General features: G+C 47.7%; 1 long non-coding RNA gene across 1 annotated transcript; it reads right to left on the reverse strand.

The window, feature by feature from the left end:
- Nucleotides 1-51,995: 51,995 nt before the first annotated feature.
- On the reverse strand, nt 51,996-56,200 carry LOC123147985 (uncharacterized). Its single transcript, XR_006473568.1, has 3 exons — nt 55,520-56,200; nt 53,570-53,724; nt 51,996-52,400 (listed from the first exon to the last, which is right to left on the reverse strand). It is a non-coding gene; the product is annotated as an uncharacterized lncRNA (long non-coding RNA).
- Nucleotides 56,201-72,089: the final 15,889 nt, after the last annotated feature.

Genomic DNA, 72,089 nt, shown 5'->3' on the forward strand with positions numbered 1-72,089 from the left:
CGATAAACCCAGATACAGGGGTGCCGCACACCCCCTATGTTTCACCGATGAGGTGCTGGACCATGAATTTCCAGAGGGATTCAAACCCGTAAACATAGAGCAATACGACGGAACAACAGACCCTGGGGTCTGGCTTGAGGACTATATCCTCCATATCCATATGGCTCAAGGAGATGATCTCCACGCCATCAAGTACCTACCCCTCAAGCTCAAAGGGCCAGCTCGGCACTGGCTTAAAAGCCTCCCCGAAAACTCCATTGGAAGCTGGGAAGAGCTCGAAGAAGCTTTGCGGGCAAATTTTCAAGGGACTTATGTCCGACCTCCGGATGCGGATGATTTGAGTCATATAACTCAACAGCGTGGAGAGTCAGCCCGAAAGCTTTGGAACAGATGTCTTACTAAAAAGAACCAAATAGTCGACTGTCCGGATGCCGAAGCCTTGGCAACTTTTAAGCATAGCGTCCGCGATGAATGGCTTGCCAGACACCTCGGCCAAGAAAAGCCGAGAACAATGGCAGCATTAACAAGCCTCATGACCCGCTTTTGTGCGGGTGAGGATAGCTGGCTAGCCAGATGCAGCACCAGCGACCCAAGTACATCCGAAGTTAGAGATGAAAACGGGAAATCACGACGCAGCAAAAATAATAAGCGCCGGAATAAAGAAGACAGCCCAAAGAGCACGGCAGTAAACGCCGGATTCAGAAGCTCTCGGCCAGGTCAGCAAAAGCCGCCCCCTAAAGGCGCCAGAGATGAACTGTCCAGCCTGAACAAAATTCTGGACCAAATATGTCAGATCCATAGCACCCCTGGTAAACCCGCTAATCATACCCACAGAGAATGTTGGGTCTTCAAGCAGTCCGGCAAGCTGAACGCCGTACACAAGGGGGAGGATACACCAAGCGAAGACGAGGATGAGCCTCTCAAGCAAGACACTGGGGAACAAAAGAAATTTCCACCAGAAGTCAAAACAGTAAACGTGTTACACGTAATCAAGGGGAGAAATAAAGCGGCACTCCCAGAGAAATATGCCCAAGGGCCTATCACCGCGGAGTCCTGCCACTGGTCGGCTCAACCGATCACTTTCGACCATCGGGATTACTCAGCAAATATCCGGCATACAGGATGGGCTGCCTTGGTATTAGACCCAATAATTGACGGATACCATTTCACACGAGTCCTGATGGACGGTGGCAGCAGGCTAAACCTGATATATCAGGACACAATCCGCAAAATGGGGATAGACCCAATGAAAATTCGCCACAGCAATACTACCTTTAAAGGAGTAACGCCAGGCCCAGGGGCTCACTGCACGGGCTCCCTACTACTAGAAGTTATATTCGGCTTCCCCGATAACTTCCGTCGCGAAAATTTAACCTTCCACATTGCTCCGTTCCAAAGTGGCTATCAAGCACTACTTGGACGCGAAGCTTTCGCTCGCTTTAACGCAATACCGCACTATGCTTCCCTCATGCTTAAGATGCCCGGTCCATGTGGCATCATTGCAGTAAATGGAAATATGGAGCGATCCCTGCGCGCCGAAGAGAATGCGGCTGCCTGGGCAGCCGCACACTAAAACGGCCTCACCAACTAAAGTATTCGATAGGTCATCAAGACCACGGACATGGTTAGACGAGTCCAGCGCAGCTGTATGTAATTCGTACAGGTTTGATGGCCACACCCCTATCACAAATACAAGGGGCTCAACGCGCGCAGAGAAGTGGCAATTTTTACTCATCTTGAATTATACGTTGTTCAACCTACCTTTTTGCACGACAACTTTTCACCTAAGTTCCTCTCTTTTACAGATGACCACCGTGCTACACCCGTCCAGGATACGGCACAACGGAGACACAGGCGCACACATGCTGCAGGGGCCCGTTCCAAGGATTCTTTTTAGATTAAGACCCTGCGTCAACCTTTTTTACTGTCTCTTGTTGATACACATCCCTCGGATTCTCAGTACAATTGAGAAGGATGCTGGCGTCTTGGCATGTGGCCACGTCAGAATAATGCACGTACCTGAACACCAGGGGCTTCTTACAAAGGGCACTGATTAGGCCCGGTTCATACCATAAAGACCGAATACCTTAGGGAGTGTTCGGCGTCGCGAGTTTGGCCCTATATGCATCAGCTCCGAATCATGTCTTTCAACAAATGTTGGGCTTGCCCGGCTCCTATGTTTTGGTACCTTACGTTCCGCTCTATCGGCTAAGGTAGCACTAGGAGAACTACTGCGATTGTGCCCCGGGTCATCCGGACGAGCACCTCAGTAGAGAAAGCCGAAAACTGACTTTCATGATATAGCGTGAGACTGGTCAACCACTCGATGACCTACCGGAATGTCAGAATTTCTCCGCCTTAACGAAGGGCCGTTTCCCAGCCAAGCATGTACGCACCCCGAATTCGGGAGAGTGCGGAGCCACCAGGGGCTATATAGTAGCCCCACCGTCAAACTCCTATGGCTAAGTGAAAGTGTTAAAGCATTATAGTCCGGTTGCCTCGTTCGCTGCGCTATCACCTCCTTAATAGGACCAAGACATTGGGTTAAGTGTGAACACGCGTCTTCTGCAAACACCCCCGCATTCTATGTGTGGGGGTTGAAGCCGACGACTGCAATCTTTCAGGTTATACACATGTATACATAAACGGCCGCACAGGAGGCATCATATTACTTTCAGGCAAAAGTATAAACACAGCCTTAATAAATTTCATAAAAACATTGTGTTTACAATGGGAATACATGTCACTCAAACATAATATTCTTCGAGCACTGGGCCTCTATCAAACGAGCACCCTCGAGAACCTCTTCGAAATAGTGCTCGGCAGCCACTCGGCCTAGGGCCAAACCCTGCGCCGCAACAGTGGTAGCATCCATCTCCGCCCAGTATGCTTTAACACGGGCAAGGGCCATCCGCGAGCCTTCTATGCACGCCGACCTCTTCATCGCATTGATGCGCGGCACCGCACCAAGGAACTGCTGCACTAAGCTGAAATAGCTGTTCGGCTTCGGCTTTTCCGGCCACAGCTGATCCACGACAGACCTCATGGCGAGTCCGGACAACCTATTGAGTTCGGCCCATTCGGCTAGCTGATCAGTCAACGGAAGCGGACGCTCTGGAACGTTAAATTGCGACCAGAACAGCTTGTCCACTTCACGATCTGTTTGATCTTGGAAGTATTTGGCCGCATCGACAGCGCTCGCCGCCAAGTCCATATATGCGTCTGCCGAACTCCACAGCCGATCCAGAGGGGCATACCGCGGATCTCCGAACTTCCTCCGCAGCATAAAGGGCTTCCCAGCCGCAATATCCCCGGCTTCACGCAGCTCCTCCTTCTTCGCTCTCATAGCAGAGCGGGTGTCTTTGTTCGCCATCGTGGCCTTTTCAAGGTCCGTTGCCTTCGCTCGGTTTTCTTTTTCAAGGAACTGGCAACGGTCGGCAGTGTCTTTTAACTTTACGGCCATCTTGGCCATCTTCTCTTTGCTCTCGCAATGCGCGGCCTTCTCGGCTTTCAACTCTTCGGCCGCCTTCAAAGCAGCCGCATTACTAATCCTTGCTTGTTCTTTGGCTCGGGCAAGTTCCGCCCGCAGGGTTTCCACGGTGGCAGCTCCATCTGCAGTCACAACATATTAAAGATACTGGCATCATGCTGCTCTTACTATGTGGCATTCACCAGAAAATACCACTTACCCTGTGCCTCGTCAAGCCTCTTGTTAACAAGCTCGATGTCGGCATCCGCCGCATCCAGTTGCCGCTTCAGTTCGGCAAACTCATGAGTCCGGCTAGCCACCGGAGCTCCCACTACCTGCACATTAAAGCGGTATGGTTATTGCCTGGGACTACGATCCTCTGTTTGCCGCCGTTCTCGGCGACAACCAGAGTCTCAGGGGCTACTATCTACACAGGGCACACCTAAAAATGTGCGGTACCATCACAAATGTACATCATTTTACGTACCTCAAAGCCCATCAATAGACTCATAAAGGCATCATGCAACCCGCTTTCGGTGGATGAAATCCTTTCCATCACCGTACCCATCAATGTCCGGTGTTCTTCTGAGATGGCCGCTCGCTCCAACAGCTCTCTCAGTACGTCCGACCGCATACCAGACGGTGCCGGACTCTTCTGTTTGCTCTCTTCGAGAGCCGGACGCTGGGGACTTCGGGTGACTATAGGATTATCTTCTGGCCTCACCGGATCCGGAGAGGCCCTCCGTGACGACACTTCAAGGTCGCCCGCCTCTTGAGCGGAGGAGTCTGGGGCAGGCGTTTCGCTCTCCATCATCTCCGGAAGAAGATCCCCCGAAGACGAGCTCTGCTGAGAAGGGCTAAGATCCAAACTGCAAGATAAATACTTCGGTTATTTTCCTCAGAGGTAAGGTAATATATCTTCACTATTAAAGTACTTTTTAATTGCTTACAGCTCGTTAGAGGGCTGATCCCCGCGCGGACTTTGTGCGGCAAGAGCACCCTCCAAGGCAGGACCCTCTGGTGGAGATTTCTTCTCCCGCTTAGAAACCTTGGTTTCCAGATCTTTAGAGGAAGTCCTCTTCCTTCCCCGGGGTGAGAGAATGTCAGATTCCTCCCCTCGGTTATCCTCCCTCACGGAGGCGCTCGTTCCCTCGGTCGGAATAGGTAGCGGTGGAGGCCCGCTCTCGCCCTCATTATTCCCCCCTTTGTCTTCCTTTGAGGGCTCCGGGCAAGGTGCTAGTTCGAGCATCTTTTCCAGTACCGTATTTTCCAAACCCTCAGGAAGGGGGGCCGAACACCGAATCATCTTCGCCTTTGTTATCCAGTCCTGGTCAAAGAGCGATTCCTCAGAATAACGTTGTGATAAATGAAAGACGGTGTGTTCGTCTAGAGGATAACTTACTTGGTCGGCGGTGCGGTTGCTGCTCAGGCCCACGTCCTCGGTAGTATCCGGACACTCTATTTGGGGTCCGAAGAATGATCTATACATCTCCTCGTGCGTCAGGCCGAGGAAATTCTGAATAGCGCGCGGTCCTTCTGGATTGAACTCCCACATGCGAAGCGGCCGGCGTTTGCATGGCTGGATTCGTCGAACCAGCATGACTTGCATTACCATAATCAAACTGAAATCTCCTTCGAAGAGATTTTGAATGCGGCTTTGCAGTACAGGCACGTCCTTGGCTGGGCCCCAGCTCAGCCCTCTGCTAATCCATGACATCAGTTATGGTGGAGGGCCTAAGCGGAAAGCAGGGGCAGCCGCCCACTTGGCACTTCTGGGAGCTGTGATGTAAAACCACTCCCGTTGCCATAATCTGGACACCTCTGTAATAGAACCTTTTGGCCATGGAGCTCCAGAAATCTTGCTTATTAATGCACCTCCGCACACTACATGCTTCCCCTTGATCATCTTCGGCTTCACGTCAAAGGTCTTGAGCCACAGGGCAAAGTGAGGGGTAATGCGGAGGAAGGCCTCACATACGACAATAAATGCCGAGATGTGGAGAAAGGAGTCTGGGGCTAGATCGTGGAAATCTAGCCCGTAATAAAACATCAGCCCCCTAACGAAGGGATCAAGAGTGAGGCCTAGACCTCGGAGGAAGTGGGAGATGAACACGACGTCTTCGTTGGGTTCAGGAGTAGGGACGACCTGCCCTCGGGCAGGCATCCGATGCGAAACCTCGGCGGTCAGGTATCTAGCCTCCCTCAACTTCTTGATATCTTCTTCTGTAACGGAGGAGGGCATCCACCAGCCTTGAAGGCTAGACCCGGACATGATTGAAGGTCCGGAGCACCTGACCTGGGCTTTGTGTGTTAGAACTCGAGGCGGGGGAAGGATTCGATTGAGCACGGGAGGAAAAGAGTAAAAGCCTTGTCCCTTTATAAAGAGGGTGAATATCAAGCGTCCTCTCCATAGCCGTTTGGGACTTGCCTATGATCTAGGAGTCCTAGATACGGTTGGGTTACCCATGACCGTATTGATGAGAATCCCATAATTAGGGGAACACGGTCTCTACTTTGACAAGACATGTCAAAAAACTGCCTCGCGTTATGTGCGGGGCTAGTTAAAGGAGACGGTTCGAATAATCACTGGGCCATGACATAATGTCGTGTTGCCAAGACGTGTTAGCAGATTAGATTTGTGGAAGTATTATTCTCTCTATGGTGGTACATGGAACTTATTTTGCAGGGTCGGACACTATCCTTGTATTCAAATTTTTCCATGAGGTATTCGGAGGAGGAACCCGCCTTGCAATGCCAAAGACAATACTGCGCGCCGGACTCATCGTTATTGAAAGCCTGGTTTAGGGGCTACTGAGGGAGTCCTGGATTAGGGGGTCTCCGGACAGCCGAACTATAACCTTTGGCCGGATTGTTGGACTATGACGATACAAGATTGAAGACTTCGTCTCGTGTCCGGATGGGACTCTACTTGGCGTGGAAGGCAAGCTAGGCAATACGGATATGTATATCTCCTCCTTTGTAACCGACCTTGTGTCACCCTAACCCTCTCCGGTGTCTATATAAACCAGAGGGTTTTATTCCGTAGGACACAGCAACAATAACATACAATCATACCATAGGCTAGCTTCTAGGGTTTAGCCTCTCTGATCTCGTGGTAGATCTACTCTTGTGCTACCCATATAATCAATATTAATCAAGCAGGACATAGGGTTTTACCTCCATCAAGAGGGCCCGAACCTGGGTAAAACTTTGTCTCCCTTGCCTCCTGTTACCATCCACCTAGACGCACAGTTCGGGACCCCCTACCCGAGATCCGCCGGTTTTGACACCGACAGCGCCCCTTGGGCTGCATCATCCCCAGGCCACTCGGGTTCGTCCTAGTGGCGTGTATCGTCCTCGCATCTATCTAAGCTAGTTTGTTACACTTCATGAGTTACATATGATTAACACTTGCCTGCCCGGCACTACGATGCCATGAACGTCACACGCCCTGGCAGTCATGAAGTGACAGGCTAGGGTGTGCGACCCGGTGCCTCATCACTGAAGGAGTCGCGCATTGGTCATCCTTCTTCGGGACCCTTCGCATGAGAAGACCGGGCACGGCGTCTGTACTCGGGTCCATCTCTACAATGTCGATAAACCCAACGAATGAGCTCTGCCTGGCGGGCCGGCCCCGCTCACGTCACCTCCTGGGGTCGTTGGTGTCTGTCCTTCTCATGTGATTGCCTCAGAAGAATCGCCCGGCGCAGGTTGCCTAACCATCTCACAGGACCGTCACGGTCACCAGGAATCAAGACCAGGCGCAACCCGCCTTGAGGTAGGGCCTCGTGAGTCCCTCGATGGCTAACAAGTGCCCAGACACACCTCGTCCAGCCCTGCCATGCAAGCCACGTGTCGGGGCGGGGTTGTACACGCCCCGGGGGCTCCACTCAAAGGGAGCCCTCACCCACGCACCAGTCGAAGCACCATGCTCTGTGCTGGCAGTCGACACGGTCGAGGAGTGGCTATGCCCGTGCAAGTGCGGAAGCGCTATGCTCGGTGCTGGTGATAAACAACTGAGGGCGGCCTATGGCCGTACCAACCTCAGGGAGCCACCCGGCTCAGTGTCCGGCCTCACCGCAATGCTTTCCCCTCGGGAGAGCCACGCGAGGGGGCTGGGCATGAGGGTTGCGCTCGGGCCACGCCCAAGCGTACGCCGCCCTGCCACGTCTCTCGGACCTGGTCGTCGCGCGCCCTCCCGAGCGGAGCCAAGGTAAGAAGGTCGTTTGGACGTCAAGGGGGACTCCTGAGCATTGCAACTTAGGAGCCTAACTAGCCATGTAGCCCCTCACCCCTTGGTCTCATCATGGTGATCCGGATGACCCAATGGCAGCTGAGGTATGCGCAGGGTCGGGCCCTGCTGATGTAGAACACTAGGCCTACTCCTGCATCTCCTTTCTGTAAGCTATTTGCGCGTCAAGGGGGACTTCTGAGGATCGCGACTCAGGAGCCTAACTGGCCACGTAGCCACTCACCCCTTGGTCTCGTCCTAGTGATCCAGACAACCCAACGGCGGCTGAGGTATGCGCGGGGTCGGGCCCTGCCGATGTAGAACATGAAGCAAACAGGAAGGAAATCATGGAACTCAAATGAATATTACAAAACATATTGTTCTTTAAATACCAAACACAAGTTTAATGCCTCCACGAGGCATGGCACGTGTTGCAGAAGCAAAGCAGTGAAAGGAATCGCCAGCAAGTCATCTCATCATCCCTAGACGCCGCCGTCGCTTGCTAGAGGCGCCCCTTCGACGGTGATGTTGCCCTCACCTGGGCCACCCGCTGGAGTTGCCGGTTCAGCAGCACCACCAGTTGAGGGCACAGGGTCGAAGGCGCGGAACTTCTTCAGCAAAGCCTCCACCTGGCCCTTCACAGCTTCGGCAGCAGTTGCACAACGCTCGTCATCCACAGGCTCCAGCAGCTCATCAAGGTTGGCGTCAGGATCACGAAGATGGAGATGGCTGAAGATGTGCATTGGCGCGGCCGAGGAAAGCGTGCGGGCTTCCGCCTCCACCAAGGGGCCGATCCCGTCCATGACATCCTCAAGCGTCGCGACCAGATGAGGAAGCAGCTGGGTGCGGCCCTCATCGGCTGCCGCTAGCGGCTCCTCCAAGCCCTTCTCGTAGAGTGCCCACAGCGCCACGCGGGACCTATCCTCAAGGGACTTGAAGGCCACGCGGTCCTCAGCCAAGACCTTCGCCTTGACTTCTAGCTCGACCTTCTTCGCCTTCATCTTCTGCTCCAGCTTCCCCAGCCGGCTACGCTCCGTGGCCTGCGCCTTTGCCAGCTGCTCCAGCTCGGTGTCGCGACCCTTGACGGTGTCCTCTTGGGCCTTCATCTTCTCCTCCTCCGCCTTGCAGTCGCGAGCTTCGATCGCACGCTCGTTGCGCATGGTCTCCAGCTCGGCCTCCAGCGACCGACAGCGATCCTCGGCAGCCCTAGCGTCCTTCAATGCCACCTCACGAGCAGCCGCGGCTTGGGCGACGACGTGCTTGACCTTCTCGGAGGCCGCCGCAGCTTGGCTCAACGCCGCCCGGACAGACACATCGGAGTGAAGCTAGCCAGAGATCAGCTCTAGGCGCCCGGCCGCCAGGTGACGGTCGGTGCCTTGAAGATCCACTCGCAGCAAGGTCAGCGCAAAGAGAGCGTGCTCCAGGACGTTAGGGGAGGCAGAAGAATCCGGGGTCAGCAGTGTGCCGGAAGGAGGAGACAACATCGTCACCATAGCCCAAGAGGCTAGGAGGTCCTGAACTTGGGGGACCCCAGCAGCCGAGCTAGATGTTGGCACCTTTGGAGCCAGCAGGGCTGCGGGGGCTGCTTCCTCCTGAGGACGCTCCCCCAAGCCCCACGAGGACGATCGTCCCGAAGAACCACGGGCAATCACTGCCCTTCCCCATGGAGGGGGATGCAGCTGCAGTGGGCGATTTGGTCCCGAGCAGTACCACCATTTCCTCTTTCCTCTTCTTCGCCGCGGGCGTCGGCCTAATTGCGCAACGGAGAAGTACCAAGAATTAGCAGTTGTCGGATCTTGGGTTCCGGCAAAACCTTTAAGGTTTGAACACTGGGGTGCGCGCGAAGATCTCCCCCTACCGATCCACGTCCTAGCTTCGCTAAGATCTCAAGGGCTAACTCGACGAACTCGCAACACAAAGTTCACAAGATTTATGCTGGTTCATGCCACAATTGTGGTGCAATACCCTACTCCAGTATGCTGGTGGTGGATTGCCTCTTGGGCTGAGGATGAACAGTACAAAGGGAAGAATAGCCTCCTGAGGAGAGGTGTTCTTGTGCTTGGTGAACTTGTGGTTGTTCGGGTCTCTTCTCTCTGATTAGTTGCGGTGGGTGTGAGGATGAACTGAATCTGTCCCCCTAGGTATGGTGGCTAATCCTATTTATAGAAGCCCTGGTCCTCTCCCCAAATATTGAGTGGGAAGGGAGCCAACAACGGCCAATTTGAAAGGGGACAGCTAGTACAGCTTATCCTAACAAAAGTAGTCTTCGCCTGCCAAAGGCTCTGGTGGTGACACCGTCTTGGGCTCCACGGTGACCTTCGCCTTGCCGTCCTGCTGGTCTTGGTCTCATTGCACCGATATGGAAACCTTTGCTTGATGCCTCGGTACTCCGTGCCTGTGCTTGCTTCCTTAGCACCAAAGAGGAAATAAGGACACTGTGCGCGCTGGTGCCCGCCTGCCGCCCGCCTGGTCTCGATCATCATGGCTCACGTCATTAGAACCTCGCGAGGTTTGCCTTGCCTTGGTCTCTCCGCCCCTCGTGGGCCAGCCTGGTGAGGCCGCTCCTGAGGAGGTCTTGTGCCGTCCGCCTCGCAAGGCTTGGCCCCTCGCGAGGGTCTTGAGTGCTTGTTAGTGAAGATGGGCCGTACGGGCCCGCTCACAGAGCCACGCCATGGGTCGTAGGTAGGAAAGTCTGGGGACCCCCGTTCCCAGAACACCGACAGTAGCCCCCGGGCCCAAGGCGCGCTCGGGCTTGGCTTCAAGGCGAAGCCAAATGTCAAGTGCGGAGCGCCACGGGCCCCAATATCCTGCGGCCTTGGTCGACGCGTGGCAGTTGATTGTATGTGGGCGTCTCCGCTTCCCCATGCTGCCTCGGCAACTGCCCGGCTTGACAAGTCCCTGCTGCATGCAAGGAAAAACCATCATTATTACCTTAGATCATGGAGGCCGGCGGTTGGCCTCCCGTTGGCTATAAATGGGAGGTGGGGGAGCCCCATCACCCGTCTCTTCTCTGCCTCTCCCGCTTCTTCTCCTTCCTCGCTCCACTCCTTGCTGGTGCAGTCATGGCGCTGATTCGGAGATTCTCGGCCACAGAGAAGGGCAAGGCTCCCCTCAACAAGCCCGACCTTCTCCCGCTGAAGAAGAGGAGGTCTCATCGCCGCGAGATGGTCGTGAGGCCAGTGGTGCAAGTGAAGGCGACGCCACCCAGGAGGGGGCACCTCTTGCAGGTGCCGGCGGTGTCGAGGGATGACTGGCTTGTGGCTCCTTTCCTGTTGAAACTCCTGAAGCATGTAGCGTGCCTCGTGGAGGCGTTTAAACTTGTGCTTGATATTCGGAGAACAATATGTCTTGTAATACTTTCTTTGAGATTTTGCGATTTTGTTCCTATTTGCTTTATGTTCTACATCGGCAGAGCCCGACCCCGCGCATACTTCAACCAGCATTCGACCGACCGGAGACCAGGACGGACCAAAGGAGTGAGGGGCTACGTGACCAGTTAGGATCCTGAGTTGCGATGCTCATGAGTCCCCCTTGACACGCAAACAGCTTGTAGGAAAGAGACGTGGGGATAGATCTAGTGTTCTACGTCGGTAGGGCCCGACCCCATGCATACCTCAATCGCCGTTGGGCCGACCGGAGACCAGGACGGGCAAGGAGTGAGGGGCTACGTGGTCAGTTAGGCTCCTGAGTCGCGATGCTCAAGAGTCCCCCTTGACGTTCAAACAACCTTCATACCTTTGTCCTCGCCGAGGCTCGGCTTGGGAGGGGCACGCAACGACTAGGTCCGAGGGACCTGGCGGGGTGGCGTACGCTTGGGCGTGACCCGAGAGCAGCCCCTGTGCCCAGCCCCCTCGCGCGGCTCTCCCGAGGGGAGGCGTTGCGATGAGGCCAGACACCGAGCCCGGAGGCTCCCTGAGGTTGATACGGCCGTGAGGCCGCCCTCGGTTATTTATCACCATGACGGACCATGGCGCTTCCGCACTTGCACGGGCATAGCCGCTCCTCGGTAGTGTCGACTGCCAGCGCGGAGCATGGTGCTTCCACTGGTACATGGGAGGGGACTCCCTACTGCGGAGAGCCCCCGGGGCGTGTACAGCCCTGCCCTGACACGTGGCTTGCACGGCAGGGCTAGACGAGGAGTGTCTGGGCACTCGTGAGCCAGCGCGGGACTCACGAGGCCCTACCTCAAGGCGGGTTGCGCCTGGTCTTGATTCTTGTTCGCTGTGGTGGTCCTGCGAGGTGGTTAGACAACCTGCGCCGAATGAATCTCCTGAGGTTATCGCGTGAGAAACCCAAGCACCAATGACCCCAGGAGGTGACGTGAACGGGGCCGGCCCGCCAGACAGAGCTCAGCCGTTGGATTTATCGACGCTGCAGGGACGGGCCCGAGCATAGACGACGTGCCTAACCTTCTCAAGTGAAGGCTCCTGAAGAAAGACGACCGCCGCGCGTCTCCCGCGATGGGCGACAATCAACCAGGTGATAGTCATAGATAGATTAAGCACGAAATGAAAACTGGCTTAGGTAAATGTAGGGAAGATACGTGCCACTGGGTCAGGCCCGAGTGGCTTGGGGATGATGCAGCCCGATGGGCGCCCCCAGCGAGGTAAGCTAAAGACATAAAAAGGGATACATGCCACAGGGACGGACCCACGCGGCCTGGGAATGATGCAGCCCTGAGGGTGCTCCCAGCTAAATGAACTTGGAACATGTCACCTGGTTCCGTCGATGAAGGGGTGTTGAGGCAGCTGAAGGTACACGGCGAAGGGGTTGCTCCTCACGAGCCATCGGGGCCCTAAGCCCCGGGAGGCTCTGGGGGTCCAGGCGGTTCCTTGAGAACCGTCGCCATCTCCGCCAGGACTGTGTGGTGCCTGGCCTCCTTACCCGCCATGACGCTCTGGAGGTTGCGTTGGAAGGAAACAACCACGCTCGGCAGGCCGAACGACATGCGAACGTAGCTGTGAGGTGGGCCCTCGCAGCGCCCAACACGCGAAGGCTAGAAGCGCTCCTGAGATGCAGCTCGGTTGAGCCCTGGGATGTCGATGCAGACGCATAGCTCACCACCCTCGCCGAGGTGGGGAGCAGCGCCAGGTGGGCGGCGGTCGCCGCATATTGCTCTTGCTTCCTGAAGCTCTTGAGATACCTTGGTGATGAACTCCTAGGCACCGGGAGCTCCTTGCACAGCGTCCTCCTGAGGGAGACATGCCGTGAAGTACGCCTCCAAGTGGTGCCCGAGTGCATCCCTCATGACGTTTGCAAGGTCTGAGGCCCTCCAGAAGAGAGCCCCCGAGCCCTACCCGAGGAGGGCGCCGGGCGCGCCTTCCTATGCGATGGAGGGAGGCACCCCAGGTGCAGGCTCTCATCCTGACGAGATGCCACTTGCGGCGCTGCCCTCCTGAGGTCCGACATGGAGTAGCCGGTTCTTCTTTTTCGGGACGACCCCACGAGGGTACCGAGCTGCGTTGTTGTCGGGGTCTTCTATTGACGCTGCTTGGAAGGCGCGCTCAAGGGAGCACACCGCATCCCTTTCTTCGAAGGGGACTGTGATGACCCCGCCGCTTCTTGTCATCTTCAGAACGTTGTAGCTGTGGTGTGTCATGGCCATGAACTTGGCCAAGGCCGGATACCCAAGGATGGCATTGTACGGCAGACGAATGTGGGCTACGTCGAAGTCGATGAGCTCGGTGCGGTAGTTGTCGCGCTGTCCGAAGGTGACGGGGAGGCGGACCTGCCCGGTCGGGGTGGTGGAGCTGTCGGTCACTCCTGAGAAAGGCTTGGTGGGCTGAAGCTGATCATACGGCACTTGGAGGTTGTCGAACATGTCGACGGACAGGACGTTGAGCCCTGCGCTGCCATCGATGAGGGTCTTGGTGACTTGCGCGTTGCTGATGACAGGTGAACAAAGCATTGGGAGAGCACCAGCAGTGGCCGCGCACTTGAGCTGATCTGCTGAACTGAAATAGATGGCACACTTTGACCATCTGAGCGGGCGTGTGGCCTCGAGCTTGGGGAGGACTGCGTTCACTTCACGAGCAAACTGTTTGAAGATACGCTGAGGCTGGGGCTTGAGCTCCGCCCAAGATGCAGGCGATGGCACGCGGCTCCTGGAAGCCCCCAACCCCCTCATCCTGATGGTGGTCGTCATTCCTTCTTGGTGGTGGCGGTAGTGGAGGGAGACCGGAGTTATCCTAAGGACGATCCTCATGAGGCTGATCCCTCCAGGCGCCCTCGCAAGACTGATCCTGCCAGCGGTCCTCACAAGGCCGGTCGCGCCACTCCTGGCGCGGGCCACGGTCATCCCAGCGTCCGCCACCATGTCCTCATCCTCGGTAGTAGCCCCGGTCGTTGCGCTCGGGGCGTCGACCGAAGCGTCCTTCTCGAATGGCTCTGAGCTCTTGATAGTCGCTGGTGTTGTGGCTATGCAGGTTATTGAAGGCGCAGAACAGTCGGTTGCTCTTGGATGACTCGGGCTAGTCCCTTCCGCGCTTGGTGTCCGGCTCCGCCGCGAGCACAGCTGCTCCCTTGCACCTCACGTCCTTGGCCTTGGCTTTCTTCTCCTCCGGGTCCGCATCCGGGAGCTCGAGGAGGGTGAGGCGCCCCTCCTCAGCCCTTGCGCACTTGGTCGCCAGGTTGAACAGCTCCAGAGATGTGCACAGCTCCTCCTTCATCTTGATGTCGCGGACGCCATCGGAGAACGCGGAGATGATGGCATCATCCGTCACCTTGGGGATCTTGAGGAGAACGTTGTTGAAGCGCTAGATGTACTTCTGGAGGGTCTCGCCTGGTTGTTGCTTGACGCATCGTAGGTCACCCGCAGCCGGTGGGCGGTCATGAGTGCACTAGAAGTTGGTGACGAAACGGTCGCGCATCTCGTTCAAGGAGGAGTTCGAGCCTGGAGGCAGGTTCAGGAGCCAGGAGCGGGCGCCATCCTTGAGAGCCATGGGGAACTAGTTCACCATGACTTCCTCGTCGCCGTTGGCCGCCTCGATGCTCAGCTCGTAGAGCTGCAAGAACTCCGCAGGGTCGGGGTGCCGTCATAGCGACGAGGCAGATCCGGCTTGAACTTGCCCGGCCAAGCGACGCTACGCAGCTCAAGGGCAAAGGCACGGCAGCCTGCCATGGTCACCGGGACTCGGCGCTGGTGGAGAACTTGTCCTTGATGCGGTCTGCGCACTGCCGCCGCAGGCGACACGCAGTCTTGCCGTGGTGGCGCAGGGTGCGCGGGGAGTTTTCTCGTGGCCGAGGGACTTCTTGGCAGCTTCTTTCTTCTTGTGCGAGCGCCGGACGTGGCAGGTCACGTCATGGGGCCGCACATCGAGGTGGTGGAGGCGCTCCATGGGCCACGCCGCTCGCGGCTGGCGGAGGGCGAGGTAGCGAGAGGGATGGCATAGGGGAGCCCCCTGCGGTGTTGACGAGCTCGGCGATGCGGTTGAGCCAGTCCTCGTAGAGGTCGTCGACGGGGCTGTAGGCGCAGGAGCTCGCGCTCCATGCACAGAGTGGCCTGCGCGTCTACGGGAGCGCGACGAGCATGGGATGACGAACCGGCCGGGGTCAGCGATGGAGTGGCGGTGCGGCCGTCCCGCCGCACCGAGGGGTGCCGCGAGGATGCTTGCTGCTCGTTCCCCGCCGGGCCGGTGGCGGCGTTGGCGGCAGGCGACAGAGAACGACGGGGTGGCCCGCCGACGGGAGCCGTCTTAGCAACGCGAGCGGCGAGGGCAGCCCGACGCTCAGCGCGAGCGCGGCGAGCGTCCGCCATGAAGACAATGAAGCAATGGGACGTGGAGCGACGGAAGGGAAGCTTCGGCGCACCCCTACCTGGCGCGCCAAATGTCGGATCTCGGGTTCCGGCAAAACCCTTAAGGTTCTAGCACTGGGGTGCGCGCGAAGATCTCCCCCTACCGATCCACGTCCTAGCTTCGCTAAGATCTCAAGGGCTAACTCGACGAACTCGCAACACAAAGGACACAAGATTTATACTGGTTCAGGCCACCGTTGTGGTGTAATACCCTACTCCAGTGTGGTGGTGGTGGATTGCCTCTTGGGCTGAGGATGAACAGTACAAAGGGAAGAACAGCCTCCTGAGGAGAGGTGTTCTTGTGCTTGGTGAACTTGTGGTTGTTCGGGTCTCTTCTCTCTGATTAGTTGCGGTGGGTGTGAGGATGAACTGGATCCGTCCCCCTAGCTATGGTGGCTAATCCTATTTATAGAGGCCCTGGTCCTCTCCCCAAATATTGAGCGGGAAGGGAGCCAACAACGGCCAATTTGAAATGGGATAGCTAGTACAACTTATCCTGACAAAAGTAGTCTTTGCATGCCAAAGGCTCTGGTGGTGACGTCGTCTTGGGCTCCACAGTGACCTCCGCCTTGTCGTCCTGCTGGTCTTGGTCTCGTTGCACCGATATGGAAACCTTTGCTTAACGCCTCGGTACTCCGCACCTGCGCCTGCTTCCTTAGCACCAAAGAGGAAACAAGGACACTATGTGCGCTGGCGCCCGCCTGGTCTCGATCGTCATGGATCACGTCATTGGAACCTCACGAGGTTTGCCTTACCTTGGTCTCTCCGCCCCTCGCGAGCCAGCCTGGTGAGGCCGCTCCTGAGGAGGTCTTGTGTCGTTCGCCTCACGAGGCTTGGCCCCTCCCGAGGGTCTTGAGCGCTTGTTGGTGAAGATGGACCGTACGGGCGCGCTCGCAGAGCCATGCCGTGGGCCGCAGGCAGGCAAGTCTGGGGACCCCCATTCCCAGAATGCTGACAGCAGCAGAAGCAAGAACGAGGCAGGACGAGAATACTTACTGATCCACCGCGGCATAGTCTCTCTGCTTCCTAAGCTTGAATACTGAGAGCCTTGCAGCTTGAGGCATGGGTGCGCGGGCTCGAGGCACAGAAGAGGGGGCAGCAGATAGGCCGGAAGCAGCTCCAGGCAGCGTGAGAACGGGGGCGTCATCTTGGGAGATCTGCGCCGACTTTCCCCTCGTCAGAACCTCGGCCAGTGACCTCCTCTAGGGACTTACCTTGGACCTCATGGAGACCCCTGCTGCGTGTAGCTCCCCCCTTCCCAGGGGGACATCGGCCTCGTCATCGTCATCGGGCAGGATGCGGAGGATGTCAGCCTTGCGCAAAGGGAGGTCTCCCCCACCCCTTCGCGGGTCACCTCCGAGTCATGCTCCTCCTCCTCTTCTTCCTCCTCTTCCTCCCCTCGAGACTCGTCGGGAGACACGTCCACCGGGGTCGTCACCACCGAGACATTTGAGGGCGCAGGCGGCGCAAGCCCACGCCCGTCGAAGACGGGCATGGTGGCACTAGCCTCCGCCCCATCTGAGCGGCAGAACAAGGGAACGAAGGAGTCCGACGGGCACCCTTGGTCGTCCCCAACCAAGGAGCGGAGGGACGAGCACAGCTCCTCATCAAAAAGGGCCTCTGGCCGCAGGCGGAGGTCGTCCCCTTCGTCTCCTAGCTTCCACAAGGGGCACGGGTGCGCCTGAAGGGGAGCCATGCGCTGCTTCATGAATTCTTTGACGATCATGGACCCCGTCAGCTTCGCCGCCCTTGAGTCGCCAGGCCTCAGGTCGGCGGTCATCCTCTCCAACACCTGCGCCGCCCGGGAGTCGGTGAGCTTCACGCAAATCCACCCCTCTTGGGACACAGGCCTCTCCGTCAGCAGCACCAGCCGGGGGTGGGAGCACTTGGCATCCATCAAGACCCACTTGCTCCTGAAGCCCTCGTCCTTCTTCCCGGCCTTCGAGATGGTGTTAGTCTTGTTGGCCGCAATGAAGCCAATGCACCCAGAGCAGTGGCCCTCCTTGATCCGGAGGAAGAAGAATTGGCGCAGCAACGCCACGGAGGACATCACTCCAACATACGCCTCGCAGTAGAAGGCGAAGATCGACAGGAGGAGGATGGAGTTGGGATGAAGATGGAGAGCGTGGATCTTGTAATGGCTAAGGACGGAGTAGAAGAAGTCGGAGAAGGGGGGAACCAGCCCGGCGACGATGTTGCTCATAAAGAAGGGGTAGAAGGTGCTGCCTGAGGCCTCCGGCTCGGCGGAGACAGCCCGGAGCACAATCTTCCTCTTCTCATCACCCTCCGCCGTCATCAGGAGCACGTCGGCAAGGTTCTTCTCCGAAACGCTCAGCGCATCGAGCGCCGGCTCGTACCAAGACGACAAGGGAGCGGCCCGAGCTTTCTTGGGCGCCATTGGTGGTAGACTTGAAGGAGGATCCGGGTGGATCTGGAGTCTCTGGAAGCAAGTAGGGAGAAAGGAGATCTGGAGCACGGCAATGGAAAGCAATGAAGGCAAATGCAGCCCGCGCCGGCCTTTTGTCAGTCGGGCAGTTGCTGAGGCAGCGTGGGGAAGCAGAGACGCCCACGTCCCATCAATCGCGATGCATCAACCGAGGCCACGGGCTGTTGGGGCCCGCGGCGCTCCGCACTTGCCCCTTGGCTTCGCCTCGAAGCCGAGTCCGAGCGCGCCTTGGGCCCGGGGGCTACTGTCGGCGTCCTGGGAACGGGGGTCCCGAGACTTGCCTGTCTGCAACCCACGGCGTGGCTCCACCAGTGGCCCTATACGGCCCACCTTCAGCAGCGAACACTCAAGACCCTCGCGAGGGGCCAAGCCTCGCGAGGCGGATGACGCAAGACTTCCTCGGGGGCAGCCTCACCAGGCTGGCTCGCGAGGGGTGGAGAGATCAAGACGAGGGGCACCTCGCGAGGTCCCTGTGATGCAAGCCATGACGACCAAGGACAGGCGGGCGCCAGCGCGCGCAGTGTACTTGTTTCCTCTTTGGTGCTAAAGAGGCAAGCGCAGGCGAGGAATCCCGAGGCATCAGGAAAAGGTTTCCATATCGATGCAACAAGACCAAGACCAGTAGGACAGAGGTCACCATGGAGCCCAGGACGGCGTCACCACCAGAGCCTTTGGCAGGCGAAGACCACCTTTTGTCAGGATAACTTGTACTAGTTGTCTCCCTTCAACTTTGGTCGTTATTGGATCCCTTCTCTCCTACATTTGGGAAGAGGACCAGGGCCTCTATAAATAGGACTAGCCACCACAGTAGGAATGGGAAAGGAAAACTGATCTTGTACCATTCAGGTCATCCTCAACCACACAAGCTCATCGAGCTCAAGGACACCTCTCCTCAGGAGGTTGTTCTTCCCTTGTACTTGTTCATCCTCAGCCAAAGAGGCAATCCACCACACCACACTGGAGTAGGGTATTACACCACAACGGTGGCCCAAACAAGTATAAAACTTGTGTCCTTTGTTCTGCGAGTTCGACGTGCTGAGCTTTGAGATTGTGGTGAGAGCGTGAGCTAGGGGGAGGAGAGATCTTCGTGCTCACCCCAAAGTTCGAACCTCAAGGGTTTTGCCGGAACCCAAAATCTGACAGCAACTGCGTCTGCTTCGGGCACTGGATCAACAGTTAACAATTAGCTTTTGCAATCTACAATAATTTTGACATGGGAAATGCTTCGATAATCCCAACCAAACGCACCAGGTTGCTCACTCGCTCCCTCGTTACGGACCACAACAGCCATGAGAGATCGCGCTGCCTCACGTGAAGTTGCTGCAAGATTGGTGACAATGTCTATTTCAAATAAAACAAACGGATTAGATGCCCGGTTGTTAACAACCAGGTCCTAAACAGAGATAGCGACGTACTAGAATAACTAGTGCATGGAAACACATGGCCCACCCCCATGCAAACTCGTGACACATACCGCATGCATGCCACACTAAACCGGGCATGGCCCACTTTTTCTTCAGCACACACATTCTAAACAAAACACACCAGCACTATGCATGCACCCTCCTATGCACTCTACAGTGAATTTATTTACCCATAACAGAAAATAAACTTTTCTCAGGTGCGTGATGTCCACTACACAACCTTCTTCTTGTAGACGTTGTTGGGCCTCCAAGTGCAGAGGTTTGTAGGATAGTAGCAAATTTCCCTCAAGTGGATGACCTAAGGTTTATCAATCCGTGGGAGGCGTAGGATGAAGATGGTCTCTCTCAAACAACACTGCAACCAAATAACAAAGAGTCTCTTGTGTCCCCAACACACCCAATACAATGGTAAATTGTATAGGTGCACTAGTTCGCTGAAGAGATGGTGATACAAGTGCAATAATGATGGTAGATATAGGTTTTTGTAATCTGAAAATATAAAAACAGCAAGGTAGCAAATGATAAAAGTGAGCACAAACGTTATTGCAATGCTAGGAAACAAGGCCTAGGGTTCATACTTTCACTAGTGCAAGTTCTCTCAACAATAATAACATAATTGGATCATATAACTATCCCTCAACATGCAACAAAGAGTCACTCCAAAGTCACTAATAGCGGAGAACAAACGAAGAGATTATTGTAGGGTACGAAACCACCTCAAAGTTATCCTTTCTGATCAATCTATTCAAGAATCCATAGTAAAATAACATGAAGCTATTATTTCCGTTCGATCTGTCATAGAGTTCGTACTAGAATAACACCTTAAGACACAAATCAACCAAAACCCTATGTCACCTAGATACTCCAATGTCACCTCAAGTATCCGTGGGTATGATCATACGATATGCATCACACAATCTCAGATTCATCTATTCAACCAACACAAAGAACTTCAAAGAGTGCCTCAAAGTTTCTACCGGAGAGTCAAGACATAAACGTGTGCCAACCCCTATGCATAAGTTCATGAGGTCAAGGAACTCGCAAGTTGATCACCAAAACATACATCAAGTGGATCACGTGATATCCCATTGTCACCACAGATAAGCACATGCAAGACATACATCAAGTGTTCTCAAATCCTTAAAGACTCAATCCGATAAGATAACTTCAAAGGGATAACTCAATTTATCACAAGAGAGTAGAAGGGGAGAAACATCATAAGATCCAACTATAATAGCAAACCTCGCGATACATCAAGATCGTACCACCTCAATAACATGAGAGAGAGAGAGATCAAACACATAGCTACTGGTACATACCCTCAGCCCCGAGGGTGAACTACTCCCTCTCGTCATGGAGAGCGCCGGGATGATGAAGATAGCCACCGGAGAGGGATTCCCCCCTCCGGCAGGGTGCCGGAACGGGTGTAGATTGCGTTTCGGTGGCTACGGAGGCTTCTGGCGGTGGAACTCCCGATCTAGGTTTCTTTCTAGAAGTTTTGGGTTATATAAGAGGTGTTGGAGTCAAGAACAACGCACGGGGGTCTCCGGGCTGTCCATGAGACAGGGAGGTGCACCCAAGGGGGTGGGCACGCCTCCCACCCTCGTGGGCAGCCCGGGACTCTTCTGGCCCAACTCTTTTACTCCGTGTCCTTCTTCTGGTCCAAAAATAAGTTCCGTGAAGTTTTAGGTCAATTGGACTCTGTTTGGTTTTCCTTTTTTGCGATACTCAAAAACAAGGAAAAAAACTGGCACTGGGCTCTAGGTTAATAGGTTAGTCCCAAAAATCATATAAAATTGCATATAAATGCATATAAAACATCCAAGGTTGATGATATAATAGCATGGAGCAATCAAAAATTATAGTTACGTTGCAGACACAACAAGCATCCCCAAGCTTAATTCATGCTCATCCTCGAGTAGGTAAATGATAAAAACAGAATTTTTGATGTGGAATGTTACCTAACATATTTATCCATGTAATTCTATTTATTGTGGTAAGAATATTCAGATTCGAAAGATTCAAGACAAAAGTTTAATATTGACATAAAAATAATAATACTTCAAGCATACTAACAAAGTAATCATGTCTTCCGAAAATAACATGGCCAAAGAAAGCTATCCCTACAAAATCATACATTATGGCTATGCTCTATCTTCATCACACAAAATATTTAAATCATGCACAACCCCGATGACAAGCCAAGCAATTGTTTCATACTTTTGATGTTATCAAACTTTTTCAATCTTCACGCAATACATGAGCGTGAGCCATGGACATAGCACTATAGGTGGAATAGAATGGTGGTTGTGGAGAAGAAAAAAAAGGAAAAGATAGTCTCACATCAACTAGGCGTATCAGTGAGCTATGAAGATGCCCATCAATAGATATCAATGTGAGTGAGTAGGGATTGACATGCCACGGATGCACTAGAGCTATAAGTGTATGAAATCTCAAAAAGAAACTAAGTGGATGTGCATCCAACTCGCTTGCTCACGAAGACCTAGGGCATTTTGAGGAAGCCCGTCATTGGAATATACAAACCAACTTCTATAATGAAAGATTCCCACTAGTATATGAAAGTGACAACATAGGAGACTCTCTATCACGAAGATCATGGTGTTACTTTGAAGCACAAGTGTGGTAAAAGGATAGTAGCATTGCCCCTTCTCTCTTTCTCTCTCATTTTTTGTTTTTTTTTGTTTTTTGGGCATTCTATTTTTTCTGGCCTCTTTTTTCTCCTTTTTTTCGTCCGGAGTCTCATCCTGACTTGTGGGGGAATCATAGTCCCCATCATCCTTTCCTCACATGGGACAATGCTCTAATAATGATGATCATCACACTTTTATTTGCTTACAACTCAAGAATTACAACTCGATACTTTAGAACAAAATATGACTCTATATGAATGCCTCCGGCGGTGTACCAGGATGTGCAATGACTCATGAGTGAGATGTATCATCACAACCTTAGAATTGTTTGTAATTAGTTGCATCTGCATCCATGCATCATGTTTAATTTCAAAGGAAGTTTGAATTGGGGATGACCAAGCCCTAGCACTAACCCAATTCAAATAGGTTCAACTAAAAATATTTTTTTCAATGAACCCAAATGGCCTTAAAAATGGTCATCATTTTTGGAAAATGCTGGAAACAGTAACCAGAGATGATGCACATTTTTCCATGACATTTTGGATCTTTGAACTAATACATATTGTATTTGAGTTGGAAAAAATATATGTTATAAATATATTTAATGCTTCAATAATTCTGTTATTTTGGGAGGGGCTCTAGAATATTCCTTTCAGTCCCTGCAAAAACTGTCAGAAGAAAAAAATGATTTAGTGCATGAACTAAATCAAAACAGATTGAAACAATAGAAAACGGTAATTAAAATAGAAAACAGTAATTAAAATAGAAAACAGAGAAGGAGGGAGTACATGTAACTTACCTGGCCCACAAGAGAAGCCAGCCCACCAGGCCCATGTGCCAATCATCCTCCTCTTTGCGCCAGAAGGACGCCGGGCGTGTGCCCGACGCGCGCCGGCCACCTCCACCTTGCCTGCCTGTCTCCTCGCCGCCCCGAAGCACCTAGAGGACGCCACGCACCCCCCGGACCACTCTCACTCTCTCCTGCGCTCATCCTCTCCTCTGCCGCCCTCTCTCTCTCACGACCGAACGCTGCCGTCGCCGCCGCTCATCGTCGCCGTAGCCACAACCACCCCCTCGCCTCTCCGACATGTCCATGAGCTCCGCCACGACCTTGTTATCCTCCCCGCCGAGTCGAGCAACGTCGGACGCCCCAAAGCGACGTCCACGCCATCTTCTTCAACCTCGGCTCGCCGAGATCGACCCCGCCGCTCTGTCCGCTCCAGAGCTTCCCCGGGCCGGCTGCGCTGCTCATCTGGACCGATGTGAGCACCTGCCCTTCCCCCCTTGCTCACCCCCTCCCTTCCCGTTTGCTAGCTGCCATCCCCGCGAACCCGAGCTCCGGCCGCCGCCATGGCCGGTGAGCTCCGTGCTTCCGAGCCCCTCCACTCCAACCAGTTGCTCTTGTGTGGTTCTGCTGCTCTTTACGTGCTGCCTAGCGCCTCCGTTCGCTCTCCCTCGAGCTGGAGCACGCGCCCGCGCATAGCCGTGCTCCGGCCGCCGCAGTTGTCATCGCCGTCGCCGCTGCAGACCGACCCGACACCGCACACAGCCACCAATCGACGCGCCTCCTCTCGCAGCAGCCGTAGAGACCAACCCCGCCTCCTCCCATCGCCGGAATCGCCGGAACGAGTGCCGCCGCCGCATCTGTGTGTCACCGGTGGTTAGCCGCCGACGTGGCCACTTAATTAGTGCCTAAACACCCAGCTAATCACTCCCTAGAGCCACTGCCAAGTGGGCCCGCATGCCTAAATTAATTAGTTTAACTTCTCTGTTAAACTCGCACTAATCTCAGAGGGGCCCGCCTATCACCTTTGACTTGGCCACGTCAGCATTGACCGGGTCCCATGTGTCAGCCTCTGTAGTTGACTCTGTGTCACTGACCGGTGGGCCCTACTGGTCAGGTTTAACCTGGACCAGCACATTGACCTGCTGACCTCACTGATACGTCATGCTGACGCAGTAGATATTTTTTGGGATTTACATAAATCAGAAATGATTTATTTATTTCAGAAAATATCCAAAACTTCAAAAATCCATAGAAATTAATCTATAACTCCAAATGAAATAATTTATATATGAAAAATTATCAGAAAAATTCAAGGAATCCATCTGTACCATTTTCATGCATGTTTGAACAATGTTTGTCCTATGTTTTGGACAAAACAAATAAAGGGCATTTAAATAATCATAAATGGAGTTGGAATTTGAATCATGTATTCAAACCAACTTCATTTAAATCATAGCTAGATGCACTAGCTCAAATCACAGCATATTTCCATGTCATGATCATGCATCATATTGTGGCATTGCATTGATTCTGTTCTTTCTCAGTTGCCGGTGATTATCCCCTCTTAGTAGACGATGTTCTGACGATGAGATCGATGACACCGATGAAGAACTATACTATCTTCAGAAGTGCCAGGCAAGCAAAACCCCCTTGCTCATTCCGATATAATCCCACTCTCTCGCTCCTACTCTCTTTTACTGCATTTGGACAACAACGATTCAACTGTTACATGCTGCGATAGTTGAACCCCTTTCCTTTGCATGACTTGGCATTGCCACAATAAATAGATGAAACCCACTAGCATGAGTAGGAGTTGTTTGAGCCCTGGTGTGCCTACTCATTCATGCTTGTTTGTCATGCCTGCTATTGCTTAGAGTTGAGTCAGGTCCGATTCATCGGGAATGAATTGGAATGGTGATGAACATGTCTTACTGTGTGTGAGCTAAGTGTGTGAACATGATTTGGTAAAGGTAGCGGTGAGAGGCCATGTAGGAGTACATGGTGGGTTGTCTCATTGCAGCCGTCCTCAGGAACTGAGTTCTGTGTTTGTGATCCATGAACAGTTACTACCACACATTGGGTTCCGGTAACTCGACCCCTCTTGACTTATTAATCAACTCGATCTCTATCTAGGAGTTGCAACTAGTTTCTGGTGTTTGTAGGTAGTGTTAGTAGTCTACCAAGTGGCACCCGGTACAGGTGGGCTTGGGACAGACTAGGCACGATGGCACGATGTACCAAGTGGCACCTGGATGGTGGGCTTGGGAACCCTGCACACATCGTTTGGGGCCGTGAGCGACAACCCGGCGGGATCTCCTTGCGGATGGAACCCGAATAGGCGATAAACCTGGACTAGAGACTTGTTGGTTAGTCAGGTTGTGGCCGACTCCCTCGCCAGGCTTCGGCTTGAAGGTTGCCGAGATACACGATGTGTACATGGTGGTAAGTGGAGAGAGCATGTGTGAAGAATTACACCCCTGTAGGGTTAACATTATCTATTCGAATAGCCGGATTCCTCGGATATGGAAACATGGACCCCTTGCATAGTTCATAGACAAGTGAAAGTGGATACTCTAAAATGCGCAAGATAAGCGTGAGTGCTATGGATGGCATTCTCGTAGGGAGACGGGAGCGGATCCATAGTGGTGTATTGATATGGTAAATATGTGGACTCGTGTGCACCACCTCAAAAGAGTTACTTGCAGTTGTAGTTCAGGATAGCCACCGAGTCAAAGCTGGCTTGCTGCAGTTAAACTCCACCACCCCTTTGTTGATACCGATGCATATGTAGATAGTTCTGATGTAAGTCTTGTTGGGTACATTTGTACTCACATTTGCTTAATTTATGTTTTTGCAGAGAGATTTCAGTCTCACTAGTACTTACGAATGGACTTCGACATTTAGCTTGATACCTCAGCTACGATCTTGTACCCTCGGCAGGATCTGGTAGATAGTCAGGCTTCTTAGCCTTTTTCATTTGTAGATGTCTGTACTCAGACAAGTTAAGCTTCCGCATGTGCTTGTTGTTTGTATGCTCTGTATGTTGGGTCATGAGACCCATGTTTGTATTGCTTGGCTCCTCGGAGCCTAATGAATAAATACTCTGAGTCATAGAGTCTTGTTGTGATGCCATGTTGTATTGCACATATTGAGCATATTGTGTGCATGATTGAAATGCTTGGTATGTGTGGGATCCGACAACCTAGTTGTTTATCCTTGGTAGCCTCTCTTATGGGAAAATGTAGTCTTGTGCTTCCATGAGCCATAGTAGTCCGCTACAGCCCGGTTCATCGGAGTCCTGCTAGCCCAACACTACTGCTCCGGAACACTTGACTGGCCGACATGTGATTCACTTCGTTCCTGTGTCTGTCCCTTCGGGGAAATGTCACGCGGTGACATCTGGAGTCCTGCCTGGCCTGCTACAGCTCGGGTTCCCGGAGTCCTGTTAGCCCAGTGCTACAGCCCGGATTCCCACGCTGCTGACCGACATGCTCGATGTTGATTCATGTATGCATGTCCCCATAAGTTAGTGCCACTTTGGGTTCATGACTAGTCATGTCGGCCCGGGTTCTCTGTCATATGGATGCTAGCGACACTATCATATACGTGAGCCAAAAGGCGCAAACGGTCCCGGGCCATGGTAAGGTGACACCCGTGGGAATACCGTGCGTGAGGCCGCAAAGTGATATGAGGTGTTACCGGCTAGATCGATGTGACTTGGAATCGGGGTCCTGACAGCTTTGGTATCAGAGCCTGACTGCCTGTAGGATTACCAAGCCAACCGGTCGAAGTCGTGCCTAGAAATTCTTTAGTTATGTAAGGGAATTGATTGTGCATGGGAATGTAAGGCTCTTTTTACTCCTTATCCTCATGACCTTCTGATCTGAGTCATCTTATCTTTTCTACGGGGTTAAGAACTAGGCTTATCTTCTATCTCTCAGGATGACATGTTACTAAACCGTAGTTGCCTAGGATTGTTGAGTTCAAGCCTCAGTTCAGTTCCTACTACTTCCATACGTTCATAGCTGGCCTCAGAACCTTGAGTTTTTGATGTTGAGTGGCTATGCCACCATTTTTGGAGGATGTCTCAAATCATTTTGAGCATTTACAGCCGTTATGTTGTCCAAGTCATCCCAGGTTTCTAAATAGTCTGATGCACTTGCAAATCTTTCCTCCATGTTCCCGTTGTATTTTTTGGGCCATATTAAGCACACTAATCGGTGTGTTGAGGTACGCTGTTGCCTTGACGTGTATGTTGGAGTTAGTATTATGACCCTAGGTGTCCTCGAGAACCACTCAGTAATTTAGCAATGTTTTTGTATCCCCAGTGTGATGATTCTGGCCATCATTCTTGAAAGCATCCCGTGATGCCATTTAGTAGTAGGTATTCTACTCCTGTGTTCTTGACCCAAGTATCACTCTGTTCACTTCGAGTTGATATTGTTGCTAGTTCCTTTAGGATATTAGTAACCTTTGCGATAGTCCTCGAGGTCCGTGGTATTTCCTTCTTCCAAATACCATGAACCATTAAGGCAAAAGTTCTTCGAACCAAAAGATCACCATTAGAGTACTCCTAAGGAGTTCTCCATTCATAATTGTGATTCTGTCAGCTCTACCTTTCTGCATGGGTTATCCGAAAGAAATATGTTGAACTCGTTCGACATACTAATCTATGCATCCACAACTCAGAAAGTTATATGTTCCTTTGAGTTGTCCCCCTTCAGTTATATTCTGACCTTCATCTATCAATTGATAGTCAAGAGTATGTGAGCATTTGTTCATCGGTGCCTATTATTCTTGTGGTCCGTCGAGCCGTTCTATTTCAGAATGACTAGGATAAACAAACTCCAGTACCTCATCCATATCTAGGATTGGGTCAAAGTAGTTGTATTCCGCAGATCAAAATGCCAATCCAGCTTTTGATTCTGTTCTACCCTAAAGTATTGCCCTCTTGATGCCAGGAATGTCATGATAATTGCACCAACTCTTATAAATTCTTGTTACAGTGATACTTCTTGCCATCATTGTTCATTCATCGGTTCCCGTGTTATTGTAACCGGAATGCCGACAAGTGAATTGTGATGTGTGAAATCAATACTCCTAGCAACCCTTTGCTTGGTAGTTAATGGACATTAATATCATTCTTAGTGTGTTGATTACTGAATCATCACCCTAAGGTTGATCGTGCTACCTAGTCCTTATTTCCTGGTGCACTCTTCGATCAACGGGTTAGGATTTTGCCAAACCCTTGCTCTTTTGATCATATCGTCTTGCCTTGAAAAGCAAGATTGATCTCGAGCTTAGTATCACGTGGTGGTTCGTGATTTTTTGAATATCTTCTCGGAAGTATTACCAGGTTGTCACGTGACCGCTATGTGGAGTTCGTGATCAAGTTGGTTTCTTGCAAACCAGCCATTCTCCAAGAATCTGTGTCGGTTACCCCCTGAGCTAGTTGGTTAAGCTAAACAATAACTTGGAGAGTTGGAAGATAAAAGCTTGCCAGCTTAGTTCATCTCAAGGGATATATTTGCGTGTGTTGAAGATAGATGATATCTTCATCGATTGGTCCCTGTGATCAGTTGTTGGACCTATTGTCGTATCAAAACTTTGATTTGAGTATGGGCTATCATCAAATCAAATCAGAACCAACAATGTTCATAATGCTATCTTACTCGTGGTTGATCCCTCGAGCATACACCATTATATCTTTTGGGTCTGACCAATGCCATCACTTGTTCACATAATTATGGAATTCCATCTCCATGGAAACCTGGATGAATTGTTGTTGAGCCCATCAGCAACACTGCTACCTTCTCCATGATTCATGTTGAACATCCAGCTAGTATTGGAAACTTTATAAGCATTATCTTCATGTTTCATTCATGAAGCATATGTTTGGATGAAAAAAGTTACTACCTCTGATTCACGTGCATTTGGTGAAAGTTGCCGCCGTGAATTCGAGAAATTTAGTTTTGCTTCCTCTGGAATCATCCCAAGTCAGTCATGCACATGTGTGAAGTATTCTATGGTTTGGAGACTTGCAACCTTCATTCTATATGTATCCCTAGCACACGAAGCCACTGATTGATTTGTTCAAGGATAAGAAGTTCAAATGCTATTCCCGAAGGGCCCAGATGGACATGCACAAGACTTCTTTATTTCAATGATGGTTCCAATCAGAACTCGGTAGTGTTTCGTTGTAAGACTACCATGTGGTCATGCCTGTCTGCGACAACGTGTTCACATGCGAGTAGCAGAACCCGCTCATGTCTTGGAGCTTGCTATCATAGTTCATCTCCCGAGAATGTCGCAACATCATCTCGTCGATTTGTGTTGCAACTCTTCTTTTCAGACATGTTGAGTCTGAAGTATCCTGTTTCTAACTAGATCTGAATCTCAGGCAGATACGATGGTTGGAACATTCCCACCATTTGCATTTTGTTCCCAGCTTGCACCCCATTGTGCCAATCCAACCATGGGTTGCCCTCTCGGTAATTACTACTCAGGATTATCTTCAAAGTGGGCTTACCATGGGTCCATCCATCTCTAATGATAAGCAAAAATCACTCATTGCGTTGTCTTCAACAAGGTAGTCCACATCATCCATTCTAGTCTGAGTATGCCATTTCTCGGAACACCTTCGACCGATCGTTTGTAATTTTCCTTAGGCTGGTTTAGAGAGTTTCAATGATCTATGTATCAAAAGTAATTTTTTTTGCCATTTAAGGGAATAATTCTATGAGTCACCTCCTCTAAGATGTCTCGTTGTGGTATCATGGCAACTCAACTCCTCGCTATGTTGACAGTCGTTCACCACCTTCTTAAGTGTGGAATTGTTGCCTACCTAGTGAATCTCCGTCATCTATTTCACTCCATCCCTCTGGATGTATGTTTCATGTCTTAGCTCGAGAGATGTTCAACATCTCATTCCGTGAATTGATCGTGAGTTGCTCGATCTTTAAGAAGATCGATTTCTATGGAGTTGTCTCTGTCCTCGCGTTTGATGAAGAACTCGAAAGCAGAGTTGTCAAGACCAAGATGATGCAAGGAATCGATGCTCCTATGAGGTGCAAGTTGGATCATGAAGATCGTGTTAGCTTGTGTCCCCCTGTCTTCTTACTTCATGACTTGAATCTCGGGACGAGATTCTTGTTTAGTGGGGGTGAGTTGCCACGGCCTTAGAATTGTTTGTAATTAGTTGCATCTGCATCCATACATCATGTTTAATTTCAAAGGAAGTTTGAATTGGAGATGACCAAGCCCTAGCACTAAACCAATTCAAATAGGTTCAACTAAAAATATTTTTTTCAATGAACCCAAATGGCCTTAAAAATGTTCATCATTTTTGGAAAATGCTGGAAACAGTAACCAGAGATGATGCACATTTTTCCATGACATTTTGGATCTTTGAACTAATACATATTGTATTTGAGTTGGAGCAAATATATGTTATAAATATATTTAATGCTTCAATAATTCTGTTATTTTGTGAGGGGCTCTAGAATATTCCTTTCAGTCCCTGCAAAAATTATCAGAAGAAAAAAATGATTTAGTGCTTGAACTATATCAAAACAGATTGCAACAATAGAAAACAGTAATTAAAGTAGAAAACAGAGAAGGAGGGAGTACCTGTAACTTACCTGGCCCACGAGAGAAGCCAACCCAACAGGCCCATGTGCCAATCATCCTTCTCCTTGCGCCAGAAGGACGCCGGGCGCGTGCCCGACGCGCGCCGGCCACCTCCACCTTGCCTGCCTGTCTCCTCGCCGCCCCGAAGCGCCTAGAGGACGCCACCCCCCCTGGACCGCTCTCACTCTCTCATGCGCTCATCATCTCCTCTGCCGCCCTCTCTCTCCCGCGACCGGACACTGCCGTCGCCGCCGCTCGTCATCGCCGTAGCCACAACCACCCACTCGCCTCTCCGACGTGTCCCTGGGCTCCGCCACGACCTTGTTATCCTCCCGGCCGAGTCGAGCAATGTTGGACACCCCGAAGCGACGTCCACGCCATCTTCTTCAACCTCGGCTCGCCGAGATCGACCCCGCCACTCCATCCGCTCCAGAGCTTCCCCGGGCCGGCTGAGCTACTCATCTGGACCGATGTGAGCACCTGCCCTTCCCCCCTTGCTCACCCCCTCCCTTCCCATTCGCTAGCTGTCGTCCCCGCGAACCCGAGCTCCGGCCGCCGCCATGGCTGGTGAGCTCCGTGCTTCCGAGCCCCTCCACTCCAACCAGTTGCTCCTGCATGGTTCTGCTGCTCTTTACGTGCTGCCTAGTGCCTCCGTTCGCTCTCCCTCGAGCTGCAGCACGCACCCGCGCATAGCCGTGCTCCGGCCGCCGCGGTTGTCATCGCAGTCGCCGCTGCAGACCGACCCGACACTGCACACGGCCACCAATCAACGCGCCTCCTCACGCAGTAGCCGTAGAGACCAACCCCGCCTCCTCCCGTCGCCGGAATCGCCGGAACGAGTGCCGCCGCTGCATCTGTGTGTCACCGGTGGTTAGCCGCCGACGTGGCCACTTAATTAGTGCCTAAACACCCAGCTAATCACTCCCTAGAGCCACTGCCAAGTGGGCCCCCGTGCCTAAATTAATTAGTTTAACTTCTCTATTAAACTAGCACTAATCTCAAAGGGCCCCGCCTGTCACCTTTGACTTGGCCACGTCAGCATTGACCGGGTCCCACGTGTCAGCCTCTGTAGTTGACTCTGTGTCACTGACCGGTGGGCCCTACTGGTCAGGTTTGACCTCGACCAGCACGTTGACCTGCTGACCTCACTGGTACGTCATGCTGACGCAGAAGATATTTTCTGGGATTTATATAAATCAGAAATGATTTATTTATTTCAGAAAATATCCAAAACTTCAAAAATCCATAGAAATTAATCTATAACTCCAAATGAAATAATTTATATATGAAAAATTATCAGAAAAATTCAAGGAATCCATCTGTACAATTTTCATACATGTTTGAACAATGTTTGTCCTCTGTTTTGGACAAAACAAATAAAGGGCATTTAAATAATCATATATGGAGTTGGAATTTGAATCATGTATTCAAACCAACTTCATTTAAATCATAGCTAGATGCACTAGCTCAAATCACATCATATTGCCATGTCATGATCATGCATCATATTGTGGCATTGCATTGATTGTGTTCTTTCCCAGTTGCCGGTGATTGTCCCCTCTCAGTAGATGATGTTCCGACGATGAGATCGATGACACCGATGAAGAACTATACTATCTTCAGAAGTGCCAGGCAAGCAAAAACCCCTTGTTCATTCCGATACAATCCCACTCTCTCGCTCTTGCTCTCTTTTACTGCATTAGGACAACAACGATTCAACTGTTACATGCTGCGGTAGTTGAACCCCTTTCCTTTGCATGACCTATCATTGCCACAATAAATAGATGAAACCCACTAGCATGAGTAGGAGTTGTTTGAGCCCTGGTGTGCCTACTCATTCATGCTTGTTTGTCATGCCTGCTATTGCTTAGAGTTGAGTCAGGTCTGATTCATCGGGAATGAATTGGAATGGTGGTGAACATGTCTTACTGTGTGTGAGCTAAGTGTGTGAACACGATTTGGTAAAGGTAGCGGTGAGAGGCCATGTAGGACTACATGGTGGGTTGTCTCATTGCAGCCGTCCTCAGGAACTGAGTTCTGTGTTTGTGATCCATGAACAGTTACTACCACACATTGGGTTCCGGTAACTCGACCCCTCTCGACTTATTAATCAACTCGATATCTGTCCAGGAGTTGCAACTAGTTTCTGGTGTTTGTAGGTAGTGTTAGTAGTCTACCAAGTGGCACCCAGTACAGGTGGGCTTGGGATAGACTAGGCACAGTGGCACGGTGTACCAAGTGTCACCCAGATGGTGGGCTTGGGAACCCTGCACACATCGTTTGGGGCCGTGAGCGACACCCCGGCCGGATCTCCTTGCAGATGGAAACCGAATAGGCGATTAACCTGGACTAGAGACTTGTTGGTTAGTCAGGTCATGGCCGACTCCCTTGCCAGGCTTCCGCTTGAAGGTTGCCGAGATACACGATGTGTACATGGTGGTAAGTGGCAAGAGCGTGTGTGAAGAAGTACACCCCTGCAGGGTTAACATTATCTATTCGAATAACCGGATTCCTCGGATATGGAAACTTGGAACCCTTGCATAGTTCATAGAAAAGTGAAAGTGGATACTCTAAAATGCGCAAGATAAGCGTGAGTGCTATGGATGGCATTCTCGTAGGGAGACGGGAGCGGATCCATAGTGGTGTATTGATAAGGTGAATATGTGGACTCGTGTGCGCCACCTCAAAAGAGTTACTTGCAGTCGTAGTTCAGGATAGCCACCGAGTCAAAGTTGGCTTGCTGCAGTTAAACTCCACCACCCCTTTGTTGATACCGATGCATATGTAGATAGTTCTGATGTAAGTCTTGCTGGGTACATTTGTACTCATGTTTGCTTAATTTATGTTTTTGCAGAGAGACTTCAGTCTCACTAGTACTTCCAAATGGACTTCGACGTTTAGCTTGATACCTCAGCTACGATCTTGTACCCTCGGCAGGATCTGGTAGATAGTCAGGCTTCTTAGCCTTTTTCATTTGTAGATGTCTGTACTCAGACAAGTTAAGCTTCCGCATGTGCTTGTTGTTTATATGCTCTGTATGTTGGGTCATGAGACCCATGTTTGTATTACTTGGCTCCTCGGAGCCTAATGAATAAATACTCTGAGTCGTAGAGTCTTGTTGTGATGCCATGTTGTATTGCACATATTGAGCATATTGTGTGCATGATTGAAATGCTTGGTATGTGTGGGATCCGACAACCTAATTGTTTATCCTTGGTAGCCTCTCTTATGGGGAAATGTAGTCTTGTGCTTCCATGAGCCATAGTAGTCCGCTACAGCCCGGTTCACCGGAGTCCTGCTAGCCCAGCACTACTGCTCCGGAACAATTGACTGTCCGGCATGTGATTCACTTCGTTCGTGTGTCTGTCCCTTCAGGGAAATGTCACGCGGTGACATCCGGAGTCCTGCCTAGCCTGCCACAGCCCGGGTTCCTGGAGTCCTGTTAGCCCAGTGCTACAGCCCGGATTCGCACGCTGCTGACCGACATGCTCGATGTTGATTCATGTATGCCTGTCCCCGTAAGTTAGTGCCACTTTGGGTTCACAACTAGTCATGCCGGCCCGGGTTCCCTGTCATATGGATGCTAGCGACACTATCATATACGTGAGCCAAAAGGCACAAACGGTCCCGGGCTATGGTAAGGCGACACCCGTGGGAATACCGTGCGTGAGGCCGCAAAGTGATATGAGGTGTTACCGGCTAGATCGATGTGACTTGGAATCGGGGTCCTGACATGTATGAAATAATTATGAACAGTGGCTTTTGCCACAAATACGATGTCAACTACATGATCATGCAAAGCAATATGACAATGATGAAGCGTGTCATAATAAACGGAACGGTGAAAAGTTGCATGGCAATATATCTCGAAATGGCTATGGAAATGCCATAATAGGTAGGTGTGGTGGCTGTTTTGAGGAAGATATATGGTGGGTTTATGGTACCGAAAAAAGTTGCGCGGTACTAGAGAGGCTAGCAATGGTGGGAGGGTGAGAGTGCGTATAATCCATGGACTCAACATTAGTCATAAAGAACTCACATACTTATTGCAAAAATTTATTAGTTATCGAAATGAAGTACTACACGCATGCTCCTAGGGGGATAGATTGGTAGGAAAAGACCGTCACTCGTCCCCGGCCGCCACTCATAAGGAAGACAATCAATAAATAAATCATGCTCCGACCTCATCACATAACGGTTCACCATACGTGCATGCTACGGGAATCACAAACTTTAACACAAGTAGCTCTCAAATTCACAACTAATCAACTAGCATGACTCTAATATCACCATCTTCATATCTCAAAACAATCATCAAGTATCAAACTTCTCATAGTATTCAATGCACTCTATATGAAAGTTTTTATTATACCCATCTTGGATGGCCATCATATTAGGACTAGTTTCATAACCAAAGCAAATTACCATCCTGTTTAGGACTCTCAAAATAATATAAGTGTAGCGTGAGAGTTCATCTATTTCTTCAAAATAAAACCACATCCGTGCTCTAAGAAGATATAAGTGAAGCACTAGAGCAAACGACAAACTACTCCGAAAAATATAAGTGAAGCTCAATGAGTAGTCGAATAATTATGCAACTATGTGAAGACTCTCTAACATTTAAGAATTTCATATCTTGGTATGTTATTCAAACAGCAAGTAAAATAAAATAAAATGACGCTCCAAGCAAAACACATATCATGTGGTGAATAAAAATATAGCTCCAAGTAAAGTTACCGATGAACGAAGACAAAAGAGGGGATGCCATCCGGGGCATCCCCAAGCTTAGGCTCTTGGTTGTCCTTGAATATTACCTTGGGGTGCCTTGTTCATCCCCAAGCTTAGGCTCTTGCCACTCCTTATTCCATAGTCCATCGAATCTTTACCCAAAACTTGAAAACTTCACAACACAAAACTTAACAGAAAACTCGTAAGCTCCGTTAGTATAAGAAAATAAATCACCACTTAGGTACTGTTGTGAACTAATTATTTATTTATATTTGTGTAATATATACTGTATTCCAACTTCTCTATGGTTCATACCCTCCTATACTACTCATAGATTCATCAAAATAAGCAAACAACACATATAAAACAGAATCAGTCAAAAACAGAACAGTCTGTACTAATATGTATCAAACGTATACTTATGTAACCCCAAAAATTCTGAAATAAATTGGTGGACGTGAGGAATTTGTCTATTAATCATCTGCAAAAAGAATCAACCTAATCATACTCTCCAGTAAAAAATGGCAGCAAAACTCGTGAGCGCTAAATTTTCTGTTTTTTACAGCAAGATCGCAAAGACTTCACCCAAGTCTTCCCAAAGGTTCTACTTGGAAAAAACACTAATTAAAACATAAAACCACATATAAACAGAGGCTAGATGAATTATTTATTACTAAACAGGAGCAAAAGGCAAAGACCAAAAATGAAGTTGGGTTGCCTTCCAACAAGCGCTATCGTTTAACGCCCCTAGCTAGGCATGATGATTTCAATGATGCTCACATAAAGATAATAATTGAAACATAAAGAGAGCATCATGAAGAATATGACTAGCACATTTAAGTCTAACCCACTTCCTATGCATAGGGATTTTGTGAACAAACAACTTATGGGAACAATAATCAACTAGCATAGGAAGGCAAAACAAGCATAACTTTAAAACTTTATGCACATAGAGAGGAAACTTGATATTATTGCAATTCCTACAAGCATATATTCCTCCCTCATAATAATTTTCAGTAGCATTATGAATGAATTCAACAATATAACTATCACATAAAGCATTATTTCCATAATCTACAAGTATGCAAAGTTGACACTCTTCCAAAATAGTGAGATTAACATTAACTAAAGTCATGACCTCTCCAAACCCACTTTCATAATTATCACAATAAGATTCAACATCCTCCAAAATAGTGGGATCATCACTTCCTAAAGTTGACACTCTTCCAAACCCACTTTCATCAATATAATCATCATAAATAGGAGGCATGCTATCATGATAATAAATTTTCTCATCAAAACTTGGGGGACAAAAAATATCATCTTCATCAAACATAGCATCCACAAGCTTGTGGCTTTGCATATCATTAGCATCATGGATATTCAAAGAATTCATACTAACAACATTGCAATCATGCTCATCATCCAAAGATTTAGTGCCAAACATTCTAATGCATTCTTCTTCTAACACTTTGGCACAAATATCGGAATCCTTATTTTCATGAAAGACATTAAAAAGATGAAGCATATGAGGTATCCTCAATTCCATTTTTTGTAGTTTTCTTTTATAGATTAAACTAGTGATAAAACAAGAAACTAAAAGATTTGATTGCAAGATCCAAAGATATACCTTCAAGCGCTAACCTCCCCGGCAACGACGCCAGAAAAGAGCTTGATGTCTACTACAAAACCTTCTTCTTGTAGACGTTGTTGGGCCTCCAAGTGCAGTGGTTTGTAGGACAGTAGCAAATTTCCCTCAAGTGGATGACCTAAGGTTTATCAATCTGTGGGAGGCATAGGATGAAGATGTTCTCTCTCAAACAACCCTGCAACCAAATAACAAAGAGTCTCTTGTGTCCCCAACACACCCAATATAATGGTAAATTGCATAGGTGCACAAGTTCGGCGAAGAGATGGTGATAAAAGTGCAATAATGATGGTAGATATAGGTTTTTGTAATCTGAAAATATAAAAATAGCAAGGTAGCAAATGATAAAAGTGTGCCCAAATGGTATTGCAATGCTAGGAAACAAGGCCTAGGATTCATACTTTCACTAGTGCAAGTTCTCTCAACAATAATAACATAATTGGATCATATAACTATCCCTCAACATGCAACAAACAGTCACTCCAAAGTCACTAATAGTGGAGAACAAACGAAGAGATTATTGTAGGGTACGAAACCACCTCAAAGTTATCCTTTCGGATCGTTCTATTCAAGAGTCCGTAGTAAAATAACATGAAGCTATTCTTTCCGTTCGATCTATCATAGAGTTCGAACTAGAATAACACCTTAATACACAAATTAACCAAAACCCTAATGTCACCAAGATACTCCAATGTCACCTCAATTATCCGTGGGTATGATTATACGATATGCATCACACAATCTCAGATTCATCTATTCAACCAACACAAAGAACTTCAAAGAGTGCCCCAAAGTTTCTACCGGAGAGTCAAGATGAAAACGTGTGCCAACCCCTATGCATAAGTTCACGAGGTCACGGAACTCGCAAGTTGATCACCAAAACATACATCAAGTGGATCATGTGATATCCCATTGTCATCATAGATAAGCACATGCAAGACATACATCAAGTGTTCTCAAATCCTTAAAGACTCAATCCGATAAGATAACTTCAAAGGGAAAACTCAATTCATCGCAAGAGAGTAGAGGGGGAAAAACATCATAAGATCCAACTATAATAGAAAAGCTCGCGATACATCAAGATCGTACCACCTCCAGAACACGAGAGAGAGAGAGAGATCAAACACATAGCTACTGGTACATACCCTCAGCCCCGAGGGTGAACTACTCCCTCTCGTCATGGAGAGCGCCGGGATGATGAAGATAGCCACCGGAGAGGGATTCCCCCCTCCGGCAGGGTGCCAGAACGGGTCTAGATTAGTTTTCGGTGGCTACGGAGGCTTCTGGCAGCGGAAATCTTGATCTAGGTTTCTTTCCAGAAGTTTTGGGTTATATAAGAGGTGTTGGAGTCGGGAACAAGGCAGGGGGGTCTCCGGGATGTCCATGAGGCAGGGAGGCGCGCCCCCACCCTCGTGGGCAGCCCGGGACTCTTCTAGCCCAACTCTTTTACTCCGTGTCCTTCTTCTGGTCCAAAATAAGTTCCGTGGAGTTTCAGGTCAATTGGACTCTGTTTGGTTTTCCTTTTCTGCGATACTCAAAAACAAGGAAAAAACAAAAACTGACATTGGGCTCTAGGTTAATAGGTTAGTCCCAAAAATCATATAAACTAGCATATAAATGCATATAAAACATTGAATGTTGATAATATAATAGCATGGAACAATCAAAAATTATATATACATTGGAGACGTATCAGCACACACCTGTCATCCTTCTTGGAACATGCGAGCTCTGGCTGATATTAGGGAATGTCGCAGCTACCGGAGCTTGCCTCTTAACCCTTTCCATGAAATCCTCAAGTGTTTCCTCTAAATCTCTCTGTCGTTTTGCAACTGACTTTGTGCGTATTTCTTCCAGTACATTCTCCTTCACCTCATCAACCATCTTGACAAACGCCTCCTCGTGTTTCCTGAATTGGTGCTCCACTGCTTCCCTTAGCGCCGCTAGAATCTACACGTGCGCACGCGCAGACAAGTCAGTCTACGTTCATTGGGGGGTCGACAAAAAGCTACTAGCAGGACAATTTTTGTCAAAAACAAACAAGAAAGTTGATACACACATGTGGATCCACCACCCTTTCATGGGTCATGCCAAATCCAGCAGGCAGAGCATGCACACCAGGGCTTGGCGTGTTCAAGGTTTGGGCTGGAGCTGCACTCCCGGAAGCGACACTGAATGCAGGAGATCTTGGGATATCTAAAGCCTGCAGACGAACAATCAAAGGGAATTTATTAAGCCAGCAGTTCCAGCGTAATAAATGATAGAATTTGCATTTAAATAACATAATGTTCCCTAGTGCTGTCACCTCAAAGCCAGCATCCACCCCATTCCTTGCTGCATGCTTCTTGATTTGGAGTGTGATGAATGTGTCCGAGTAGTGAGCCAGCCTAGGCAGCGGCAAACCCTCACGCCCTTGCATCCCATGCTCGTGGTAGTCACAGAAAATCATCTACGATTTCATGTTTGCAAATGAACAGCAAGCAAAACTTGTCATTGCTAGCAGGGCCACATCAAACGCTCACAAATAAAAAAATAGAAACCATAACAAGCACTAAATCTAACCTGTGGTACCAGGAGACACCCCTGAAGCATTAGCTGAGAAGGGTCATGGAGAAGATCCTCCCTCAGCTTGGTTGCAGCCTCTCTCAACCCCTCGACGACATAATCACATAAATCATAGTCTGATATGTGACTTGGATCAGCAAGCACAGGCAGCAACTTTGAAAGTGCAACTATCCCTAGGTGGTTTTGGTAATTCATAACAACATATAGCTCATTGAGCTAATGCTATTCCAAGATGACTATTTCAGGAAAGCTCAACGATTAGCATGGCATGGATGTGAAAGTGGAACCCTCAAAATGCTAAGGATAAAGGATTGGCTCAAGCTCAAAAGCTCAAGAATCTTCATTTTATATTTTAGTGATCCAAGATCACATTGAGTCTTTAGGAAAAGCCAATACTATCAAGGAGGGATGAGGTGTTGCTTAATGAGCCTCTTGCTTCATGTGCTTAGTGATATGCTCCAAAACCCTCAACTACTTTCCCATATCCACATATGACCTAAACCCTAAGCCAAACTCGGTCCTACCGATTCTTTCTATCCGGCGCCACCGAGTTTCACTTGTCATAAGCCACTGCCAAACCCTAGCAATTCGGTTCTACCGATAGGGATCTCGGTCTCACCGAGATGGGATTGCAAACTCTCTGTTTCCCTTTCATAACTTTTTGGTCTCACCGAAAGAGCCAATCGGTCCCACCGAGATTGCAATGTAAATTCAGTGTTTCCTTTTTGTAACTTTTCGGTCTCACCAAAAGAGCAAATCGGTCCCACCGAGTTTGCCTGACCAACTCTCTGGTTAGCTTATTACCGAAATCGGTCCCACCGAGTTTGTGTAATAGGTCTCACCGAGATTATGTTATGCCCAAACCCTAACCATATCGGTCCTACCGAGTTGCATGTCAGTCCCACCGAAAATCTCTAACGGTCACTAGGTTTACCTTTTCGGTCTGACCGAGTTTGTTGATTCGGTCCCACCGAGATTGGAAAACTGTGTGTAACGGTTGGATTTTGTCTGGAGGCTATATATACCCCTCCACCTCCTCTTCATTCGTGGAGAGAGCCATCAGAACACATACACAATTCCAACTCATATGTTCTGAGAGAGAACCACCTACTCATGTGTTGAGACCAAGATATTCCATTCCTACCATATGAATCTTGATCTCTATCCTTCCCCAAGTTGCTTTCCACTCAAATCTTCTTTCCACAAAATCCAAATCCTATGAGAGAGAGTTGAGTGTTGGGGAGACTATCATTTGAAGCACAAGAGCAAGGAGTTCATCGTCAACACACCATTTGTTACTTCTTGGAGAGTGGTGTCTCCTAGATTGGCTAGGTGTTACTTGGGAGCCTCCGACAAGATTGTGGAGTTGAACCAAGGAGTTTGTAAGGGCAAGGAGATCGCCTACTTCATGAAGATCTACCGCTAGTGAGGTAAGTCCTTCGTGGGCGATGGCCATGGTGGGATAGACAAGGTTGCTTCTTCGTGGACCCTTCGTGGGTGGTTGCTTCTTCGTGGACCCTTCATGGGTGGTTGCTTCTTCGTGGACCCTTCGTGGGTGGAGCCCTCCGTGGACTCGCGCAACCATTATCCTTCGTGGGTGGAGCCCTCCGTGGACTCGCGCAACCGTTACCCTTCGTGGGTTGAAGTCTCCATCAACGTGGATGTAGGATAGCACCACCTATCCGAACCATGGGAAAAACATCCGTGTCTCCAATTGCGTTTGAATTCTCCAAACCCTTCCCTTTACATTCTTGCAAGTTGCATGCTTTACTTTCCGCTGCCAATATACTCTTTGCATGCTTGCTTGAATTGTGTGATGATTGCTTGACTTGTCCTACAATAGCTAAAATCTGCCAAGAACTAAAATTGGGAAAAGGTTAAGTTTTTATTTGGTCAAGTAGTCTAATCACCCCCCCCCCTCTAGACATACTTTCGATCCTACAAGTGGTATCAGAGCTTTGGTCTCCATTTGCTTTGATCTCCATAGCTTTTGGTGGTCATAGCCTTGGTTTCACAACCTAGGAGAGTATGGCGTCTAGCGAGGGAAATTATCACCGTAGAGGTCCTTACTTTGATGGTACTAATTTTGCTAGTTGGAAGCATAAAATGAAAATGCATATTCTTGGACATAACCCCGCCGTTTGGGCTATTGTGTGTGTTGGTTTGCAAGGTGACTTCTTTGATGGGAAAGAACCAAACCGTGAAGCTACCGTGGATGAGTTGAAGATGTTGCAATACAATGCTCAGGCTTGTGATATTCTCTTCAACGGATTGTGCCCCGAAGAATTCAACAAAATCAGCCGTCTTGAGAATGCAAAGGAAATTTGGGACACTTTGATTGATATGCACGAAGGTACCGACTCCGTCAAGGAATCCAAGTTGGATGTGCTTCAAAGTCAACTTGACAAGTTCAAAATGAAGGATGGTGAAGGTGTCGCTGAAATGTACTCTAGGCTTGGTCTCATCACAAATGAGATTGCCGGCTTAGGAAGTGAAGAGATGACCGATAGATTCATCATCAAGAAGATTCTAAGAGCCTTGGATGGAAAATATGATACCGTGTGCACATTGATGCAAATGATGCCCAATTACAAAGATCTCAAGCCAACGGAGGTGATTGGAAGAATAGTTGCTCATGAGATGTCACTTAAGGATAAAGAGGAACTTCACAACAAATCAAGTGGTGCCTACAAAGCCTCATGTGAAGCCCCTACATCATCAAGTGAGAAACAAAATTTCAATGAAGAATTGAGCTTAATGGTGAAGAACTTCAACAAGTTCTACAAGAGTAGAAGCAAAAATAGAAGCTTCAAGTCAAGGTCCTACAATGATAAAAGATTTTCTAGTCGAGAGCGAAACTGCTACAGTTGTGGAAGACCCGGACACTATTCCAATGAGTGTACGGCTCCCTACAAGATAAGAGAAGATTCTCCAAAAAGAAGAAGCAAAGAATCACCACCAAGAGAGAGAAGGAGTAGAGATGATCGTTATGAACGAAGATACTCACGGAGAAGCAAGGATTCGGAAAGGAAGGAAAAATCATCAAGGAGCTACACAAAACGAAGACATCAAGCTCATGTTGGTGAATGGGTATCCGGCTCCGACTCCGACAGCCACTCCGAGAGAAGTTATCACTCCGACTCCGAAGATACTCAAGATGAAGGTGTTGCCGGTCTAGCACTTGTGTCAACCAACTCCTACGACATATTTGACTCACCAAATGAAGGAATTGGAAGATGCTTCATGGCCAAAGGTCCTAAGGTAACACACCCCGAGTATGTTGATTTCAATAGTGATGAAGATGACTTGTTAGGTGATGATTTTCTTGTGGACAACTCTAGTGATGAATACTATGATGAAACGTCAATTAATCATGCTAAGCAAGATAAAACGAATGACAATGATAAGGAGAAGATTGAGGCTCTAACTAAAGAACTAAACACTCTTAAGTTAGCTCATGAAACTATCTTCGAAGATCATCGAGAACTTTTAAGAGCTCATGAGAAATTACGCTTTGAAAAGCTCAATCTTGAGCAAGAGCATGAGTTCTTAAAAGCAATCAATGATGATCTCTGCAAGAAAAGTTCTTGTTACATTGCCAAGCGTTTACTCTTATCCACTTACATGCCTCAAGTCAAGTCTAGTAACAAGAACAAGAAAGATTCTTCCTCTAGCAGTAACAATGATCATGCTAAATCCAATATTGTTGCTTCTAGTAGTTCTCTTGATTCCACTAATTATTCTCTTAGCCAAGTTACACTTGAGCAAGAAAATAGCTTATTGAAGGGAATTATAGAGAAAGGAGTGTACAAAAGCCTTGCCGGGAGTAAGCAATTCGAGGAAATTGTGCGCAAGCAAGGAATGCACCGGAAGAATCAAGGTGTTGGTTTTGAACGAAAGTTCAATGCCAATGGAGTTGAGTGGGAAGAAGATCAATACCACAAGACAAAGTTTGTTCCTCAACAAGAAAAGTATGATACTTCTTTCAAGGGGACACAAGCTCAAGATGATCTTCCACCACAAGACTACAAGCAAAAAGGCAAGGACAAGCTTCAAGAGGAAATTGATGCATTTGAAGAAGCTCCTAAGACCTTAGTCAAGTGGATTCCCAAGACTACTTCAAGTTCCACTTCATCAAGTATGACTACAACTCCAAGGATTCCCATCAAGATGGTGTGGATCCAAAAGAAGAAGAACTAGAGAGTTCTTGAGGGTGACTCACCAACATACTTCACTCTTATCATTTTGGCAAGAACAAGTGCAATCAACTTCCACATCTTGCACTAGTTCAAGGAGTCACAAACCCTCTTGTTGGTAAGACAAGGGACAAGGTAACCTAAAAGTTTTCATGGACATCATCTTGTGTGTGCATCACTCTATGTCTATGGATATCCTTGTTTGTTCCTTGCGGGACTAACCCATGTAGGTATTGAAAGTGCAATTCACTCAAAGGGATAGCTCCAAGTGATCTACATCAACATTGAGCATCCACATCTTCAACATCTACATGAAGTCATCATCAACAAAACCCGAGGTTAGTTCATCCCTCTAAGGGGGGATATCACATCTAGGGGGAGCTTTACTCTAAGACTTGAGCTAAAGCAACTCTAAAGATGTGAACACAACAATGCTTTATGTAAAAGTGGTAACCCCACTTGAGCTTAAACGATGAGTATGACCTATGATCAAGTGTTCTCACTTGACTCCTAAGTCAATATACTCATATATAGATGACCTTGTCATCGCAAATTGCTTGATAGATGCTAGAATTGGTTGTGCATGCCTTGTCACATATTTCATTTGCCATCTTATTGTGTGAGCATGCTGGTTGCACATTTTACTCATTCGAGGACATCCACTTGTTGTTTTGATTGTTTGGTTTTATTTCCTTTTGCCAAGTGGATGGACAAGAATGCCTAAGAACCTCCTCTAGCTATCTATGCTTTTCTCGTCTCAAACTCTATTCATGCTACATCACAAAATTTGATCAAGTCAGATTCGAACCACTCTGTGTGAGGAGCGCTCGGAGTCCCCGATTCGTCATAGACTTAAACTTCCAAAACCTCTTTATGATTCTCGGTCTGACCGATACCCTACTTTCGGTCCTACCGAGATCATTAAGTTGATCTATGTTTTCGATCTCGGTGCAACCGATTTGAACCATTCGGTCACACCGAGTTGCAATAACTGTATACAGTTTTGCATCTCGGTGACACCGAGTTGTTCCACTCGGTCACACCGACAGGGTCGGGCTATATATAGTCATGGGCAAAAATTTGGAAATTTCTCCGAACCCCTTCGCCCGCGCGATAGCCTGCTCTGCCAACTTGGTCTCCGGATCGTCTCCTCGCCGCCAGCCGCCTCCAGTCGCTGGTCTCCGTCGCCGTCAACGGAAATTCAACCCCGCCGTTGCCGCCGTAGCGAGTCTCCGCCGAACTAGGGTATGGACTCGATCTTTGTGCTATTCCCCAATCTGATTCTTAGCACATTGTGATTATCATGATTCTTGCCACGATTGAAACACTCCTGTCCAGTCAATGTGTTCGTAGATTAGTTTTGATTCGAAAATTTTAGGGTTGGGTTTCCGCCGAAACCATCTCGGACCCACCGAGTTGAAAAACTCGGTCCCACCGATTTGGCTTATGCCATTGCACAAGTGAGACTCGGTCTGACCGAGAATTACTTATCGGTGTGACCGATTTTGGAACTCTGTGAAACCCTAGCAGTCTCGGTGCCACCGAACTGTGACTCGGTCTGACCGAGTTCACTAGTTTAGGTTCCAAAACTGCTTCGGTATCACCGAGTTTAAAAATCGATAGATCCGAGATGATTTCAATGGAAAACTAAAACTAAGTTTTTGAATTATTCTTTTGCAAAAATCTCTACATTTTGTGATGCTTATCCACTCTATCTCATCTATAACCTATTCACAGGGTCAGCAGTCAGAGTTTGCATCATGTCAGACCAAAGTGATAGCCAGAACTTGTCAGAGCAGCAAGTGCAGATGAGTGAGGGCACTAGTCCCTCAAGTTCCTCAGATGATGGCAGCAGGAGCACCCCTAGCAATCTGCCTAAAGCTGCCACAAGACAGAGAAAGAAGAGAACCTCAGACTCAGAAGATGAGGATTATGTGGCAGAAGAGGAAGCAACTTCCATGAGAGTTGAGCCAGCACAGGGCATAAAACCAGGGATGAAGATCAAAAGGCCAGCAGGCAGGCAGCCTATGTCAAAGGCCAGAGCTTCAACTGAGAAGCCCACTCCCATTGAGCCAGTTGCTGCTGAAGGCAAGAAGAGGAAAGAAAGGGTGAAGAAAACTGTAGCCAGAGTGCTTGGCAAGGCTTCCATCATGGAAGATGAGGAGGAAGAAGAAGAGGTAGCTGCACCAGCACCTAAGGCACCCAAGCTGATGGGTGATGCCATAAGAACAGGGGCAGCTGCTTCCAAGGCCAAGCCAGCTCCAAAGCCAAAGCCAAAGAGGAACACAAGAAGCATCCCAGCTACTGAGAAGAACAAGGCCCCAGTGCCTGAAGCTACAGAAGAAGAAGAAGAAGAGAATGTTCTTAGAAAGCTCAAGCCCAAGATCCCAGACCACAACGATGCTCATCCTGTGGCTGAGGATATGAAACTCAGGAGAGATTCAGGGCTCCGGAAGTGGAGAGAAGCAGACCCGTATGCTTCAAGGAGAAGGACTACAGTTGACTACAGGTTTCACACCAAGGAGCAGCAAGACTTTTATGAGACAGTGCTGCTTGATAAGAAGCCAATAGTCTGTGACATGAGATGGGTTGACTGGCAATACATCAAGGACAATGAAGAACACTACCCTGGAGTGTATGACAGCTTCAAAGCTTGTGGAGTAGCAGACTTTGTTGGGCAGAAGCTCACAAAGTGGAACGAGGAGCTTATCATGCAGTTCTACTCCACAGCACATTTTTATCCAGATGGGAGGATTGTATGGATGTCAGAAGGAACCAGATATCAGTCAACAGTTGCTGAGTGGGCACAGCTCATTAATGCCCCAGAGGAGCAAGCAGATGACTTGGACATTTATGCCAAGAAGAAGATGGACCACAACTCTATGTCCAATATGTACAAGGAAATTCCAAACGAGGCTCTTGAAACTTTCAAATTTGGCTCAGTGCACTATCTTCTGTCAAGGCTGCCAACCATCAACTGGATTCTTAGGCACACCCTATTGCCCAAGTCTGGAGATCACAAGATGATCAGGGGCCACGCGATCAACTTGCTTCATATCTTTGACGTGCCACAGAAATTCAAAGTCATGAGCCTTATGATTGAAACAATCAAGAGGACAGCAGCAGACCAGAAGAGGAGCTGTGGATATGCCCCACAGATTCAGGAGCTCATCAACTCTAAGATGGGCACGGGGATATACTTATTGGACAAGGAACACCTGCCCATCCATCCAGATTTTGAAGATAATCAAGTGGTCATGACTGAGAATGAGCCATCATCTGCCCAAGCACAAGCCAAGAAGGAGAAGGCGAGGAAGGAGAAAGCTACCAAGATGCCTACTCAAGAGGAGGCATCTGAATATTTCCTGAAAACCAAACAAGAGCAGCTTGGTTACTTGATTGCATCAACCCTGCGGATTGAGCAAGGACTAGCTACCCTAACTCAGAACCAGGCAAGCTTAGAGAGGATCATGGAACAAAAGTTCTATGACTTGGATGTCAAAGTGACAGAGATTCAGACTGCAGTGGAGCAGCTCCAGGATGACATGCAGGAGAGGAGAGGCAAGACTACAACTGATGCCTTTGCCAGAGTGCCACAAGGTCCGAGGTCGTCTACAGTGCCAGTTGCTGACCCCAGAGCCACCATGTCTGCACCAGCTACAGCCTCAGTTCCACCAGCTCCAGCGTCCACTTCAGCCTCGACTCCGACCACGTCTATAGAAGGCTTCGTCCTTGGAGTGCTCCGGACTCCACCACCACTTGAAGATCAAGCCTGAGTGTCGACTTAGCACTATGCATTTTCTAGGAACTTTTTGGTAACTTGTTGCCAAAGGGGGATAAAATGTATAGATCATAGGCTTCGAGAGAGAGTGTTACTTTTATTCTCTCTTGTTTTATTTGGTGTTTTTTTTCGAACTTTGTTTGCTTTTGTGTGAGATACTATGTCTTTGCTTAATATTATCATCTTATCTATCTTATGTGATCATTCACTATTCTTGGTGATGAGTGCATGTATTTCATTCTTATCATTTTAAGCGCTCCACCAAGATGTATGTGACATGGAAGAGTAACCCATGACTCTAAGTCTTTATGCATTTGCAGTCCAAAGCAAATTTTAAATATGCACAAATTTAGGGGGAGCTCTAACTTGTCACATACTTCTCAAAGCGACGATATATTTCATGCTTATTATCATTTGTCGAAGCTTTGATCTATATGTTGTCATCAATTACCAAAAAGGGGGAGATTGAAAGTGCAACTATCCCTAGGTGGTTTTGGTAATTCATAACATATAGCTCATTGAGCTAATGCTATTCCAAGATGACTATTTCAGGAAAGCTCAATGATTGGCATGGCATGGATGTGAAAGTGGAACCCTCAAAATGCTAAGGACAAAGGATTGGCTCAAGCTCAAAAGCTCAAGACTCTTCATTTTATATTTTAGTGATCCAAGATCACATTGAGTCTTTAGGAAAAGCCAATACTATCAAGGAGGGATGAGGTGTTGCTTAATGAGCCTCTTGCTTCATGTGCTTAGTGATATGCTCCAAAACCCTCAACTACTTTCCCATATCCACATATGACCTAAACCCTAAGCCAAACTCGGTCCTACCGATTCTTTCTATCCGGCGCCACCGAGTTTCACTTGTCATAAGCCACTGCCAAACCCTAGCAATTCGGTTCTACCGATAGGGATCTCGGTCTCACCGAGATGGGATTGCAAACTCTCTGTTTCCCTTTCGTAACTTTTCGGTCTCACCGAAAGAGCGAATCGGTCCCACCGAGATTGCAATGTAAATTCAGTGTTTCCTTTTTGTAACTTTTTGGTCTCACCGAAAGAGCAAATCGGTCCCACCGAGTTTGCCTGACCAACTCTCTGGTTAGCTTATTACCAAAATCGATCCCATCGAGTTTGTGTAATCGGTCTCACCGAGATTACATTATGCCCAAACCCTAACCATATCGGTCCTACCGAGTTGCATGTCAGTCCCACTGAAAATCTCTAACGGTCACTAGGTTTACCTTTTCGGTCCGACCGAGTTTGTTGATTCGGTCCCACCGAGATTGGAAAACTGTGTGTAACGGTTGGATTTTGTGTGGAGGCTATATATACCCCTCCACCTCCTCTTCATTCGTGGAGAGAGCCATCAGAACACATACACAATTTCAACTCATATGTTCTGAGAGAGAACCACCTACTCATGTGTTGAGACCAAGATATTCCATTCCTACCATATGAATCTTGATCTCTAGCCTTCCCCAAGTTGCTTTCCACTCAAATCTTCTTTCCACAAAATCCAAATCCTATGAGAGAGAGTTGAGTGTTGGGGAGACTATCATTTGAAGCACAAGAGCAAGGAGTTCATCAATCAACACACCATTTGTTACTTCTTGGAGAGTGGTGTCTCCTAGATTGGCTAGGTGTTACTTGGGAGCCTCCGACAAGATTGTGGAGTTGAACCAAGGAGTTTGTAAGGGCAAGGAGATCGCCTACTTCGTGAAGATCTACCGCTAGTGAGGCAAGTTCTTCGTGGGCGATGGCCATGGTGGGATAGACAAGGTTGCTTCTTCGTGGACCCTTCGTGGGTGGTTGCTTCTTCGTGGACCCTTCGTGGGTGGTTGCTTCTTCGTGGACCCTTCGTGGGTGGAGCCCTCCGTGGACTCGCGCAACCATTACCCTTCGTGGGTGGAGCCCTCCGTTGACTCGCGCAACCGTTACCCTTCGTGGGTTGAAGTCTCCATCAACGTGGATGTAGGATAGCACCACCTATCCGAACCACAGGAAAAACATCCATGTCTCCAATTGCGTTTGAATTCTCCAAACCCTTCCCTTTACATTCTTGCAAGTTGCGTGCTTTTCTTTCCGCTGCCAATATACTCTTTGCATGCTTGCTTGAATTGTGTGATGATTGATTGACTTGTCCTACAATAGCTAAAATCTGCCAAGAACTAAAATTGGGAAAAGGTTAAGTTTTTATTTGGTCAAGTAGTCTAATCACCCCCCCCCCCTCTAGACATACTTTCGATCCTACAAGCTTGTCGGAAATTTTGGGATGAGCTCCTCTAGGAACAAGAAAAGTGGAAGTGGTTATGATTGTACTGGCTGCCATCATCTTCTCCTTCTCAGCGCCAACTATTGCTACCTTGCTTGCATTTTGCACTATGTTCTTTACTCTCACAATCGGGATCTTGCACGACTTGTGCATTTTTGTATCTAAAATTTCATGCAATCTTGCTAGCAAGGCTCCTCGGTCTACCAAACAAGCAGCATCGGGAATATCTATCTTCCTACCACATGGCTCTAGCCCGAGGCATTTCTAAACCTCCCTACCATTTATCACTACAAAGTTACCATCACCCATGTCCATTTTCATGTTTTGGGGGTCTATCCATGCTAGAAGACACATTGAGAAGATACGGTTGTTATTGCCTAGGAGCTTGGTTTACACAACTCATCCATCCTCGCTCCCCTAAACACACCCTTCATGTTTGGGTTCCACTCCCCCGCGATGGAGTGAAGCATACCAGTTTGGTAGTCTGTGTTGCAGACGGGGACCTTCTTCGTAGCCACCATGGTCGAGGAAGACGGCACGTCCGGCGGCAGTGCAGGCGAGTAGTACTTTGGTCTCCGGCCCATCTTCGATCCAAATCTGTTTCAAGAACACCACGACCGTAAGAAGACCAAGAAAAATGAGAGAGGAGCGAATGTGAAATGGGGAGGAGATGGAAGACGGACAACTAGCGCTTGTTGTTAGCTTTCAGTTCCTCCTCCTCCGCCCAGCTTGTGAAGATGTGCTTCGTTTGCTTTCGTTGAATGCATCTCTCTGCCGCTAGCACTGCATATATAGACCTGCACTGCCCACATGGCACCATGTGCCTCCAATTGTATTTTAACCGAATGGCCACCAATGTGTCCACACTTGTAGCCATCCACATCCACTAGCGCGGAGCCGGATTGTTTTATTCACCTGCTTCCATTCAACAAATGAGAGAGCGACACCTCACCTCATTGCAAATTTGATTGACATCAATTCTCCCGATCCACTAATCACTACATGTTAACCTCACAACAATGGAGGCAAGAGTGCTTTTTTACGTCACATCGATAATTGACTAGCCAGAAAGGGTTTCAAACAGAACACGTGACAACGTGGTTACACAAATCATGACATAAACCATGACTAACACTAACCACTATGTACGCACACGTACATCTTGCAAAGTGCCTAACTAATCTAGGTTTTGGGACGCTTGCATGGAGGGCTCTCAACGTCATCTTCTTCAACACCATTCTCGGCAGTGCCAGTAGCTGACATGTGATCCCCATCGTCCAGGGCGCATGCAATGATTTGTGTTGCATGTGCCATGCAAGGATCGAAGTCTGCGTACTCCTCTTTCAAGCAGCAAAACGACACTTCCACGTTAAGATCAACCTGCTTAAAAAAGTTGTAGATTCAGTTATCTGCTGCAATAAGAGCTAGCTATCGAAATCCCTATGGCATAATAAAACTGCCAACGAAAACATCACTCACTTTTCCAACAATCTCCTGGTGACCCATCGGGATCGGCGGTCCTTGCCCCATAATGCTAGCCTGCAAAATAGCAACAAGATGGAGTTTACAATCACTCTACACACGCAAAAACTTAACATTTTTATGGAAAGTTGGTGCAAAAGCGAAGGACCTCATCTCTCACGACTTCTATGTCCGACAGCGGGTCATGGAATACCAGATCATCGAGCCCTACCCCGTCACTGAGAACCTGGTGATGCATCGGAACACATGGCAAGAACATGTTACAAGATGAAACAATGCCTAGGAACGGAAAAGTGCAAGCTTGAGATCCACGATATAACCTGCATCCCCCCAACTATCAATGTTGAGCCCGATACTTCCGTCAGCTGGGAAGCTGGCGAGTGCGCGCTGATGGGGCCGCTGCTAGGCACCATTCCACTACAAGAAATACGGTCAATTGTGACTTACCATTTTGGTCGTTGATTCGTCATTGTTATCTTTTATTGACCTTTTTTGACCAAATTCAGATGGTCAACAGTTGGCTGTCAAGAACGAACAAATGTTACCTTTTTGGAATTTCGGTCTTAGATAGATTTGTGACCAAAATTTCAAAAAGGTCATTACCCATTTTCTTGAGCCACGTAGGATCTGACCTGGCTGATATGACGTGGCATTGTTAGTGACCAAATGGAATCATCATAAATTTCATAGCCCAGTCCACCAATCTAGCCTAAATGGGCCCGGCCCAATCATCATAGATTTCACAGCCCAATCCAAATGATATGGGCCCCGCCCAATACCTATTTTCTTAATTGAAATGGTCTGATTTATTTGGGCTAATGCATTATTTTGTCAAAAGCATGCACGTCTTAGGATAGGCCCATTAGAAAAAAAGTACAACATAATACAATATTTCCAAAAAAACAGTATATTTCATTTCAGTAACACATCATAGGAAATACAATACATCATCCATTGACTCCTATACACAGCAAGGTTCAAGGACCAAGAAGTGCACAACAACAAAAAAATAGTTCTAAAATTGCAAGTGCACGGCAAAAAGGCCCAACAAGTACACAAGTGCACAACAATATAGATTGGACGAGAAGCACAAATATCATGTCACTGGTACACATACATTATCCCATCACCCAGGCACCAATGTTGTGTCCATCTGCTGGATTTGCCACATGGTGGTGTTACTTAGGGCCGTCCCAGCTTCTCCCTGCCCAAATGGCACATGTATCTAATGATCGTTGTACTGCTCCAGCATCACTCCCGCTACAACTGGTGGAAGAAGATCAGCTCATCAATCATCTGCACGCCAACAAACCAAGAAGATTAACCTATTTAGACTACTGAAATAAACCCATCCATCAATTTTTTGTTTCTAAAAATCGGCATCAAATCAACACCAAAACTGAATTAACACGCACAAAAGAATGGAGCGTAGCCATATGCACAACCTAAGAACTTAAGGTTTGATCCATTTTCAATACTATAATAAATACATACAGCCAAAATTTCAATCCATGGACACCACATAGAAAAGGTACTGAGGCACTACTTGCTACAGGAAACCAAAGCAAGGTACGAAGCACAGGCCAGGCCAACAATAAACTGGTATCGAATCCAAAAATAACCATCTGAACTGAAGTTAATAAGACATTTTAGAATCAACTTGATAGTTGATAGTAATGTTTGTGTTGGACACATCTAGAACTGAAATTATACATCATGCCCAAATTCCGATGTCCAATGCCTCGGTTAAGTAAACACTAAGGATGGTACATAGTGAAGATTTGACACAACCAGAACTGAAATCACGAACTCCTTTAAAGACATACACTAATTTTATTACACATGCAACAAAATCCAACGCGAGCAGAGACTATAGGAGTTGGAACTTGGAAATGTAGGTGTACAATTAGCGCATCACATACCTAGTATCTAACTATCAACAATGGTCAGCATGTAAAAGCCAACTACTAGTAATTGATGATTAGTAGACAGAGACATGAAACAGATTCAGTAGTAATGTGCATGCTCTTATCCATGGATCATCAATCTTAACCAAAACAGAGCAAGTAAAGGAGCTAATCTCCATGAGTGAAACAAATTCGATCGCAGCAGCAATCCATAATGTTCGGTAACAAAAATAAGGTCCTTAAATAGAGAACAAGTTGAATCATGCATCGATCAAAGTGTCTGTTCTTGGTTTCTCTTCGTTAGAAGGCAGACAGGTCAGAAACCGGAGAGACACTAAACATGCGGAATATGTATGGATTGTCAAAACTTGCATTATCCTACTATCACAAGTATAACAAGCTACAGGTTGGCATAGTTCATGAACCATGTACATCGTGACAAATACAATATCATCCAATGCTTGACTATGAACAAAATTGAACAATTACACCTCACAAATGCGGAGCATAGAATCATGGAGCAAGTAGGAGGGGTAGAAGGGGACGTGAGGAGCTCACCGGAGGGGGTTGTAGCCTAGGCCGAGCTTCATCACCACGGCGGCGGCCAGGGGAGGCAGACGAGCCTACCATCATAGGAGCAGCGCCACCACCACCGCCAGAACTAAGATGGCCAGAGCAAATCGCCATCATATGGGTCACCATGACCAAATTATCTTGCAAGGGGTAAAGTATCCATGTTTTAGTACAAACTAGTGGCGTCAAGAACCAAGCAGTAGCAGGCAGAAGGTATATTCCAGTAACTGATGATTAGTAGACAAAAACAGGAAATATATTGCACCAGTAGCAAGCAGAAGCTAAATTTTAGTAAATGGTGATTAATTATAACATAGCATCTCTAGCTATGTTATTGTTTGCATATTACACCAGTAGTTGTCCACGGAAACAAATACAGAAGACAATGCTTGAGATACAATCAGAAACTACAAGGCTTGGAGCATATGATATAATAATTGACAGGCTAGCCATTGTTCTGGCAAGAAATGTGTTCAATTGCATGATCATAGTAACAATTGTAATACAATACCATATATTTGATATGTAGCTATATACCAAATAACCATTATATCTTGCAAAATAAAACACCTCATTAGTTTATAGGACTGAAGTGGATCATCAGTTTATTCTTAACAGCTCAACAGACTATAATCGCACGTGCGCAGCAACCAAGAAGCGTGGCAGAGGAAGATCTAGCATCTAGAATTTCAATTAATTTGCAGATCAGATCTCAGGCGATTGAGCCATTAGCATAACAAAAGGGAAGACAAGAAAAGAATTGCATAAACTATTTGAAATTACAACAAGAGTGACAAGATCCCAAAAGAATTGCATAGACTTGCATCAAGAGAAAAAGAACTAAAAAATATGCATTTGTTCAAGCTATAATTTACATGGTGCTAAATTTTTTACTGCTTATGAAAGAATTCACAAGATCTCAAAAGAACTAATAGCAGCCAAAATGGGTTTCCCACAATCAGAGGTATCGCATATTTTGCACGAATGTGTTCTACTCCTTCCGTCCCAAAATAAGTGACGTTGATTTAGTACAAAGTTATTATATAGTTGTACTAAATATATAGTTGTACTAAATCAACGACACTTATTTTGGGCCATGAGAGGGTGGAGTAGGGTGAGCCCCCTGCACAGTAGTCACTCCAGACTCTTGTGTTCATTGAAAATTCATGCTTCCTGTGTGTGTCCTTGCTCAAAGTCAAAACCTTACTTATTTTGTTTTCTGACATGATGCAGTGACCATGGTGGAATCCAAGAGCAAGGCACTGTAGGTTCTTGGATTGAGAGACTTCCACGTGTTCCATGAAATTATTTAACCTCTCTCTTTCATGCAAAGATTGGCCACTGTTGGTTCCGGAAATGGGATGCAAAATAATCTTATGCTTAATATAGTAACTGACAATAACTAGTGTTGGATTAACATGTAATTATATGCCTGACACATTAATTAGCTCTAAGTGTTTTACGTTTTCATGTAGTCAGTGAACCATGGTTATGTTCTGGACTGTAACTTCTAGGGAATATTTGGTGTGGTGTGGTGTATGTTGAGCTGGGGAAGAAGAGTGCGGGTGTAGCCAAGTATCACATGGCTCATCTCTTCCCATTCGATCCGCAAATAGCAATTGGTGTGCATTCACTAGTATGCCAGGATACCACTGTGTATAACTTCGTATTGGATGTGTATTCGACTAATTCAGAAATCCTTAAATGCAGCTATCTCAAGGTAGGTAGACAGTGGTGAAGAATTCAGGGTGTTGCCCACCTGATAGCCACTCGTCCCTGTCCCATTATCACATCTCTATTTTACCACACCTAAGCAAAAAATGTGGAACTACAGATACAACATTTCCAAGCATACACCAACAGAGGTGCCCATTAACAAATCGAATACACAGTGTTATAACAAAAACTGGAAAGAGAGTCGGGAGATGGCCTAACCTTGCCGCTGGAGAGGAGGTTGACGGCAGTGACACAGGTCGGAGTTGATGTAGTGCGTAAAGGATCCGAGGAGGAAGGCGACGAGCAGGGCGCCGACGGGGCGAAGCATGGAACGGAGGTCGGCATGGAAGAGGCATGGGTGCTCCAGCGCCACTCGGTAGGCGGGAGCGTTAGAGGCGACAATCACGTCCGTGATGGCGGCCAGGCGTAGTAGCACCGTCACCAGCACGGCGCTCAGCGCCTTGCCCGCGCGGGTGATTTTCTCGCAGACGGGAGCACCGTCTAGTTGCCCTGGTGGTCGGGCGTGGCGGCGGCTGGGTGCACGGCATCAGTACCCCTGGGTCACCGCGCGGATCTGGCTGGCAGCACCATGAATCGGTCATCAGAGGGCACCCCTTGAGAAGTGGCGGCAGATCCATGGGTGCCCGATGCGGTGGACGAGGCCGGGGAGAAGAAGAGGGGGTCGAGGAGGGCCCGATGGAGATGCAGTGTAGGAAGCGGGGAAGAGGGAGGTAAGCCATGCTGGGGAGCTGGTGGCGGTGAAGGGAGGCGGCAGGCTCGCCGGCCAGCGAGATGACGGGAGAGGTCACACACCGGCAGGGGGTTGGTGGGGGAGGGGGCGGTGGCGGATCTAGGAGAATGAGAGAGAGGAGTGGGAGGTGATCCTGATAGGGTTGTGTGGCGGCTGTGATGTAGAATGGGTGGAGGAGAAGACACCGCCCACTTGCACAATGCCCTCATTCCAAAAGCCGAAATTCCGTGATCCCGCCATCATTCTCCAAAATGATCTTAACTCCGCGTGATTTTCCTTTTGCATTTTTCACGCCATCCTTTCATGTTCGCTAGCTGCAGCGTGGGCCCCGTCTTCTATTTTACCCCACACTGCATAGAAAGTATGGTATGGCTAGTAAAAAAACTAGAGTAAAATACAAAGTGACATCTTGATGCAAAGTTATACAAATAAAACATACTCTGATAATTGTTGATGATGTAACCTTGATATGACAATAAATGTTTTATGAAGTTTGTTAACACATTGTAACACTTTGAATCGTGATCTCTTATTTTAAGTAAAAAAATGTTCCTTACCATTTACAATTGTACTGGATATGGTGGTCGAATGGCATCACCAACTGATGCATTCTAATGTGATTAGGTGATGGCATGATTTGCATCGGCCATTATATTCAATTTTAAAGTCATGGGGTTTTAGAGTTTAGCTATTTTCAAAGTAAGATATCAGTGTAGATGGAAGCATGGGTGAAATAGACGTCATCATATTTGGATATATAGACATGCCTTCATGTCAAAACTTGACATTTCTCAATGTCATTTTGCTATTTTTAAGTCATTTTAACGGATACTTGTGCATTTTTATGGATATTTTGAAATTTGAACAACAAGTAAGTAAAACAATGCACACAAAAGGATTGTGAATTCATATCTAGGTGTAGTTATACTTTGTGGCCTCAACATGTAGGCAAAATTGACATCTATACGCGACATGTAGGTGAAACTGTTGAGGTGTCTGCCATGTCATCTCTATTCAAGCCTATGACCTTATTAATTTGGTCAAGGAGGACCAATAATGAGAATATGGATAGTTCAACACATCTTTATGACCATTTTGTGCAATGAGATCATGACCTTCCTGGTAGAAATGGTCGTAATGTTGTAGGGTTTGGACCCTGCTAGACACCACACGACCATTTCGTCAATTTTGGTCACAGATCCATGGCCAATCTGACCACGGTCATTATTTTTTGTCATAAACGAGCATATTTCTTGTAGTGTTCCCTCCCTCGCTGCTTGAATGATTTTCCAGGTGTCTACGCCACGTCCATAAATAGAGCACCGAAAATTTTGGTTTCCCTCCCAAACACGATTTTCGAATTTCAAACAATACCATCTACGTCTCATATCTAGTTACGAATTTGAATTTTGTGGCACCAAATCAACCATGGAGCGCACATGCGATGGCTACTCCCTATACCCAGAGATAGTATGCCCTGTCCCGTCCATTAAGTGCATCACAGATGGGTGGTGTGGTGCACTTGCCCATGGATCTTGTCAACAACTGACACGGGTGGCGTGGCGGTGAAGCAGCAAGATCAGTTCAAAGGAAAAGGTTTGGGGGCAGCGCTTCCATCAGTAGTCACTTCAGAACCCTGTCGATGCAAGCGTGCTCGCGTCACCACCCACAACGCTAGCAATAGAGACCGCGCAGTCTGGCGCATAGCTATAAGCAGGGCGGCAAATGGTTGGGCAAATTTTCATCACCCACGGAACACTAAGCACAAGAGTATTGTTATCACATAAAACAGCTCTTTTCGTGTTGACATTTTCTCTAAACATTGGAGATTTTCACTCAGGAATTTCTTCATCAAACATTTTTCTTATCCACACCGAAGCCAGAGCCATGCCCATGCCTTGTAATGGACCCTGGAACTCAGCACCCCACCCACGTCGATCTGATGCAAGCCATCAGTGGTTGTTCCATACGTCGGGCACACATGTGCAAGATAGAGGTCATGTGCTCACCACTGGCGCCTGGGGGCATAGTGCACTAGAGGACCCTACGCCAAGCTACCAACCCTAGGCTTTTGTCACTTCAAAATATGACAGCAGTGGCGTCATCTGTGTACAAATGTTGACTCTAGGCTACAAATGTTGACTCTAGGCTCCATTGTGGTACATGGATAGGATTAAAGCAAGCACCTTGGACGACTCTCACCTTGGAGCAGAACCTGGCACACAAGAACTTGACTGCTTTGCATCTCCGACTTGCAAAATGCGCAATTACGTTTGCCCCCACACCCGAGAGCAAGAGATGCAAAATTTAAGCCATGACGGCGGCAACATTTTCGCACGTTTTAATTTGCAGCATACATCCTAACCAACTGATTTAGATCGCATATGATCGAGTTCTTTTCATCCATGGATGACATGAAGTCCAAAAAACATGAGACAAAGCAACCAAAACAAGTGCAAAAGGAAATCAAGTTGCCTACAGGAAGTTTGTCTCAAATGGGCCACTTTTCTTAGTGCCGCAAGTATTGCGCCGGTGTCCAACCACACCACAGTTCGTGCATTTCGACGACTTCCTTGGGGCCTTCGACAAATCGCCTCGCTAGGGGCACGTTGTGCACTTGTGCCCCTGCTCTCTGCAGATCGTGCAAAACCGCGACCTCTTAAGTTGTTGCTCATAAGGAGCCTTGTCCCTGCTGGTTGTCGGCCTCCCCCTTTGCCTCTTCTTCTCATTCAGCCCAACAGCTGAGCAACTGGATTCATCGTCTCCAGTATGTTTTTTCATCATAGCATCGCCCTCCGTGGATGGAAGTTCCTTCTTCTCTACAACCTGCTGATCTCTCTCTCTCTCTCTCTCTCTCTCTCTCTCTCTCTCTCTGCAAGCCCCATTCCATCTTTATCAATGCTAAGCGGAAGCAGAGTCGCATGCACCTCCTTCATCATAGCCATGAAAACATCATAGCACTTAACATTGATGTCTCCTAGCATGACACACTCCAATGCTTTCATGTACATGGTGTGATGCCTGAATGTATCACTAGCTAGAGGTCCTCGGTCTCTTTGATACCTAACAAAATGTTCAGGAAGAATGTCACATGCCTCTCTCGTCCATCTTTTAAGTATATGCTTCTGGGGTATTTTTGCAATCGGAAATGAACCATCACTGTTACAAGGGGGAACAAATCATTTCTGTAAGACTCACATCTAGGGTAGCAAACATGGCACCGGAGCATAATTAAACTGGGGATGGTGCAAAATCGAGCTCACCTGCAATGCATGGTAGCACACTAGCCCAGCATGTTCAAAGTATCCGCACTCGCGACTGAAAAAACTCTCGTATTCATTCACTTCTATCTTGAATTCTACTTTGCTCCATTTCTCCTTGTTCGCCGCTTCTACATGGGTCGACTTATAAATCCTTCTAGGCACGACCTCGTCCAACACATGTGCCCCACACTTATACAATTCTTCGCCAAACTTTTCAAACATAGCTCTGGAGTATACTTTGCTAGCATGCTTCTCAATTGGAAGATTGACCCTAAGACAGACACCGCTCTGCGATAAGAAACACAAGACGGAGGGGATTATCATGGTGCAGAAACAATGAAAGCACCCCAGGAGAATGATATGAAAAAAGAAATTGCAATGCACTCACCAGGGATGTCCTCTTCTCTCGAAAGCTCTCTTCCGCCTCTTTATCAAATTGCAATTTCTCAAACTGCTTCAGAAACAGATGCATCGGGCACCCTGGTGGCACATAACCTTTCAACAAATGGTTGGCGCTCTCGCTCCATCGAGTGCTTGTCATCCTAGCATAGAACACCCCTCGGAAATATGGCTTTGCCCATTTATGCGTGACCTCGTATATCTGCGTCAAAAAAGGATGTTTCTTCAAATAGTACTTCTCCAACATCTGCCTCCAGCCCTCCTCAAACTCTTCTTCTATGATCATGTGATGCACAATCTTGTGGAACTCCAGCTTGAAGTCGTTGTTCTTGATCCAAAGGACACCCATGGACTCTTTTGCCTTTTTCAAAACGTGCCATTTGCACCAACGGTGCAGGGTATTTGACAGCTCTGCTTCAATTGCCAGCTCCATGGAGCGTGCCTGGTCTGCAATTGCATCACAACAAAGGCAAATGGGAAAAGTATGAGAACATGAGAACTGTACATGTAAATCGCGACATACATAATGTCGATACGAACCCCCATCCCCTGATTTCGGCACACCCACCTATGAGTATTGTCTGCGGGTTTTTCCCACCAACCATACGGACAAACTCCTTGAAGATCCATTTGAATGTTTCCTCTTTCTCGTCTCTCATCATGGCACCCCCCAAAATTATGCTCTGGAAGTGGTTGTTGGCGTCGACAAACAGACCAAAGGGAATATCATACAAGTTTGTCATGTATGTGGTGTCAAATGTTATCGCATCTCCAAAATACATGTACTGATCGCACCCTCTACTTGTCACCCACATTAGTGTCTTTATGCGGCTCTCCTCGTCGACTTGCACGGTGTAGTTGAAGTCTGGATCATTTGCTTTCATCTCTCCCAGCAGGTTCATTGTTTTGATGGCATCAAAGTCTGTCTGTTCTTTGTTGAGCTTTTTGCACAATGTCTTCAGTGACCTTTTTGTAAAAGGCACATTCTTCGTGGAACCAAAAAAACTACCAACAATTCTGAAAACCTTCCCAAGGCCAACATTATTATCCCTGACCTGCTTCACAAGATCCTTGGTGTATCTGTCTATATGCCTATGCGACTTCCAATGCATTTTCTGTCCACATGTAATGGACAACGGATGGTTGTGCCTTGCTTTGTGCTCTGATATGTACCAACCTGCATCCTTTGATAGGAACAGCCTTATCATTGCATTGCAACCACACCTCGAAGAACGACTGTTCTCCTTCAATGGGGACCCCTGAAAAAAAGTAGAGAAATATCAACCTCAATGTTCAAACTGACACTGGATTTCGTCATATCATACTCACTCCGGCGCATAGTAACTATGCCACGGCATGAGCGAATGCTTTTCTTTTTTACAGAGACGTACCGTGCATGCACACACAATCTCTTTCATACATCTTGTTCTCTGCACATTTAGCCTGCTCTTCGCCAGCCGTATACCAAACCCAGTTTCCCGTGAATATAGGTTGTAGAACTCATATGCCTCATCCAACGAGTCAAACTCCATGCCAATTGTTGGATTGATGACATGCCCTTCACATTTTTCAGCATAAGCACGGACAGAAAGCTCAAGTGGTGTTTTCCTGTCGGTGTTCATGTCCCTCTCATCAGGTGCTTTCCCGAGCCTCACCCTGCGCCAGTGCGTCACATCAAAAAGAACAACCATCAATTAGTGATCTATTCATGGTATAGCACTAGCATAAATCAATAACAACAAAAAAATCTGTATGCAACGGAAAACTTCTTATAATCAAGATACCTACTACCACGAGAGACTAGAGAAACCCAAAAAAATTACGAGATATGGCACCCAACTACATAGATATCAAACGCCACGGTAGAAATCACATACACATATCCAGCTCACTATTAGCTGGAAAAATGCATTTCTCTTGTCACGATCAGAAACCAGCTCTACTTACTGAAGCCAAATCCACAACCATAATTGTTATAACTCATCCTCATTTTTATCAGCCATTTTGAATACACAACCAGCCATCTTTTTAAGGGCACACTCATCCTAGAATCCAAACATAACAGATTTTGTGTCTGCATGCACGGTGAGCCTAAGTACTCCAGCCATAATCACCGCAAAAAGTTATCTCGCTTACTCTTGCCTAAATGTCATACACCACGGTTAAAATAAAAAAACTACATAGTTTAGTATCGCCTACTAATTTGCATTTATGTATTTCACCATAAGAAAGCAGCTCTAGTTACGCAATCCAAAAATGCACGCGCATGATTAACATAACTCATTCTATCTATTCTTTGCAGCCTGCTAAATGCACAAAAAACACCCATAATTTCAAGATCCAACAGAGCATGCTAGGAATCCAAACATCACAGATATTTTGTGTCAATGTCTGGTTGGTCTTATTAATCATAGAATCCAAAAGACTAACCAGAAATCTGTTCAGAGATCTAAAATGAACAACCTGAAACCATTAACTATATTACATTTGGATTTCCGCGGTCAAACCTAAATAATCCATCACATGATTGTAGCAGCAAGGTATGTCGAGAATGCATCTCTTAAGCTGGATAGATGCTTGGGGGACAGAAAAAACTGCACCTCCTCACCCAGCCGCTTGTAGCTTCATAGCACACCTCGTATCTCTGCCCATCTACAACCACAGCTGCTTCTTCGTCTTTCTCGAGCTCTGGGGCTGGAGCACTCATGGAATCTTGGGATTCCACCGGGAACACAACACTTTTCCATCTGGTGATGTTAGCTCCACTGCTCCTGCGGTCAAAGCTAACGCCATCGGTGAATGGATTTGCAAAGAAAAGTGGGGAAGGAACTAGGGGGAGAGAGAACTTGGAGGAACAAGAACATACTCGTTGACCTCCAGTCCGTCCGTCGACATCTCGTCGGTGGGGAATCGCCGCCGCAGTGCGCCTGTCTAGAAAAAGAGAGCAGTCGTGGACGCAAGCTTTCTGTGGAGGAGAGGGTAATGTTGAGGAAACCCACATGCATGGATCAATCTGCTCCACACATGTCACCAGGCCCACATACATGTGTTGTTTTGAAAGATCGCTCTGTACCAAAACTGCGGTCTAGGCCATGGGGTCACGCCGCGGGCCGGGGTACAGAGACGGGTGATGGGCCAAACACAATAAGCCTATTCAAGCCTAGCTGTATCACAGACCGTAATTCACCCACTAGGCCTGCCACCCCACAGTAGTGAAATGACAGATCGCGAATCCCAAAGCCCATTCCAAGGGACGAGATTGCGGCCTGCCTATAGCCCGGTCACCAAAAGCCCTCACTCTATCTTAGGGGCCTAACTTAGGTTGGGATAGATGAAAATAAAATAAGTCTTGGTTTTGAGCAACAACTCGCAATGTATAAGACTTCAGTGCAAAAATAAGACTTAACCTCCACACTGAAAACATCACAAAGTATACGTCACTTAAATAGTACAAAATGCCATCATCACCGACCCAGAGACGTGCAAGTGGGATAAGCAGCTGATAAGTATAGCTTGACAAGACTCATCAGTGCGACTAGTGAATACCCTGGCAAAGAAATTGGCCTGGGCGGTCGGTTCTTCCAGGCCATCGCCCGCACCACCCACTGGGCGGTTGCCACGACAGACAGCAACGGCGACCCCATGACCACTACCCCCATGACCGGGACGAACCGCCTCCCCCACGTCCCAAACCATGCCCTCGAAAAGCCCCAAATCGACTCCATCCATGCCACATCTCCAAAAAACCACCATTGTCGCTTCCATCTCCACTACAAACAACTCACAAACATCTCTCTTCCGAGCCCACAATCGCCGAAGGAGGGCAATGGCGAAGGAATCGTCTGCCAAGCGTCATCGTGGCAAGACGTCCGACCAAAGCAGCAACCATGACGATGTTCATGTCCTCGGTAAGAAGCGCGAGTACACCAGAACCCTCATAGGGGTTGAGCTCCATGGCAAGGAGACGCTGGAGGTCGTCTGCACCAGTGAACTAGACAAGGCCGACGAGATGATCAGCAGGCTCAAGATGAAGGGTGGTGGCTTGTATCCTAGCTTCATCGGAGTTGATGTGGAGTTTACCAGAAAAGATGAACCTCCGCAGATGGCAGCAGTTATGCGTGGAGGAACTCTGCTTGGTGTACCACATCGCAGCAGCCACAAAATGGTGAACCATACTTGACGGTGTCCTAGATTAGGGGGTACTCACCACGTCATCTCCCGATCTATTAGATTGGGACGAGGACCCCCATGGCCATATACTCATGGGCCAGTTCGGACAGTTGCCGCATACATGGAAGATTCCACAAGACTTGGTGATCGAGACAAGGACTCCTCCCCACCGGTGTATTCGGCTAGGACTCTTGTTATCCTAGGCCTCTGGTGCATTATATAAACTAGGGCCAGGCTAGCCGATATAGATATATAACAATCATACCATAGGCTAGCTTCTAGGGTTTAGCCTCTACGATCTCGTGGTAGATCAACTCTTGTAATACTCATATCATCAAGAATAAATCAAGCAGAACGTAGGGTTTTACCTCCATCAAGAGGGCCCGAACCTGGGTAAAACATCGTGCCCCTGCCTCATGTCACCATCTGCCTTAGACGCATAGTTCGGGACCCCCTACCCGAGATCCACCGGTTTTGACACCGACATTGGTGCTTTCATTGAGAGTTCCACCCTCAGGCCGCTAGAGTTTAGTTTGCTAAACTGGCCTAATGAGAAATACTCCACCCTCAGGATAGGAGGTTGAAGCCGTAGGCTGACCCGCTTGAAGTCTTGAAATATGATGTGTCATGTTAAAGCATGACAGAAGCACTTTTTTTCTCTAAGGCCAATTTTCGGATCGGCACCGAACACTTGATCTTGTTCGGACGTCATGTTTTTACTGACCTTTTTTGGTTTTCCAAGCTTATGGCACTTTCAAACTATTTGTATGTTTTCAGCACAAGTCTCGCAGTGTAACGCCGGACACCTTTAGAGATTCGGCAAAAACATCCTCGGATATTGCTATATATGCATCGGTTTTGAATTGTGTCTTCGGTCAATAGTTGAGTTGCCCGGCTCCTGCACTTGCTTCCTACATTCCTCTTTGTTCGGCTAGGCGTGCAAAGGGAGAACCACTGTGATTGTGCTTCCAGCTCATATGGTTAAGCACCTCAGTGGAGAAAGCCGAAAACTGACTGTCACAATAAGCGTAAATTGGTCAGCGATCCGATGACTGTGTTAAATGACGGGCCATTCATAACAATGGCCGAAGTGTTTATGGCTTGACCTCGACTGTCGCTGAACACTGCCGGGGGCTATTAACTGGCCTCCCAAACTAAATCCTCGATATTTTGCTCTTACATTAGAGCTGAGGTTTCATGATCATGCTTAGCATGACAACCCAAAGGAAGGAACCAATAGCGGGACTATTTTCTTTGGAAGATAATTCTTATGTTAAACAGTAAATATAACATATCTCTCTACGTACCTTTGTTTATAAAACCGTATGGCCAGATTGCCTTGTTTGTCGTAAATCTTTGCCCTCATAAAGGCTTTATAAAGTAGGACAAACACTCCTCGGCTAATGGCCAAGGAGGTGGAAGCCGATGGTCGGTCAACAAATTTTTGTACAATGCGGATCCGAGCATTAATGATGTAAACTACTTGGATACATAGAGTCATTACACATAATTTGTGACTTTACTATGGATATCGATCCTTAATTCAGCCACCCGTGCCTGCATTAAGGCTCGGGGGCTACTGGGCTTCGGGCTTATTATTTACAAATATTAAAGGGGCACATCGATCCCCTGATCTGGTGTTGCCACCCGACCAGTGTCTCGGGGGCTACTGCATTGCCTGTCCAATGCAGAAAATTTTATGTGCAATATAGTTTCCGAGGAGATTTTGATCCTCAGGTTGGTCGGCCGCACCCAAGCTGAGTCTCGAGGACTGAGCACGCCGCTTTTTGTGTCCCGAAGTAATCTGCCGAGCTAGGACTTGATCCTCAGGCCGATTTTGCAAATCAACCTGAGTCTCAGCGGCTACTGGGATCAGCGGTCTTACGTCATCCTTCAGGTGCATCTCGGGTTTTAGACCGATACACACTTTGAGGGCTACTGGCTGTATATCTCGACAGAGAATAAATTGCACCAATAAAAAATGTTGACAAAAAATCGGCCCACAGTCGGGGTGGTGCACCACCTCGGAAGCAGTCCGGCATAAAGCTCAGGCGCTAGTGGTTGGCTCCATAGAGGGCATTTCTGGCATTAAGCTCGGCTAAACTCCTTCAACTTTTTTGTACCAAGATGACCTATGACATCTTGGATATAGTCCAGCGTTGGAGCTTGGACACAGTCCAGCGTTGGAGTTCGGAAGCAGTCCGGCATTGGTGTTCGGCTGCAAAAGATACCTCGAATGCAGTCCGGCGTTGGAGCTCGGACGCAAGAGGACACTGCCTCCTGGGAACAACTTCAAACCCGAGGTGTGGCATAAAAATAACAAGGCATTTGATAAAGGCCGGAAACTTAAAGGGGCTCCTGGATACCCGACGTATAAACTTGTCGAATGCATTTCGGCGATCCTCAAGATCGAAGATAAGAAGATTTGTTGAACCAGTTTTCAAGACCGACAACCGAAGATGAAGAACAGTTCGGAAGAATGGAGGAGCGTCCCTAACTTGAAGACCGGTTCAGGGGGCTACTGACGGTGTCCTGGACTAGGGGGTACTCACCACGTCATCTCCCGGTCTATTAGATTGGGACAAGGATCCCCATGGCCGTATACTCATGGGCCAGTTCAGATAGTTGCCGCATATATGGAAGATTCCACAAGACTTGGTGATCAAGACAAGGACTCCTCCCCACCGGCGTATTCAGCTAGGACTCTTGTTATCCTAGGCCTCTGGTGCATTATATAAACCAGGGTCAGGCTAGCCGATAAAGATATACAACAATCATACCATAGGCTAGCTTCTAGGGTTTAGCCTCTACGATCTCGTGGTAGATCAACTCTTGTAATACTCATATCATCAAGAATAAATCAAGCAGGACGTAGGGTTTTACATCCATCAAGAGGGCCCGAACCTGGGTAAAACATCGTGTCCCCTGCCTCCTGTTACCATCCGCCTTAGACGCACAGTTTGGGACCCCCTACCCGAGATCCGCCAGTTTTGACACCGACAATACTACTCTTCACTCATCTATTCTATTAGTACTACTCCCTCAAAATTTCATTAAACTTGTTTCCCAACTAGATGAACTACTATAGTTTGTGAAGTGGATGCACGAGTACATGTTTCTCAAGTAGATGCACTATAATATATTTTGAACCTGATGCACTGGATTAGCATCTGAATTTTTTTCACCAGATTAATTTCTGAACTTGATGTACTAGCGTAGTTTCTGATCTTGATGCACTAGTGTAGTTTATAGACATGATGTATTAAAAGATGTTCCTAAACTTGATGTACAAAAGTAGTTTCTAAACTTGGTCTGGTGTTATTTTGAGAAGCAAAAAAAAGTAAGAACTTGGTGAAGCACTGGTATAGGTCTTTTATTCAACAAAAAGAAAACTAAACTTGCAGTAAGAAGCACATGGATCATTGACTCTAGTTATAGGTTCTTGAACTTGGTGAAACATTTGGTGAGTCACTGAAAGATACCAAAAAAGAAAAATAACATGGTGTACTTTAATTTAATTTCATAACGTTGTGTACTAGTTTCTGGACTACATTCATCCATGACTTATACTATATAAGCATCTACCTCATGGATTATCACTTGTAAACCAAAAAATAGAAGAATTAAATCTTCAAAAAAGAACACTAATCTTCAATATGTGTCTCCCCTTGCAAGCCCAAGCGCCTCAAAGAGCTCCTAAAGGAGCAGAATTTGTACACCTTTGTCGGTTTCAACATTAAAGATGACAAACAGATGCTGAAGAAGTCTGGTTTGGAGATCAACCCCAAGAACTTCATCAACATTCAACGCAACTGGAGAGTTCCAACCAGCAGAAAAGAGTACGACTCCTTGGCTGATGTTGCAGCCAGCGTCATCCACCCATTCGACAAAGGAACGAAGAAGAAGATCGACAAGGAGGAAGACCACAAACTGTGGGGGATCAGCCCGCTGCCAGACAAGCTCATCAAGTACGCAGGTTGATCCATGCATGTGGCTGATGTTGTCGATTATCCGCTGCCTCTTTTATTATAAATCTGAACTCATGAGCCAAAAAGATAGTAGCGGCACGCTTAACATAAGAATGCTCAATATTAGAAAATTCTAGGAAAATCCTTTGTATGCAAGGATGCATGTGCATAAATTGCATTTCGAGTTCAACTACAAGCATGGCGATAGCGTCCGCAAGACTACTAGTTCTATGAAGGATAGAACTACCCATAGAAGGCAAAGCACTGGCACAAGTAAAGAAATCTTGGATAACCCCCTTCCCAATGATATTACCTCTACCAATACGAAACTTTTTAGTATGTAAAATAGTAGAGTTTTCAGAAGGGTCATCAAAAGCATCAAAATTTTCCATATTATTATCCTTATCAGCGATAACCTCCCCAGTTTCAGACATGATGGCAACAAGTCGCAAGAAGAACAAGCACACAGAAGGCAGGAAGGAAAAAGAAGCAGATAGAAAGAGAGGAAGAGAGGAAGAGAGGGCGAATAAAATGGCAAGGGTGAAGTGGGGGAGAGGAAAACGAGAGGCAAATGGCAAATAATGTAATGTGAGGGGTAAGAGTTTGTGATGGGTACTTGGTATATGTTGACTTGGTAATGGCGCCAGAAATGACTTGTTGTGGGAGTCAAATCTTGACTTGACTTGGCGCGAATTGTTGGGTTTCGTAGTAATTTCAAAAAAAATCCTACGCTCACGCAAGATCATGGTGATGCATAGCAACGAGAGGGGAGAGTATGATCTACGTACCCTTGTAGATCGACAACGGAAGCGTTTGGTTGATGTAGTCGTACGTCTCCACGGCCCGACCGATCAAGCACCGAAACTACGACACCTCCGAGTTCTAGCACACGTTCAGCTCGATGACGATCCCCGGACTCCGATCCAGCAAAGTGTCTGGGAAGAGTTCTGTCAGCACGATGGCGTGGTGACGATCTTGATGTACTACCGTCGCAGGGCTTCGCCTAAGCACCGCTACAATATTATCGAGGACTATGGTGGAAGGAGGCACCGCACACGGCTAAGAATATGATCACGTGGATCAACTTGTGTCTCTAGGGGTGCCCCTGCCTCCGTATATAAAGGTTCAAGGGAGGGGGGCCGGCCGGCCAAGGTGTGGCGCGCCAGGAGGAGTCCTACTCCTTCTGGGAGTAGGACTCCCCCCTTTCCTAGTTGGAATAGGATTCGTGGAGGGGGGGGGGAAGAGGAGAGAGAGGAGGAAGGGGGGCCGGCCCCCTCTCCTTGTCCAATTCGGACCAAGGGGGGAGGGGCGCGCGGCCCATCTCTGGCCACCTCTCCTCTCTTCCACTAAGGCCCACTAAGGCCCATATACCTCCCGGGGGGTTCCGGTAACCTCCCGGTACTCCGGTAAAATCCCGATTTCACCCGGAACACTTCCGATATCCAAACATAGGCTTCCAATATATCAATCTTTATGTCTCGACCATTTCGAGACTCCTCGTCATGTCCGTGATCACATCCGGGACTCCGAACAACCTTCGGTACATCAAAATGCATAAACTCATAATATAACTGTCATCGTAACCTTAAGCGTGCGGACCCTACGGGTTCGAGAACAATGTAGACATGACCGAGACACGTCTCCGGTCAATAACCAATAGCGGAACCTGGATGCTCATATTGGCTCCTACATATTCTATGAAGATCTTTTATCGGTCAGACCACATAACAACATACGTTGTTCCCTTTGTCATCGGTATGTTACTTGCCCGAGATTCGATCATCGGTATCCTATACCTAGTTCAATCTCGTTACCGGCAAGTCTCTTTACTCGTTCTGTAATACATCATCCCGCAACTAACTCATTAGTTGCAATGCTTGCAAGGCTTAAGTGATGTGCATTACCGAGAGGGCCCAGAGATACCTCTCCGACAATCGGAGTGACAAATCCTAATCTCGAAATACGCCAACCCAACATGTACCTTTGGAGACACCTGTAGAGCTCCTTTATAATCACCCAGTTACGTTGTGACGTTTGGTAGCACACAAAGTGTTCCTCTGGCAAACGGGAGTTGCATAATCTCATAGTCATAGGAACATGTATAAGTCATGAAGAAAGCAATAGCAACATACTAAACGATCGGGTGCTAAGCTAATGGAATGGGTCATGTCAATCAGATCATTCAACTAATGATGTGATCCCGTTAATCAAATAACAACTCTTTGTCCATGGTTAGGAAACATAACCATCTTTGATTAACGAGCTAGTCAAGTAGAGGCATACTAGTGACACTCTGTTTGTCTATGTATTCACACATGTATTATGTTTCCGGTTAATACAATTCTAGCATGAATAATAAACTTTTATCATGATATAAGGAAATAAATAATAACTTTATTATTGCCTCTAGGGCATATTTCCTTCAGTCTCCCACTTGCACTAGAGTCAATAATCTAGATTACACAGTAATGATTCTAACACCCATGGAGCCTTGGTGCTGATCATGTTTTGCTCGTGGAAGAGGCTTAGTCAACGGGTCTGCAACATTCAGATCCGTATGTATCTTGCAAATCTCTATGTCTCCCACCTGGACTAGATCCCGGATGGAATTGAAGCGTCTCTTGATGTGCTTGGTTCTCTTGTGAAATCTGGATTCCTTCGCCAAGGCAATTGCACCAGTATTGTCACAAAAGATTTTCATTGGACCCGATGCACTAGGTATGACACCTAGATCGGATATGAACTCCTTCATCCAGACTCCTTCATTCGCTGCTTCCGAAGCAGCTATGTATTCCGCTTCACACGTAGATCCCGCCACGACGCTCTGTTTAGAACTGCACCAACTGACAGCTCCACCGTTTAATGTAAACACGTATCCGGTTTGCGATTTAGAATCGTCCGGATCAGTGTCAAAGCTTGCATCAACGTAACCGTTTACGATGAGCTCTTTGTCACCTCCATATACGAGAAACATATCCTTAGTCCTTTTCAGGTACTTCAGGATGTTCTTGACCGCTGTCCAGTGATCCACTCCTGGATTACTTTGGTACCTCCCTGCTAGACTTATAGCAAGGCACACATCAGGTCTGGTACACAGCATTGCATACATGATAGAGCCTATGGCTGAAGCATAGGGAACATCTTTCATCTTCTCTCTATCTTCTGCAGTGGTCGGGCATTGAGTCCGACTCAACTTCACACCTTGTAACACAGGCAAGAACCCTTTCTTTGCTTGATCCATTTTGAACTTCTTCAAAATCTTGTCAAGGTATGTGCTTTGTGAAAGTCCAATTAAACGTCTTGATCTATCTCTATAGATCTTTATGCCTAATATGTAAGCAGCTTCACCGAGGTCTTTCATTGAAAAACTCTTATTCAAGTATCCCTTTATGCTATCCAGAAATTCTATATCATTTCCAATCAGTAATATGTCATCCACATATAATATCAGAAATGCTACAGAGCTCCCACTCACTTTCTTGTAAATACAGGCTTCTCCAAAAGTCTGTATAAAACCAAATGCTTTGATCACACTATCAAAGCGTTTATTCCAACTCCGAGAGGCTTGCACCAGTCCATAAATGGATCGCTGGAGCTTGCACACTTTGTTAGCTCCCTTTGGATCGACAAAACCTTCCGGTTGCATCATATACAACTCTTCTTCCAGAAATCCATTCAGGAATGCAGTTTTGACATCCATCTGCCAAATTTCATAATCATAAAATGCGGCAATTGCTAACATGATTCGGACAGACTTAAGCATCGCTACAGGTGAGAAGGTCTCATCGTAGTCAATCCCTTGAACTTGCCGAAACCCTTTTGCGACAAGTCGAGCTTTGTAGACAGTAATATTACCGTCGGCGTCAGTCTTCTTCTTGAAGATCCATTTATTCTCAATTGCTTGCCGATCATTGGGCAAGTCAACCAAAGTCCATACTTTGTTCTCATACATGGATCCCATCTCAGATTTCATGGCTTCAAGCCATTTTGCGGAATCTGGGCTCACCATCGCTTCTTCATAGTTCGTAGGTTCATCATGATCTAGTAGCATGACTTCCAGAATAGGATTACCGTACCACTCTGGTGCGGATCTCACTCTGGTTGATCTACGAGGTTCAGTAGTATCTTGTTCTGAAGTTTCATGATCATTATCATTAGCTTCCTCACTAATTGGTGTAGGTGTCACAGAAACAGTTTTCTGTGATGCACTACTTTCCAATAAGGGAGCAGGTACAGTT

Source organism: Triticum aestivum, chromosome 7A (assembly GCF_018294505.1).
Source record: "Triticum aestivum cultivar Chinese Spring chromosome 7A, IWGSC CS RefSeq v2.1, whole genome shotgun sequence".
NCBI lineage: Eukaryota > Viridiplantae > Streptophyta > Magnoliopsida > Poales > Poaceae > Triticum > Triticum aestivum.